Source organism: Vicia villosa, linkage group LG7 (assembly GCF_029867415.1).
Source record: "Vicia villosa cultivar HV-30 ecotype Madison, WI linkage group LG7, Vvil1.0, whole genome shotgun sequence".
Classification (NCBI taxonomy): Eukaryota; Viridiplantae; Streptophyta; class Magnoliopsida; order Fabales; family Fabaceae; genus Vicia; species Vicia villosa.
Window position 1 is genome coordinate 110,014,567 of NC_081186.1, and position 72,089 is coordinate 110,086,655.

At 32.0% G+C, this 72,089-nt stretch overlaps 2 protein-coding genes across 2 annotated transcripts; both read left to right on the forward strand.

Moving 5' to 3' along the window:
- Window positions 1-29,262: 29,262 nt before the first annotated feature.
- LOC131616510 (homeobox-leucine zipper protein ATHB-12-like) lies at window positions 29,263-30,614 on the forward strand. Its single transcript, XM_058887859.1, has 2 exons — window positions 29,263-29,776; window positions 30,117-30,614. Exons 1-2 carry the CDS (start codon window positions 29,387-29,389, stop codon window positions 30,477-30,479), a joined length of 753 nt encoding a protein of 250 aa, XP_058743842.1. The 5' UTR covers window positions 29,263-29,386; the 3' UTR covers window positions 30,480-30,614.
- A 36,126-nt stretch (window positions 30,615-66,740) lies between these two features.
- On the forward strand, window positions 66,741-67,628 carry LOC131619982 (uncharacterized). Its single transcript, XM_058891013.1, has one exon. The coding sequence runs from the start codon at window positions 66,741-66,743 to the stop codon at window positions 67,626-67,628; it is 888 nt and encodes a 295-aa protein (XP_058746996.1).
- Window positions 67,629-72,089: the final 4,461 nt, after the last annotated feature.

Consider the following 72,089-nt stretch of genomic DNA (forward strand, 5'->3'; position numbering starts at 1 on the left):
AAGGGAATCATCGAGCACCAATGTTTTTTATTTTGTATATGTTTTACTAACCAAAATACCAAAAATATTGCTTTGATGTAACGCCCGGAAATTCGATTATTCGCTTAATCTAGACGTTTGGAGTATTTAGTGAAGTTTTCGTATTTTGAGACGATTTAGTCGATATTAGTTCGGGATAGCGGATCGATATTTAATCAAGAGTTTTGATATTTTCAGTATTAGAAATATTATTGGAATAATATTTGAAGTTTAGGGAATTTTCCGAGTAATTAAGATTAGACCAGAATATATTGGTCGAATTTGGATTGTCGGTGTTATTTTAAGAAGCGTATTTGAATTTATTAAGTTAAAAGTCGGATTTTAGTTGGACGGTCGAAGAATAATATTAAGAATAATATTATTTACAAGTCGGAATTTATTATATCGTTGAAATATTAATAAAAGTGATATTTTGATTTAATTGGAGTTATTTATCTTATTGGGCCTAAATTGATTTTTGAGGATATTAAATAAAGAAGAGTTGTTAACCACTAAGCCCAAATTGGATTTTATATTAGGTTTTAGAGAATTGGAAAGAGGAGAGTGGTCATAATGAAGAGAACAAGAATAGAGGAGAAAGAGGCAAGACTATGGAGAAGAAGAAGGAGCTTGAAGATTTTTCATCCATGGTGTCAATTGAAGATGCAATTGGAGACCCATTGAGTTGCTTCCATTGATAAGGTAAGGGTGGGGTTCTCTTCCTATAATGGGGCTTATGAAACCTTGTATGTAGGGAATTGGGTGTGTAGATTTATTGCATTGTGTTGTGTTGATAATTGCTGAAAATTGGGATTTATTATGAACACCGTAAAATAGTGATGAATCCTTTTCCTTTTTCCTTTTTGGTCTGAGACGCTAGTGTCATGAATTGGAAGTGGTCACCCCACTTGTAGAAATGACCATAACCATATTTAATTAGTGAATGAAACATATTTAATTAAGTGCATGAAATAGGTTTAATTAAGTGAAATGAATGAATGGCATATATGAATTGAAACAGTAGCGATATCGTGTATTACATGACCATTGGCATATACTGGTTGGTACTGTAGCGTAAAGAATTTGGCACTGCAATGATGTTTCAAGACAATATATATAAACACATAACTCATTAGCTTGTGATAGTAATATACTACTAGTAATAATAATATTAGTCATAATGATTTAATAATACTTAATGTTAGTATTATATTATAATAGTAATTTAGCAGAGATTGAATTAGTAGTGAAAATCACTTTATAACAGTAGCAATTGGTGATAGTAATTTTAGTAGTGACTTTTGATTGAAATAGAAACAGTAGCAATTATAGAGGATGTAACTCAAAACAGTCCCGTTTGACCGAAATAGTTGAATTAAACGGTATAATTAGTTGTCCGAAATTTGATGAAAATTTACGTGGTAGCTAAGTTTAATTAGTACATTAACGTGGTGGTGTTCTTTTGTCGAAATTGTGATATTAATTGGTCGATTAAATTAATGGTTGAATTAATCTCAATTAGTTTAATTAATTGACACTTAGACTTAGATTAATTATTCGGTTTGTCGATAAATAACGATATCTTGAGAATTTAACCGAACGAATCGAATAACCGGTAAAGAAATATTGTATCCGAACTAACCGGTTGAGCTATGTTTTGTGACTTGGGAGGATAACCCGAAAATTCGTAAAGTCGTGAATATTGAGGATTTAATCGAAAATTAGATAACCGGTAGTGACGTAGGATATATTGATTAATTTGAGAATATTAAGTGAATGATTTTGGTTAGTTGATAGTGGATTAGTGAGTTAATTAGAAGACTAATTTATAGAGGATTATGAGACTAATTTGAATTGACTTAATGAGTCGAATTGTTGTGATATACCGAAACATGATGATGTTGTGATGATTTTGTTAACATGTGAACTTATATGTTTGCCGTGATATGCCGAAACATGATGATGATGATGATGTCGTGATGAGTTTATTTCTATGTGAAGATGAATGATTAATTATGACGTTGAATTACCTCTAATAATTGGTAATTATAAGTGACGTGGGCGTATGCCTAGTGATGATGTGTGATTGTGATGAGTATGTTGTGTATGTCTTGTTTGTCGAGTCACATTTCATATGCATACTCTGTGACGGCCTGGATTGGCAAATTAGTGACGGCCTGGATTGGCAAAAACTAGTGACGAAGGCTTATGCCTTGTGCCTCTGAATTGGGCAATTGGTGACGGGGGCTGAAGCTCTGATTGGTACCACATGCATATGCACGAGTCGTATCTCATGATGTCTTTTGTGACGTATATGCTACGATGTTTTGGTGATTTGATTTGCGACGTTTACGATGCGATGTCTGTGGATACATGCATGACTTATATGCGATGTTTGTGAATATATGTATGACTTATATGCGATGTTTGTGAATACATGGGTGACTTATACGTGATGTTTTGTATTGTTGTGAAGTGTTGTGATTTGCCTTACGACGTAAATGAATTAGATATATGAATGACGTGAATGTGAAGTATTGTGACTTGTTGTGCGATGAAAAGTATGTGAGATCTATGAATTGTGAAAGTATGATGTGTATGGTAACTGTTGATACTTGCAATGTAATGATTTTATATGTCTGACTTCTAATATACAATTTATCATCCGCCCACTTATATGATTTGATATCTCACCCTTTTCTCTTGTTTCGCCGTTGCCTTTATATTGGTAACGTGCAGGTGTTCGAGTATGAAGATTTAGTTGTTGTTTATCGAGTCGGTTGTCGCTCTGATACGTAGCACTCGGGGGGGGATTGATTTATGATGTTTATCATATTGTTGTTTATTGTTTTATCTTAGCTGAATAATATGTTATTGACTCAAAGATTGAGAACTATGATTCCGCCATGTTTTAATAAATGAAGTTATTCCGTTTTGAAAAGTATTATATGCTGAGTATTGGTTTAGTTGGTTAAATAAAGTGCTATGTATCCGCTAAATGCGATGAAGTGATTTGTTTTGAAATGAATATGTGACGCCTCATTCGTTTGTTGAGAAATTTTGAAACTCTGATTCTTGCATATATTTGTCGGGTAGAAATGGGGTGTTACAGCTTTTGCATGTTTGTGTTTTGCAGGTACCAAGTCAAAATATCCATCAAAAAGGCATTTTTCAACTTTCATCAGCAAGCAATCGATTGCATAAAGAGAGCAATTGATTGCACCAACTTGATTTGCACCAGATTTGCATTATGCTTTCTGTGCAATCGATTGCACCAAAACAGCAATCGATTGCACCAACTGTTTTTTCACTAATTTCAGGCAGTGCAATCAATTGCACCAAAACAGCAATCAATTGCACCAATGCGAAAATTTGAAGAATGAAGGCAAATTTCAGCTTTTGAAAGTGATGACATCATTTGCAAGTGTGGGAAGCATGACTTAGTTCTTATATTTGATTTCGTACATCATCTTATCATAAGCCCTCATGTGATGACATCAAGACCATTGGATCATAATTTTGGCTCCAAATCCACTTACCAAACCTAAATCTATTTTCCAATCCTAACTCCAAACCACCAATAATCCCAAGCCTAAATCCTATAAATAGAGACTTTCCCCTCTTCATTTCTCAAGCTTTGAAAGCCAAAGAAACTCTTTCTCTTTCTCTTCTCATCTCTCCCAAACCCCTCACTCAAAGCTCTCTTCTTCTTTCAAAAAAGTTAGTGAGTTACATCTTGAACCTCACTAACTTTGAGCTAAACCTTCATCTAAACACTATTTTCTTCATCAATTGTGAGAGATCAAGGCTTGTGGTTGTGTGTTCTTGAAGAAGATTCAAAGTTTGTGAAAGATCTGGTAAATCTTAAGATCCTTTCCATAATTCAAGATATGATCCATTGTTGTTTATGTTTGATGCACCTTTAGTGCTACATTGCTGAGTTTTGCTTGCTTACTTGATACATTTTCGTGCACAAATTGATACAAGATCACAAGGTGTTTGGTTTTATATTTAAACAAGTTTTTTCCCTTTGCTTTGCTGTTTTTTTGAAAACTGAAGAAGGTGAAATCGATTGCACCAAAACAGCAATCGATTGTACCAACTGTTTTTTCTCTAAATTCAGGCAGTGCAATCGATTGCACCAAAATAACAAACGATTGCATCAATAATTTTTTCTCTAAATTCAGGCAATGCAATCGATTGCACCAAAACAACAATCAATTGCACGCTGACAAAATTCTGTTTTTTGCCTTTTAAAAGCTTGTTTTGATTCTAACTCTTCTTCTACTCCATTCTTTTGATATTTTATTTGAATCACAAGTTAGAGGCCTAATTTCTCTCTAATATCAATGGACTTAGGACGTCGATAGGATGAGAATCCAAATCCGCAATATTACGTGATTGAAATTATGGATGAAATGAGCTTTTGAATGAGGTTCCATCTTTTATTTCTTTTTATTTTGATCGATGAAAGTCTTTGATACCTTGAGAATTCTTATGGATTCTTGGTAAAGACGAGATCGTTACCTATTTTCTTTTCGTGCGGTATTGCTTTCGGATAGTGATCTATATATCACTTCTCTCGCATGCATTAGCACATAAAGTTTTGACCGGCCTCGTTGTAGGGTGATTGAATTACTAATCTCACTTTAATGGATGGAAAAGCACCATATGAAAATTTGAAAAAGTTTCTCAGGTTCCAGAAATGTATTTCCGGACACATCATTTGTCTTACTGAAACATGTTCAAATGAGTGTTACCCTATATGTTTTAAAAAAATTAATTTGGAAATACATCTCCGTATAAATCCTATTAATTTATTAATAATTTAGCAATTTAATGGCTTTTTCAGAATTACATTTCTGGAATTTTGAAACGAGAAATTAAAAATTTGTCACCTTCGCATGTCAGTCATTTGCAGAGATGCATTTCCGAAAAGATCAAACGTAAATTCTAATAAAACAGTACTCTGCATGTTCAAACTCCATATCCATTTATACCCATAACCCTTTCAAAAAAACCTTCAAATCTCATTAAGATTTTCACTTCAAAACTTCATTCTTGTGGGTCATCACATCAAAAGGAGCAAATGAAGTTGAAATTGAAGGTAAAGGTAAAGATCGTTTATTTCAATCCTTATTACTCATATTAATCTTTTTTATAGTTGAAAAAACTTACGTTGCATCCAAAATTATATTTCTCGAGTTTTTATCGGAAATTTCAAAATTATACCGAAATTTCCGATAAAAATTGATGAAATTTTTACCAATTTTAAAATGTGTACGTTTTTACCGAAAATTTTAAAATTTCCGATAAAAACTCTTGTATTTTTTACTAAAATTTTCAAAATATATGTTTCTTGAAATTTTAAATGAACTACTGAAAATTTTCATTTGCACAATTTGTTTCATTTTTATCAAGGACACTTTTGTCACCATAAAAAAATTAAAGAGGTGTCAGATTCACCTTAAAGGGTGGCAAGTTAAAACCAAGAGTATTGTTAGGAGGCCCAATTTTAAGGCCGAAAGAGTGATACAAAAACCATCATACCTTAAAGATTGTTTTCAATTTTAAATGTGGTTGGAATAGCAACTTTCTCTATAAGTGGATAAAGCCCGTTTATTTTTTTTTTAAAAAACCACTTATTTAAATGTAATGTGGTTGTGACAGAATTCTTTATAAAAGATCAAAATTTTGGTTGCAAAGAGAAATTTATTGGCTATCCCCAAATTATAATGGCACCCTCCATTTTTTTATTATTCTAACAATGTTTTTAGTGAATGGGAAATAATTTTTTCCGAACGAAATTTTTAATACAATATTGAAATTTTTGGTATATACAAAATTTTCGACAGTCTATTTGAAATTTTTTGAAAGTTGTAATTAGTTTAAAAAATTTCAAAATTTGTGATAAAATTTTGAAAATTTGAAAATTGCTTTAAAATTTTTCAGAAATTTCAAAATTTTCGGTAAAATCTACCGAAAATTTCAAATAAAATTTTTCAGAAATTTTAAATTTCCAATAAAAATCTCACTTTCTAAGAGAAGTTTTGGCATTATAGTCTTTTTAAACCGTTTTAAAAAAAATCAGATATAAGTGTAGGGGTGATTCATTAATTTCTCGCTGGCAACCCATATTTATTATAAGGCTATCATAATCTATCATAGAAAAATATTTAAGTACGACTCTGTTTCGTTTCGATTAATATCTAAAACGAAAACGTATTTGAAACAAAACAGATGTAAACAATTCAGAGAATGAGACTACAAAATTCTATTTAATCATGTCCACTACAAAACCTTGTTATAAAATTGCATTAATTTATTGACAGCAGTGCATATACCGAACTGTTTTTGTACTTCACTAGCCAAAGTAAAATAATTAAATTAACCATGTCAACCTCACGTGTACTATTCTTAATCTTTTCCTTAATCATAACTTTGGTTTCTTGTGGTGATAAATCTGATCCAAACAGTATAATGATATGATTCACCAATGTTTTCACGAAATATTAGCCACATGAAATTTATTGACTAATGACTTTGCTTTTCCATATATTAGCAACTTGACAGAGACTTCAAAACTTTGAGGCAACGTTAGAAAATCATGAAGAATAAAACGACAAAAAGACATTCTTGTTAATAGTACTATCAAACATGTTCGTTTTCATTGGTATTAAAATGTCATTACCTTATTGGAAGTATTGCATGTTGATGATGATTCATGACCAATATGTTTATACCAAGTGTATTAAAGAGAAAATTTATATTAAAAAAAAAACTGAGTAAAGGGGAATCAAGGATCTAGAAGCTACTAATTCAGTTTTTTAATGATCGACATTGATTAATTTATTATTATTAATCCATGCAATATTCAAATGGTCATCTTTATTACATGATGACCACCTACCAATCCTAAGTGATATTTATCGATATTATAAAATATATTAATTAGGTAAAGTGTTTATGGTTAGTTATCATGTTATATTATATGGAACTAGATCAGCCCAAAAAAATATCTTGAATCTCATATTAAAGATTTTTATAAAGCAATGTTATAAAGATTTTTTGACAAAAGATATCTTGACCACTATGAAATATATTACTACTTATTGTCCAAAAATTGATGATCAAACATAAGTTGTAAACCAAAATTTAGAGGCATATCTTTGTTGTTTCACTAGTGACAACATACGTCAATGGTACAAATATTTGTACTTTGTCGAGTTTTTGCCATATCTAGGCTTTTCACTATGGCATCAACATTACTCCCTTTGAAGCTTTGTATACACGACACCCCATTGAATTTGCACAATTTCATCAAATGTTTTGCAACCATTCCATCTCTTTGATGTCCGATAGCACCCTATCATATTACATATTTCTAGCTTTTTTTTAAAAGTATTTTAATTATGTTTGAAAATAATATTGGATGAAAGAGAGCAAGTTATCACATCATTTAAGATATGAAAAGTTCAATTCAACTCAAAATCATTATAACCATACATCTATACGGGGTTTTGTTATGAACCAAATTGAAGAAAAGCCATGTTATTATCAAAGTGAGCCATTAAAATGGTTAGAGAAAAAGAGACATCTGTCACTTGATCCATCAATTAAGGGAATAGAGTTAACAAGAAATATTCTCTTAATCCTTTATAAAGGAAGCATTGATTGGCATCAAAGGTATGGAAGAAAATTGATGAATTACTCCTCTCTCCCCTTTGGTACTCTCTTGAGAGTAATGATTAAGTCTTATACTTAATCTTTTTCTATCTTTCTACTAGTTCTTTAATTTATCAAATTGCATTTGTATTCACTTAATTTTTATCGTATTGTTTCAAGTGAATTCTATACAAAGATACATTTCTCCAATTGTCTACATTTTTTCTGTATTCAATATTTCTAAAAGGGGCTAAACTCTTACAGGTTTTACCTAGTTAAAGTTATAATGATAAGAACGGAACGTAAATTGAATACAATAAGCAAAAATAAAGAATTTACTACTAAAAAATATATATGTTTCAATACGATTAGAATAAATATTTTATAATTATTGGTGGTATGTAGTAATGAAGGGTGTGATAATAAGTTAGCTACTTACCACCATAGACTATTGTCTTTGGTAATAAACTAGTTAGCTCGCCACTTTTCACTATGGTTAAAATATTCATCCATAGTGAAAAGAGGAAAGGCCGTGGAGTTGATACCCAACAACACTATTTTTGACATTCTTTAAATTGGATAGCGCACTACTTTACTTCACAGTTGAAAGAACCAACCATGGTTAAATATGTTGTCTTTTTAAAAAATGTATATTTTTTATTTTACGTAAATCTCATTATTATAACCTGTATTTTAGTGGATCAAAACCAAATCAGAAACTATCATGAACAAAAAATTTGTATTATTACATTAAAACTAAAATGGCACCAAAATGACATACATTTTATATATCATTACATTAAACAAGTAAACAACCAACATACAAAATTATTGTGCACTAGATTCATTATTCTAAAGAAAGCAACATGCACAATGTTGTTGGACATGTGACTTCACACTCACGAGGGAGGGTGAATTGCGTGGTTCAGAAAAATGTGATTTTGAAAAACCTTGCGAATTATAATCAGAATTTAAAAATATTTTGAAAATCAAGGAGCGGAAAATAAATTGTAGAATATGAAAAGTTAAGTGAAAAGAGAGAACACCTAGAATAATAAAGGTTTGGTAAAAAACAACAGGACCTACTTCTTTCCCTAATAATTGATTTTGAGAGTATCCAATAAGCTTTGAGAGCTTGTAGTATGTAATACTCATGAATCCCCTTATACAAGGAAAGTGATTGACTTCAAACCAAACAGTAGACTAGGAATATAGCAGTTAAGTCTTCTCTTCTAAACGGTGGATTGAAGCGGTTAGACCTTTTTCCACAAACGGAAGATCGAAGAGGTTAGTCTTCTTTCCACCAATATCTTGAAGCAATTGATCTTCAAAGAAAGTGTGTGTGTGTGTGTGTGTGCGCGCGCGCATGTCAAAACACGGTTTTGGATGATTTTAAATGAGTGAAGGGACCTCTATTTATAAGCTAGAGGGTGGCTCAATAAGGAATTTGAAATAAATGCTTTTTATAACATTAAAATCTATTAACACCTAATGCCAACAGATTAGATATTCAAAATATATAATCGATTTTAAGTTTAAAATAGGAAAGAAAAGATATCTAGTCATTGCACATTATTGAGGTGTTGTCCCAATCGCTTGGAACTCAGTTTTCAATTGAGGTAATCCATTAGATCAATGTGTGAATCGATTAGAAAAGTCAAAACTTTATCTAGAGCAATTTTGACAGCTCCCAATTCATCTAGCACAACTTCATGATATCTTTTAACATATTTTCTTTATAAAAATCAGCTTTAAAAGATGTTTTAGTATGTGTGCTTTTCCATATATTTTTATGCCCTTATGTTTTACAAAGTGTTCACTCATACTAATTAAGGCATGCTTTCTTACACTTCAAGACTCTGTCAGGTGCTTCCTTTTTTAGACACTTGCTTGAGTTTCCTTGATATGAGGCTTTGGTTACTTTCCATTTGGTTTCCATCACCATATAGTCAAGTCCATCCTACCCTAATACTTAGGTTTTCATCTTTATCCTCTTATATTATCCGCTTATGGTTGATTAGTCAGCAGACATTAGTTGTCATCATCAAAGTGGATGTCCTTGTGAGTGCAATATCATTTCTTATATGTTTTGAATGATGTTAAAACTAGAAAATATGTAGTATTTATACATTAGACCTTATCTCTCTATATCTAGGTTGCATTTTTATCTTAGGACACTTTTAGATCAAGTCAAAAGCATTTGAACAAGTTTAAAATGTCAAAAATATGCATTTTTGTAAAAAACCATGCTTGGAGTTGACTCACCCGTGGTAGGAGTTCACTCCCTCTAAAGCATATTCAAAAGAAAACTTTATGTCAAAAAGGAGTCGACACATAGAGGCAAAGGATTCGACACACATCACTAAAGAGTTGACTCTCTCGAGCTGTGGGTCGACTCCCACTAAAAGCTATTTTTCATTTTTAATCCCTGTTGAGGATTGTTGAATGCAGTATAGGGCAAGCAACAAAAAAGATTTGGAAATATTGATCCAGAAATTATCGTCCACAGAGATGGAGAGATGCCATTCAATAGTTTCTATGGTTTCGAGCTCGGGATTGAATGAGCAAAAAGTAAACAAAGATATAGACAGTAAAAGAATAAACACATTCTTAGAAGAGAAATAACTTATCAGGAATGTAAATATATTCACTCTTCACAAACATACACTTACCAACCTGTTATACTCAACCTACGATACTCATCTATGTCATCACGTATCTCTCACATAAGCGTCCATCTCTGGAGCACAAACGAGATCATCTCACAACTAAGGTTATCTCTAACGCGAAGTCGCGAGAACATCCGTATTCTCGTGTTGGCGATCTCTCGCGCGCCGCTCAAACACGAAAGCATTAAGTACAGATACCCACAGTGAATGCTAGCACTAAATCTATCTCTAGAGTTCAGAACCAACAGATTATCATCCTAGATAAGGATTCAAGAAGTTTATCTCTAAAGCAACCAAAATCCCCAGCATATAGCAAAAATCCAGAACAACATCAACACAGATTTGTAAAGCAAGTTAAACATAACATTATAATCGGTAAATATACATAAGATTCAAGTAAATATACAAACAAAACCCAACCAAATAGAAATACACAAAGAAGGAGAGAAATGAACCGAAAATCTCCCAGTTTGTCAGCTCCGTTCGACGCTCAATCCACCCCCAATCATCCAAATGCAACCTCCGAAGTTGTTTTCTAAGCTAATCTACCCTAAGAATGAAGGTTTGATGATTTGGGAACAATTACCCCAAAACATAACCTAAAAATGTGATTTTTACCCCTATTTAATGAGCTGCTATCTGTCATGGTCGCTCAGAAGGTACTCCCGCTTAGCGGCTGACAGCAAAAGTGAAATCTTGCTTTCGCCATAAGTTGAGAACCGTAACTCCGAATTGCGCCCGGTTCGAAGCGTTGGAAAGCTTATTCAATGCTCTATCCAATAATGAATGAGTGGAAACCAAAATGATGATTTTGGTCATCCTTATTTATAGCCTATGGAAGTCCGCTTGATGGTGGCTAAGCGGGCTTGCACCAAAACTGCGAAATCGAAGTCGTGTCTTTGACACTTTATTCCTCAAGGCTCCAATAAGCATGAATACCTATAAAAACAAAGGAAAAACTATCAAATGGTATAAAAGTATATGAAAATACAATTATTCACAAAGTATACGTATTTATACACAAAACGGAGAATTATTCAAACGGTATTAACAAAAGTATCGATAAGTGCCACTATTTACATACACAAAATAAGTACATTTTGGCACTTATCAAGGATGATTCGACTCCCATACATTTAGATTCGATACATAACACGAAGGAGTCGATTCCCACGTGTTATGAGTTGACTCATACTGAAGCAAATTTTCTCAAAACTTCTTTATCCACTTGGAGTCAACTCTCATGCAGTATGAGTCAACTCCCTTTCCTTGTAGGTCAACTCCCGCCTCAAATGGGTCGACTCCCACTATTTAAAATGTCCAAATTTGTAATTTTGCCACCCTATTTTTTCTGTTTCATTCTTTCACACACTCTCACACACACACACACACACACACACACACACACACACACACACACACACATATATATATATATATATATATATATATATATATATATATATATATATATATATATATATATAGTCATTCATGTATCATTTCTAAGTGACTGAAACCAAAAATATACAAGGATTTTCATCATATTTATCCTCTCTCATTGCATACATACAATAACTACACATAATCATTTTTGTTGTGTGATCATGAGATAGTTTGATAAGGTCCAATTTAGGAATGTGTAATCAAATTAGGATGAGATTTCTTTAGGGGTTTCAAGATAAATCCATTTGGATTTTTCTTCCAAGATCAAGGATTGATTTGAGATTTTTTCATAAGATTGCGCAATTTGGATTCAGCCGAGTGAAAGCTTTGAAGAACGGGGGTTTCAGTCAAAGCAGTGACGATAAACGGAGGATCACTTTGGTAATCTTGGGTCACAATACGTTCGCAATTTGGATTCAGCCGAGTGAAAGCTTTGAAGAACAGCAGTTTATTTCAAATTAATAACAGTAACTGGAGGATCATTTTGGTAATCTTGGGTCACGATACGTTCGTAATTTAGATTCAGCCGAGTGAAAGCTTTGAAGAACGGGGGTTTCTGTCAAAGTAGTAGTGGTAACCGGAGGATCAAAATCAACCACAGGGTTTGAAGGGTTGGATTGCTACTTTTTCTCTTGTAAACTATATTTGCAAAGGTTAATTTTCATTATCTCAATTCCTGTGGAATCGAGGGCAGATGTATCCATAGCGAGGCCGATTGGGAAACTACCTAAACAAATCATTGTATGTGTCTCTCTTTTTTTATTTTTACCTACAAATTGTGAACACGTTGTTTGTGCAATTGATACAGTGAGATAATCTCTTTGTCTAATATTTTAAGTTGTTTTGTTGAGTTGATTATAAACTGTGATTGTAATTGGGTTTTACATATCAACAAAATCATAGAAAAATCTATTTTAAATCGATTGCACACCAAGTGTTCGACAAATTTCTTAAGTCAATTTTTTCTTGACATTTCATTGGAAATTGACTACTATAGTGTGATTTATATTTAAACATAATTGCTAAAAATATATGGATTTGGTTGAGACTTTTGTTGCACCGTCTATTAGACGGAATCTAATTTATATTTCTATTTTAGACAAATTAGGTTATGCTTGTTAATTTAGAAATAATAAATTTAGTCTCTCATATGAAGTAAATGTTGTCGGTTTCGGTTCTTTGAATTTTAATCTTTATATGTTGAATATTGAATATCCTTATAACAAAATAATGCAAATAGATTCACATGGTACAAAACGAAAGTTAAATGAGAATTTTGCCACTTTGTGGCATTAGGGGTTATGATATATCTCTAAATAGAGAATTTAAAGGCTGGTGTTAGAAGGTGTTCTTGGATCCTTGATTGTCATACTATTGATTTTGCATTCAATGTATTAAGTATAAGTAAACAAACAAGAGGAATTTCCATGCTGAAAGAGCTAAGGATGTCTTAGAATTAATTCATACTGATATATGTGGTCTTTTCCCCATAGGTTCTTGAAATGGACAATGGTATTTTATTACGTTCATAGAAGATTACTTGAGGTACGGCTACCTATATTTGTTTCATGAGAAATTTCAATCTTTAGATGTACTTACGTCATTCAAAGTTGAGGTTGAACATCAACTTGGAAAGAAAATAAAGGATGTTAAGTCTGAAGATGTGAAAAACACTCGAAATGGGGGGGGGGGGTTGAATAAGGTTTTTAACAAACAAAAACTTTGATCACAAACAACTCCCCTCTTCAAATGACAAACTCTTTACTCTTGATAATAACTATAGAGTGCAAGAAGGAAAGAACAATGTATGTTTATACTAGTTCACTTGAGAAACCCTCAAGCTAGTCTAGTCCACCCGCCAAGATGATTTCCTCTCTCTTAATCGAGGTCTTAATCCATTATAACCAAACTGATTACAATTTCATGGGCAACCACCAATGACTAACACTGCACAAGCTACCCGCAATTGACTAACAATACAATGCAAAAGCTACCCGCAAGTGACTAACAACAATGCATAGGCAACTGCAAGTGACTAACAACCTTTAAGACTCTCTAGTCCTAAACTTCTTAAGACTTCTGACCAACAGGTCTCTTGAGGAACAATCAAACAACCGTTTGAATAAGAGTTTGTTTATAGATAAATGCTTCTACACAAGTTGAATGTAAATGATATTTCAGATTGTAGACTTAGGAGAATAAAGCTATGAACAGTCTTTTAAGAATGGATATGATCGTGAATTAGCAGCTTCCTCTTGAGTCTCCAAGCCCTTTATATAGCCAATATAATAATATATCCGTTAGAAGGCATTTCTAGAATTTCCAAAAGTTTTGGCGCCTTGTACGTAGTAGGAGACAAGATAGTGCGCAACGTCCGTCCTTTCACAGTAGTGGAACGAAACATTTGTCTGTATGTTGTACCCCGTACTATATAACAATGATCTTCTATTCTTCTTGAACTCCATAGGCTGGCAGCATGAGTTGGAAGAAAGAAAATAAGCTTTTGGGTCTTCAGAATTCAAGTTTTCAGAGTCTTTAGAACCACGTCTTCAGAGTCTTCAGCATTTGGTCTTCAGTATCCTTTATCTTCAGAAACATGAATCTTTAGAGCTTCAAGTCTTCAGAGTCTTTCAGCACTTGGTCTTTAGATTAGTTTCTTCAGACTTCGTATCACAGTGACAACTTCAGAGGCTTCTAAAGCGTTTTGCTACTGTTCATCAGAACTTGATATCTTCTGATGTATTGGCCACGCCTTTCATCAGATTAAGAACCTGATGTTAAAAGCTCAAAGAAACAAACATTAGAGTACCAAAATTTTTCATGCAAACATACTCATTGTTATCATCAAAACTCAGAGATATATTGTTGAACCAAATCTTATTCTAAAAAAAATCAATCGTGGTTGTGAATATTATGGTCGATATTATGGATCAGGGTAAAAACGTCCAGTGCTGTTTGGATTTTTCCTCACTGAGTATGGAATTTTTTCGCAATACACAATACCAGGAAAACCCAACATGAATGGAGTTGCATAAAAATGAAACCGGACTCCTAAAGATACGTCAAGGAGTATGATTAGTCATTCTTCTATTCCGAAATCATTATAGGGAGGGGCATTAAAAACCACAGTGTATATCCTTAATAGAGTACATAGTAAAGTTGTAGCTAAAATCTCTTATGAGTTGTAGACTAGGAAAAAGCCCAACAATTGGCACCTGCACGTTTTAGGATTCCTAGATGAAGTGAGGCCTTATAGGCCTCATAAATGTAAATTGGACATAAAGACAAATAGTTATTATTTTATTGGATACGCTGAATGCTCTTATGGGTACAATTTTTCGAAACAGGAAATGTTTAATTCCTTGAGGATGTAGAGTTTAGAAGGTAAGGAAGCTTAAGAAGTGTTGTCTTTGATGAAGAAACTGTTTCTCACAATGATCAAGTATTTGTTGTACCTATCTTTGTTCCAAAAATAAATCCTAAAATAATCAATGATATTATTCGTAAAATCCCTCAAGAACAAGACAGTGTTGAGTTTCTTTCCCCAAGCACCACCTATATTCAAATTATACTACCTCAAGTGTCCCCGTTAAGAATATCCACTATTGAGATGGAGAGTGCAATTTCAGATGATTATGTTGTATTTCTTCAAAAATATCAGGATGGTATTGGTTTGACTGAGGAAGATCCTATCAACTTTATTCAATCTATACATAGTCCAAACTCTCTTAAGTGTGTCAATGACATGAAGGATAAGGTGAAACTGATGGCTGACAATGATGTTAAAGATCTCATTAAATTACTAGAAGGAAATAAAATCATTGGTTGTAAATAGATATTTAAAACAAAAAGGGATTTGAAGGGTTATATTGAAAGATATAAAGCTCATATTGTTTTTAAAGGCTTTACTTTAAAGGAAGGCATTGATTATACAAAAATATCTCTCTCTAGTTTCTTCAAAATACTCTTTTAGGATCATGATGACATTAATAGCTCATTTTTATTTAGTGTTGTATCAGATGGATGTAAGTACTACGTAGCAAAAATTGAAGAGACAATATATATGGTGCAACCAAAAAACTTTGTGTCAGAAGACCCAAAGTCTGTGGTTTTCAAACTAAAAAAATCCATCTATGGCTTTAAATAGGCTTCCCATTAATGATATTAAAAATTTCATTAAGTTATATTCTCATTTGGTTTTGAGGTTAATCCAGTTGATAATTGTGTGTACCAAAAGTTTAGTGGGAGTAAATTCATTTTATTGGTACCAAAAGTTCAGTTGCACGAGACCAAGAGATTTCTCACAAATAATTTTGAGATTAAAGATCTCGGGAATGCTTCCTTTGTCTTAGGAATTTAAAAACTTAGAGACTGCTCTCGAGGTTTTTTAGGATTTTCAAAGAGAAACTAGATTGATAAAGTTGAAAGATAGCTAACCAAGAGACACACCTGTTGTTAGAGAAGACAACTTTAGTCACAAATAGTTCCCTACTATGGATCTTGAAAAAAATACGATATGCATAAGGTTCCATATGCATTAGTTGTGGGATGTTTTATGTATGCTCAAGTTTGCACACATCCTAACTTAGCATTCATTGTAGGAGTTCTTAACATATATCTAAGCAACCCTGGTAAGTAGTACTGAATAAAGTAAATAGCATAATGTGCTACTTAAAGAGAACAAGAGACTTCGTGTTCACTTATCAAAAGTCAAATAACTTTGAGATCATTGGGTGTTCTGACTCTAATTTTACAAGATGCCCGGATAGCAGATGTTCCACATCTGGTTATATATTTCTCTTGGCTAGAGGAGCCGTCTCCTAGAAGTCTTCCAAACATTAGTAGCTCCCTCCATCATTGTAGTAGAGTTTGTGGCTTGGTTTGAGGCATCAAATCATGCAATTTTGCAACGGAACTTTGTCACAGACCTACACATCTTTGGGAGCATCGAAAGGCCCTTAAAGGTTTATTGTGACAATAGTGCAATTGTTCTACACTCCAAAAATAATATGAGATTTACAAAATCAAAATTGATTGATATTAAGTATCTTGTTGTGAAAGAAAGAATTCAGGAGAAGCAAATTTTGATAGAACATAAAGAGACAGATTTAATGCTAGTTTATCCACTAATTAAATGTTTGACACCTAAGGCTTTTCATGGGCATGTTGCTTATATGGGTCTTGGTTTTGAGATTTTCTTAGATTAATGAGAGTCTTTTTCTTATTTTTCTATGTTTTATACTTTGGTTTTATTTTGGTACAAACTTTATGTTATGTTTGATTTTCTGCAGAAATAAAAGCTCATGAGGTACTATTGTTATAACAATGTTACGTTTTTTTTTGTTATGTGCAAATATTTTAAATTTGAATTGCACTTGAGGAGTTTCGGTTTGATCTCACTAAGAACTTAAGTAGGAAAAGTTCAAAATATGCATGATTTAGAGATCACATTGCATGAAATTTCTATGTCACTCATCCATATCAATATATGTTCTCAAGCACATTGATGTGGTGGTCGTTAGGGTTCTGTCACATTATACGTCAGTGACGACAGCCGCGGTGGTCCTATTATTGATGTATGAGGTGGACCAGATTGTAAAATTGAAATCTAAGGATAGATAACAATCGGATTTGCACCTAAAATATATGATCTAATTATTAAGATATATCGCCCAAGGGAGAGATTGTTGACATATTTTTAAATATTATTTTAATTATATTAGTTATTTTATCAAATTATGTGTCTTTAACAATTACATGATCAAATAAAGTTAAAAGGCTAATTAGATTTCATTTAGAAATTAATTAATTTAATTAATTAGATATAAGCTCAAATATGAGTGAATGTCATGATGACCTATTCGAAATAATGAGAACTCTAATTGGTCTCCACTGTATTGTACAAAAGTAATTATCTTCTTTTCCTAAACCGAAGAATATTTAAGGCATTAGAAATATTGGTTATCCCTATGATTCAGGATTATAAGATTTTTTTTCAATAGATTTAGATATTTTTAAAATTATCTTATAAGCCTTTTAATTTTATATATGCGTTAGATTATAGGTTATATTTTTAGATTATATGTTATATTTTGTTCAAGGATGTATGTTTGATTGAGAGCTTTTGATTAATTCTAACAACTCTCTTATGAACGGACCTGAATCCTCTGCAGCCTTTTCTATACTGCCCTCTCTTCTGCATTAAATTGAACCTTTAGATTATATCATATTCATATTAATTTTCTAATCAGTACCTATCAACCATTGATTTGGAGCTGTATAATGAGCAGAAGTAAAAGGGCAGGAGACGATCCATGCTCCTCTTATGGACTTGGGGACTAGGGAAAGAGGAGATTGTTAATTTTTTTTTTTGAATTTTTCAAAATTATCAGGCTTGAAATTCTTCTATGTCAACATCTTTTGTATTCTTCTTAGTAGGATTGTTCAAAAAATTTAAGAATTGAACTGAACTGTCGAGTCGAATCGAACTGAAGTTAAAATAATTGAACTGTTAAGTTTGATTCATGAACCAAACCATAATACAAAACTGAAATTGAACCGAACTAAAATTGAAACTGAACTCGAGCCTAACTAAAATTGAAAATAAAAAAATTCTTAAAACAAGTTGAAATTAAAAAAAAATAAAATTTAACGGTTCAGTTTTTTAATAAACGATTCGGTTTGAGAAAAATTGTCTTATAACAGTTCAGTACAGTTTAAAATTTAAAAACGGAATACTAAATCAATAATTTTAGTTCGGTTCGATTCAATTTTTCCGTGAAATGTATAATGCACAATCTTCATTTTTAGAAGGCCTTTTGAGTATGTTTTTTAATTTGGAGGTTCTTATTTATCTCCAAAAGAGATCTGCTTCATACTGCAATTGTTTTGGCTGGTTCACATATATAGATCATTTGAAAAAAGAGAAACTTTTGCATTTTATCACAAACAATTTGCAATAATATAATTGTTAGACACATCGAAAGTACTTATTTTGTGGTGGTTAAAAGCTAAGATTTCAAGTATGTTTTTTAGTCTAATTCTTGATGGAATAACATCGAGTTTATCTTGGTTACTATATTTTCTAATTTTATGGCTTTTGTTGCGCTTTTTCATTTTAATATTCTTTTTTTCTTGGCATTTTATCAGCTCAATTTTTGACATATCTTATACTTGAATATTTTTTATTATATGATTTTGACTTATTTAAACACAAATTCAATATCATCAAAAATAACAAAAAGATGAATCTACGAATTTACAGCATAAATATATATATTTTTTTTTTCTCGGTTTCTATCAGATATTGAATCTTAATGATTATAAAAATATTATTTTGACTTATTGTAAAAGTGACTTTTTCAACAAAATCTTAATAAATTAATTATCTTTCTAAATGAATCCTAATCATATTTTACTTATTTTTCACAACTTTAGTCTAATCAACTAACCATCCTCCAACACCCATTATACAAAAGGAAACAAACTACGTGTCGTGTATAAACACATGCAACAAACCAATCAAGACACGTGTACGGTGAAAACAATATTCACCAGAATCAGAGTCTCATCAAGCTACGATACCAAAAACAGTGCCACGTGTCGTAAGATTCAATTTTTGCTTTAATCGTACGTTGGAAACGACAGTGCCACGTAGCAAGAAAGAAACACAAAACTCAATGGAAAAGGACAACGTAATGGGATTCTATGTTTTTGTAATATGGGATGTGGCGTGAGGTTATTGGTTGATGGTTGGTTGAGTTAAAATTCGTGTCTCTTGGGAACTGATTTGATTGGACGTTTAATGTTTTAATATTTTGTTTTTTATTTTGGTATAAATCAAATATTTTCTCTCGAGCTTTATAAGATTATAATGAAAAAAAATTTCAGAGACAACAATAAATAAATAAAATTTAAAAAGGTTTAACACTGCTGCTTGTTCAGAGATAATCAAACCTATAATCTCTGTTTTTTTTTCAATCATGATATCCGACCTTACAATCGAGACCGACTAATTTAAGAAGATTAATTTCACCGTCAATCAACAGAGTTGTTGTTAAAGTCAGAGTTAGAGCATAATTCTGTATGAACTAAGCCAATACCAAAATAATATTTAAATTTTTTAATGGAAAATTGAGGGAGTTTGAATTTTTATTTTTTAAGGTTTTTTTTGTTGTGAAAGGGAAATATTCGAATTGAAGAATGAAAGATGGGCACGAAGTGTTGAGACTGTAGGTGACAGTGACCTAACCTAACGATGTCGTTTTCGGAGTTGAGGCTAAGCTGAATTGGTTTGGCTTTGAGTTAGTGGCTTATGGATTTGAAAGGTTTGGCTTCGTTTTGTTTATTACTATGGTCAAGTTTGGAAGAGTGTATATGCGTATACAGTGACGATGGTATATGAAGGCTAAATTCATGTGGGGATGAGTAAATTATTTTTTTATAAAAAAAATAAAGAAATAAATTTTTGGTATATGGCTATGATTATGTATTAAGTTATACTAGTAAGTATTTATTTTGTTTGGACCTTCCAAATTTGAGGGAAAGAAATTTTGATGAGAATTTCTTTGCCAACCTCCCTACCTTCTAGTCCACCTCTGGTGAAAATTTCATACTATCCCTGATTTCAGAAATGCATTTCTGAAATGCAAGAAAAAGGTGTTTTCGGATATGCATCTCCGAAAACGTCTTTTTTTTTGAAAAAATTGTCTTCTTTCGGAAGTTCATTTTCGAAAACAGCATTTCGGAAGTGAACTTCCGAAATACTGCGCGTTCTACAGATTTATTAAAACACTCCCCCTCCCCCATTCATTTATCCTAACTCAAATCAAAAACAAGCAAAGGCGAAAGTTTGTGCAAACACACTTCCAAGGCTGCATCAAGGCTCCAATCACATTGCTATACAACATTCAAAAGCCCACAAATCACTCAATTTGTAAGTTTTAAATTTGTTAGATTCATTATTCAAATGCATGTTATTTAGGGTTTCAATTGCATAAATGATATATGGACTGGTTGTTAGTAGTATTTAGGTTGTTTAGAAGCTTTTTGAATTGGTTTTATGTTTGATTTTGGGGTCTGCCATGGAAGTTTCAGAAAACCCCATCGCAGGGATGTTTCGGAAGTTCATTTCCGAAAACACCTCCATCCCAGTTTTCGGAAATGAACTTCCGAATTGTATCAGAAGTTCAAATTTTTTAGTTTTTTATTTTGTCTCGCATATTAATCGATTTCAATTGTTTACAGGAACATGTCAGACAACCAACCAGCACGCATCAGACAGGGTAGGGAGACCCAGACTGCGTCAGCTACACAGGGTAGGGAGTGTCCGTTTTAATTTGCAAGTACTTTATTTTTAACGCCTTTGTTTATTGTGCCTGTTTCTTTGAAGTTTGTGTGCATGTGTTCTGCTTCACCTCCTTTGTTCTTTAATGACTTGTCTGTTTCCCAAGCGTTTTTGTCCCCTTTCTTCTTTTATAAAAGGAGGTCTCATGGACCTTTCTTTCTTCATTTTTACGCAGGAATGGGTGGCGCTAGGGGAAAAAAGGAGGTGAAGGAGAAGAAGAAGGTTTCGACCGGCTCTACTTCGTGCTCTCGCGGAGTGAAGGAGGTGAAGGAGAAGAAGAAGGTTTCGACCGGCTCTACTTCTCGTTCCCAGGGGGGCCGGGGCCCGGATGCTCAAGCTCAACTATCTGGCGTGAGAGTCGTGGTTGATGCTGATGGTTCTGAGACTGAGTGGGATGAGGATTGGTATCAGTATCTTCATTCGGAGGAGTTCGCTCGTCGGGCAAAATAATGTGTTTTTGTTTTGTTTGATGTGTATTTTGTAACGCTCGTCGGGCAGAATAACGTGTTTTTGTTTTGTTTGACGTGTTTTGTTTTGTTTTGTTTTGATTTCGGATTGTATCTTTCGCACAGTGTTTTTGGATTTTATTTATCATATTAGTATTTTCTGTTTATATGTCGCTTATTTTATTTGCCGTTTGCGTTTAATTAAAATGCGAGACTGTTTAAGAAAAAACATAAAAAAAAACACAGTTTCTGCATAATTCGGAAATGAACATCCGAATTCACCCCCATGAGGTGTTTTCGGAAGTTCATCTCCGAAGACACCCCCCATGAGGTGTTTTCGGAGATGCACTTCCGAATTATGGAAATTTAAAAAAAAAAAAAAACGCTTCGGAAGTTCATTTCCGAAGTAGGGGTATTTTCGGATTTTCGCTGGGGGTGACCCCCATAGGGAGGTGGCTAAAGAAATTTTCATTTTGATAATCTAAAATTCAACATAGAAGGTAATTAAGGCACTGTTTGGTTCAAATGAGGGGGAGGGGAGGGGAGGGATTTTAATGGAGGGAAGGGAAGGGGAGGGGAGGGGAGGGATTTTTTGTAATTATATATATGTTTGGTTCAAAACAGGGGAGGGGAGGGGAAGGAAGGGATTTCGTTTAAAAATATGTTTGGTTCACGAGGGGAGGGGAGGGATTTTAATAATAATTTACAATTTTATCCTTGTAATTTTATATAAGTGATATGATATTCAATTGTAAAAATTTCATAAATATTTTCTTGGAAATAATATTTGTATAACTGAGTGATTAAAAATTCATAACTTATAGCATAATATTAAAAAAATTGAGTGCACTTGATTCGTGTTATAACTCTCGACACAAAATAAACTATGCGTTGATAACAACTCCTGAATACATAAAATAAATTATAATAAAAAAAAGAAACTATAGTAGTTATAATTTTTATTAAATAAAAAAAATAAAAATAATTTGAAGGTGAAGAATAATTATAATAAGTTGATGGAAGACTTGGAAGCAATAGAGAAAAAATTACAAAAAGAAAAGTAGGAACATGAAAGAAAATAATAATTTTAAAATAATAAAATAAAATTGAGGATATTTTAGTAAATATATTAATTTAATTAATATTAAAACTCAGATCCCCTCCCCTCCCCTCCGAATCCCCCCGATTCGGGGGAACGCAAAAAGTGTCATTTGGAGGGATTTTACTCCCCTCCCCTCCTCTCCCCTCCTGAAAATTGAACCAAACACATTTCATTTTAAATATTCCCTTCCCTCCCCTCCCCTCCCCTCGCTTTACCTCGAACCAAACACCTCCTAAGTCTTATAGGAAAAATTGTTTTAATTAAAATTTTGTTATGAAACTCACAAAATTAATATAGAGATGAAGGATACATGGAGGAGAGAAAGAGAAGATAGAAAATAATAGTGTATTATCTTCTTTCAAAAGTATAATTTACATCACAATGTGAGTCTTATTTATAGGATCCAAGTAAGATGGAAAGTCACATATATTAATGGGGAATAGGAAGATGAAAAAGAAGAATAAGGATGGACATCCACTTTAATCTTTATTCATAACAAATTTGAATTTATTATGCCAAATATTTTTTCTTTTAAAAGATTTTTGATACGCGGTTGTGTTAAATTTTATTTAAAATGAATTTTGTTGTTTGTTGTAGTTATTTAAGTCTCTACATTCACATGTCGAGACTATCTGGTTTTTAACGGAAAAATAATAATATTCTTTACAATATTTTGTTTAAGGTTCTACCTAATCGATTGAGCTTAGTTATTGTAGGAAGATATTTGGATGTTGTGATTTTGTAAGAAGGTATTAGAATGTTGTGATGAGAAATACTACTCCAAATACCTTCCTACAAGGAAATGGAGTAATAAGGAGTGTATTTAGCTTGTTTCAACTTCCGTTCTTATTGACAGGTCCTGATTAGGGGTGGGAATAGGCTAGGCTAGGCTTTATAAGGCCTAGGTCTGGCCTGCGATAAACTTACAAGGCCTGAGCCTGGCCTATGGCCTATATAGGCTCATTTTTTCAGCCTGGCCTAACCTTTTTAAAAACCTGGTCTGGCCTGAAAGCCTATTTAAAAGCCTCCTTCTTATTAATGTTTTCAATTAATTCATATTACTTAAGAAACTTTATAAGTCGCATATATATATATATATATATATATATATATATATATATATATATATATATATATATGAACATTTAGACCGACCTATTTAACATTTTTTTCTAATATATATGGATATATAGACCAATCTATTTAACACTTTTTTTAATAAATATGCATATATATAGGTCAACCTATTTAGACTAATTCTAATATATATATATATATATATATATATATATATATATATATATATATATATATATATATATATATATATATATATATATATATATATATATATATATATATATATATAGGCCGGCCTACAAGGCTTTATAGGCTTTTTTTAATAGCCTAGGCCTGACCTATTTTATTAAATAGGCTTTTAAAAAAGCTCAAGCCTGGCCTTTTTATCAAATAGGCCTGGCCTGACCTGGCCTTAAGTAGGCTAGGCTATAGGCCCCTGTAGGCCGGCCTGGTCTATTCTCACCCCTAGTCCTGATGAAAACATCATGTTATGAGGGAATTCAAGTTGGTTGATCCATAGTCACCATTTTTATTCATATTGCGGAAGAATTCTTGCTAATTCATGGTATCGCTGCCGAAAGAACAAAGGGATCTTTAAATTACACCAATAAATTATACTAATAATTATAATAATTTATAATCTTTGATTATTATTTAAATTTAATGGTTAAAATTTATCAATTAATGACTCACAATCCCGACATATGTGATGAGTATCTTTATTCTGTCTGATGCGGTGATTAATGATATTGAGAAGATGTTGAATACTTTCTAGTGGTGTGGAGGGGGTCTTGGATTCAGATATTTTAGAGCTTTCAATATGTCGATGATTGCAAAGCAAGGATGGTTCCTCATGAATCACCCATAAGCTCTAGTGTCCAGATTCTTTAAAGCAAGGTATTTTCCTAAAACATCTTTCTTGGAAGCTAATCTCAGTTATAATCCTAGTTTTGTTTGGAAGAGTATTTGCAAAGCCAGAGAGGTCCTAACGCTTGGTTGTAAGTGGAGTATAGGTGATGGTAGCCAAATAAAGGTGATGAACGAACCTTGGATTCAGGGGTAGAGGCGAGGGTTGTGTGCATGGGTCGCGGCAACAAGGTGTTTATAATATGGTTGTTAAAGACTTGTTGTTACCTAACGTTAAACATTGGAATATGAGGTTGATTTGAGAGTTGTTTGATTGTGTATGAGCGAAAGATATCATTTATGTCCTGTTAGTGGAGGATGTTGCCGAAGATAGATTGGTGTGGAAGGAAGAAAAAGATGGTCATTATAGTGTTCGTTCAGGTTATCGTGTTTGGAAGCATAGAAAGAAGTGTTATATTCCATATACTAATGAGGATAATTGGAATAGATGGTGGTCTATTCTTGCTCCACCCCGAGTGAAACACCTTCTTTGGCGGATTTGCAAGGGTTGGTTTCCTTCCCGGGTCCGTCTAAGACAACACCATGTCCCTTGTCCTACTACTTATCAGTTTTGTGAAGTATTGGAGGAGGATGATTGGCATGTTTTTTTCGAGTGTCCGGAGACTGACTCGTGTTGGAGGGCAGCTGATTTGAACGATATTGTTGCACCTCATCTTCATCTTTCTAACGATATAAAATCTCTTATCTTGAATGTGTGTAGCAAGGAGGATAAAAAGGTGGTTGGGCGCTTTGCGAGTATGATTGAAGTTTTATGACATAATAGGAATGATTTCATTTGGAACAATGAGAAGGAGGAGGCATCAAGATTTGGGTGGTTAACTTTTCATAAGTGGCAAGAGTGGTTTTTTTGCACAAAATACCCGTGAAAGTGAGGTTGCCCCCCTAAAAATCATTATTGGATACCTCCCGCTTTTGGTTGGCTCAAGTGTAATGTCGACGCGGGATTTAACTGTAATCGAGGAACTACTAATAGAGGTTGGTGTATCCGGGATAATTTGAGGAATTTTGTAAAGGCGGGTGTTGCTTGGGATGTTGGTTCTTTATCCATTCTAGAAGCTGAGGCTTTGGCTTTGAAATAAGCTATCCAAGGAGCTTTAGCTCTTCATCTTGATCATGTGGTGTTCGCGAGTGACTCGCAATAAGTGGTGCAAGCAACCCACTCGAATATCATAGGAGGCTCCGAATTTAGTTTTATTATTCATTCTATTAAAATGTTGTTATTTGATTTTCCAAACTTTGAGGTAGAGTTAAATGTCAAGCGAATATGGTTGCTCATTATTTAACAAAGGCGGTCAATTCTTAGTCTCGACGTAGTTATGTTAATTGTATACCTCCAAATATTGAATCTATTTTAATAAATAAAAGAAGTTAAGTTTAATTTGATAAAAAAAATTATTTCATCAAATCATAATTTATTTTTCTCTTAAAATAAAATAGATTTCTCACACTTTTCTTTTACAATTAAAATAATTCTTTGTTTTCTGAAAGAAAAAACATGACTAGAAAGATTTCTTAAAAAATTATTAATTCTTTTATTTTTTAATCAAATTTCATTTTTTTTCCTTAAATAAAATCCTATTCTGTTTGTTTAGAGCAAATAATAAAATTGTTTATTTTTAAATAGAACACAAAATAATACTCAAAACATGTATAACACATAAAAAGGGCATGTCTTTGGCGCGAAGTCCTTAGAATATTACTATTATCAACCAAATCTAGCATCTTTTTCTAGTTACATGTGTTGTCGTAATCGAGTTCGGTGTCCATGTCGACGTAGTTGTGTCGTGTTGGTTGGGTTACGAATCAATGATTATTGTGGTGTTTGATAGACATGTATTGGTTAAGGGCTTTGGCGGTGTGATGTTTGGGTGCTTTGATCATGTGATGTTTGGTTGTACATTGGTTTGGTGCTATGGTAGGATGTGATGGTATCATACACCTCATCGGTGTTATGGTAAGATGTGGTGGCGACATATGTTTGTTGGTGGTATGTGTCGTATTCTTGATTTTGTGTTTGAATGTGTGGAATGAATTGGTTGCGGGTTTAGGTGTATATGGTTTGGTAATCATATTTGGTTGGTTGTTGGATGTAAGAGGTTTGATAATGTTGTGGGGTTGGTTATTGGGTGTTTGTAGATTGACAATTTTGTTCGATTGGTTGTAAGGTGTAGTTGTGTTGGTATTCATGTTGGGCATATGATGACGAAGCTCGTAGCCGTGGGTCGATCAAATACCCCATGTCAGACACAAACTGAGTTATTGTAATCGATCTATACCAATTCATATAATTTCAAGTTGGTTTAAATTTGTATGGCATGATAGGCTTGTTTATGGTTCGTTGATTACATCTCTTCCACTAACGAGACGCAACCTTAGCAAGTCTCTCCCATTGGTAAAATTTCATGGGCATCGACTCTAAATTGATGCCATTGATCCAAACATGTCGAGGAATATGAGATTTGTTGCTGCATGTCGAACTGCAATTTGACACGATCACTATTGTGCATCTCCACAGTAGTGAACCTGATGATCGTTGTTTTGCAGTTGAAACTGCAATATCTTCGTGGTTAATTTCATGGTCCAAACCCATATATGGCCTCCAAATTAAAATGTGGAGGAAAAGTATATTATTAGATTAGTAAATTTTAAATATTAAAGTTAAGTCAACGAAATGATGAGTAGTTTAGTGTAACGGTACATTCTCTGGTAAGATGGTGAAATGTGTGTCTCGGGTCTCCATCTTTCTACTGATGCAAAATAAATTTATAATCAACATAGTATGAGTTTACCAAAAAAACTCGTGTTGGTGGAAATAAAATATTCCATCAACCCTTCTGGGTGGATATCAACCATGCATCAAAGGTTTTGGATTCTACAAACCTAATATTCAAATTAATAGGTCATGGTTGTACGGAAAATATAATGGAACGTTACTCATAGCAGTGACACAAGGTGGCAACAATATTATATTCTCAATTGCATTCGCTCTTGTTTAAGGTGAGACTGGTGGTGGTTCGAGTTTCTTTATCAAGAATCTTCGTATACATGTTACTCCGCAACCTAACCTATGTTTGATTTTAGACAGACGTATATCTATTGAGAGTGCATACAATAACCCTTATAACGATTGACAAGATCCTCATTCTGTGCATGTCTACTGCATTAGACATATTGTACAAATCTTCATGCGGGAGATTAGAGACAAGATGCTTCGAAAAAAAGTTGTAAACGCATGATATGCGTTAACTCAACCATCGTTTCAACTCTACTACGAAGAGATTAGATTGTTAAATGCGGATGTGTTAAGGTGGATCTATAAAATGCACTATGGTGCCAGGGAGAGTAACGCCTCCTCTTAGGTTAATAATGCATGTCCCAATTGTAGTGTCGCATATCTATCACATGCGTTAGAGAGCATGACTCTATGTGTAATTTTCAGTGCATGCACCGGTACTAGTGACGTCTTCTCTTAGCTGCGATTATTTTTAAACATGGATACTTTGATTAATAATAAAGAATGTTGATTGTTGAGATTTTTTTTTTGAAAATATTAAATATTTTTTTAAAAAAATAGTTCCACACATGACTCATACTAAATACTAAGGTTTCAATTTAAATTTAAATAAATAAATAAATAAATAACATAAACTTGACCAAATCCATAAGATTCTTCCAAATATTACTTTTTTATTTTATTTATGCATGACCATTTTACATACTTAAATTTGCAAACTACCAATAGTCCAATAAATATTGAAAGAGTGCATCATCAATGGCATCACTAAACATATAAACTAATAAACAATTAGCTCTACAGATTATATTATATTTTACATAAGCTCTACCAATTCTTACACACTATTATCATTAACAAAAATTCTTACACTAATATAAAAAACAATTAATAAAGAACGTGAATCATGTAACCGACATAATTATCATTATGACAAAACCTCGAGGTTAAAGAGATGTTGACAGTGACAATGACCAAATGAATAACAAATGCAGCATTCTCACTCCACAACTCACTAAAATTGTAGATTAAACACTATAAAATAATAAAGAGTATATATCCTATGATCTCATACTAGTGTATAATAAAATAGTATACTTTAAAAATTCATTATTGTAGCATCAAGCTAGCCAGTCATACACAAGCCAAGCCAAGCCAAGCTGCAAAACATGGCTCAGATCCCAAAACAGTCCATGCTCAGTGTTTATCTCAAAAGCTAATAATAAATAATATTTTTAAAATCACAAATATGATATTCTAATTTTTATTATATATCTGTAAATTTTAATTCAAGTGATAAAAGTTTATACTGATAAATTGTGTTTTTAGTGATTATTCTTATTTTGTTTACGGAGTAAAAAAAATCATATGTATAATTAACTATTATATATTAACAATAAAAAACTTTATATGTTTATAAATAAAAATATATAAATGTCACTATTAAGATGGAGAAAAAAAGAAAAATAGGTAATATTCACAATGCATAGGTGGAAGAGAATTATGTAACAGGACCAATAAGTTTTGGATATAAAAGCAACAATTGATTGAGTTCAATCTGACCCTCATGATAAGAACTTCAAATAAGTTAAAAACCAATAGATACATGCACATCATATCCTCCAATATCATCACAAAATTCATCTATATCTTCAAACTGAGTAATAGTAAAACATGTTTGAATTAGAGACTATGGAATATGGTCAATATAGTAGCTATTCAGCAGAAGCAGCAGCAGAGGAAGAAGCTTATGCAACCAGCAGCACATCTTCCATGGCAAGAAAGAAGAAAAACAAGAATACAAAAAGGTTTAGTGATGAACAAATCAAATCATTGGAAACTATGTTTGAGACTGAGACAAGACTTGAACCAAGGAAGAAGCTGCAGCTGGCTAGAGAGCTTGGGTTGCAGCCAAGACAAGTTGCTATATGGTTTCAAAATAAGAGAGCTAGATGGAAATCAAAGCAACTTGAAAGAGAGTACAATAAACTTCAAAATAGTTATAATAGTTTGGCTTCAAGATTTGAATCAATGAAGAAGGAAAAACAAACATTACTTATTCAGGTACTAATTAGTAATTTCCTATTAGTATTTTTCATGTCAGTTTAGTGGTAAGAGTTTGATATCATAAAGAAAAAATTATTAATAGCGCTCTTACCACTAATCTGATATGTCTGGTACATATCATATCAGTGGTAACTGATACATGTCACTAATCGTACCACTAAGCTGATTTGTCTGGTACCTATCAGATCAGTGGTAAGTAATTGATACATGTCACTAATCGAATATGTATCATATCGGATTAGTTATTAGTATCGGTTAAATTAATAATATTAATATATTTTTATTATAATTTTTATCATATACTTGTTATATGGCTAATTTCTATGTTGAATTACAGTTGCAGAAGCTGAATGATCTAATACAGAAGCCAATAATAGAGCAAAGTCAGAGTTCATCACAAGTTAAAGAAACAAACAGTATGGAAAGTGAATCAGAAAACGGAGGAACAATCAAATGTGAGGCTGAGGTGAAACCAAGAACTTCAATGGAAAGATCAGAACATGTTTTTGATGTTGTATCAGATGATGACACAAGCATAAAAGTTGAGTATTTTGGGCTAGAAGATGAGCATGGGCTTATGAATTTTGCTGAACATGGTGATGGATCATTAACTTCACCTGAAAATTGGAGTGGTTTTGAAACAAATGATTTGTTAGGAGAATCAAGTTGTGATTATCAATGGTGGGACTTTTGGTCTTGAGTGAAACAGAACAAGTGAAATTGTGTGGTTGAAATGTATGCAGAATATAATATATGATGTTATGTGACATCAATCATTGTTTTGTTGAAGATGTTGGCAGGGTGAAAATCAAAAGACATTTTGTTTTCTGTACAACATAGCCATAATTAGTTTTAGGAAATGATTTTCCATGTTTGGATAAATAACTTAATCAAAAGGCTATAATATAAGTGCTTATGCATATGCTATTTTATAAACAAAAGATAAAATAAATTCAAGCTGTTATGGTAAAAAATTATAAGTTGTTTTTATAAGATATTATGAAGAGCTTATGAAAATGTGTTCACAAGTGGTACAAGTACTGCTACCAAATCCATAAAAGGCCAAAATTTGTGCCAACCACATTATTATGGTATGGACATACAGACTAATAAAACAATTGAATGAGTGAGAAGCAACTATCAGAAACAGAGTTTGGTTTTACACTGTCTCTTTTTCTTTTGGGTTTTGGTGTCTTGATATTTTCAAATTATTGAAATATGACTATGAAATTTGGAGTCATTTTGGGGTTAAGCATAGACACATCTATGAAATTAAGTATATCTTTGTGTACACCTACTTAGCCCTACTTAAGCAAGTGTTTTGTTCTCTAATTCGGCATACCTAATCACCATGGTTTTAAATTGCAGTCACGGTTGCGGTTGAGACGATGCGTATTATGACTGTTGCGGCGTGAATTTTTTTTGAAAAGTGTTTGAAAGACAATGTTAAAAATACTTACAGTTAGAGGGTTTTCATTGTAAATTAAGTCTTGAGGTTCCGAAACTTTCAGATTTGATAAAAATATTTGAAAAAACATTGATGAAATTGTGGGATGAGTTTCTAATACGGCTAAACGCGCGATCTTAAATCACACCGTAAATACGGTCCGATGCAATTGTGGAGACTACTCCATCCGGAATATTGCGGCCACAATTACAGTTGCGGAATGCAATTTAAAACCATACTAATCACATCTCAGACACATTTAGCAATGTTGAAGGATACATGTTTGCATCCCATAAGATGTCTACGTCGAATTCCATAAATCATAGCTAACAAATAAGTGCATATGAAGAATGAAAATGGTTATACCAAATGACACTATTAATCTTTGATTGTTTAGCGGGTTAGTTATTAGTTAACTAAAAAATTTAGGTAGTTACTCAAATTTGAGATAGTCCACATGGTTTCAAGTTGTGTATTGAACCTCATGATGTGGGCGCAATATTGCAGTTGCATCAATATCCGTAATCACATCAGGTTGCAAAAACAGTATTCTCACAAATTACATGAAAAATTATATATAACACTGCAAGGACCACAACATTGAGGATTCTACAGTTGCCTCGCACCGTATGAGGTTGCAACAAACTATTTAGAGTTATCTTTATTTTATAGTATGCAGGGGTAGATTTATATGGGGCGGGAGAGAGCCATGGCACCCCTTAATTTCATGTGGCCAAGTGAAAAATTTAACCTTATTTTTTTATATGGTCACGAGTTCAACTCTTATTCCACCAATTTTGGATTTATTTATTTATTTTTTTAAAAATTGTTACTAACCACCATATCATCTTACAATACATATTAATGTTTTAAAACAATTATATTAATATATAATTTATTTTTTGGCACCTCCAATTTTTTTTTAAGATCTTCCACTTAAGTATGTGGTTCAATGAAGAATGTCAGGTAGGTTTAGAATTTTTTTTAATTAAACAAATAAACTATTGTATTATACCATAACATTGAAATATATTAGAAAATCATTTTCTTTATGATATCACGAGCTTTTGATTTTGAGAATCACTGCAATCGGATCCACCACATGTCCTAACATGTGACATATTCATCATGTGGTGTTTGAAGTTGCAATATGTCTATCTCATGGGTTTAATATTTTGACTGCTAGTCTTTTAACTTTTAGTTTTTTTTATATCATTATTGAGTCTCCTCAATGATTATGCATCTCAAGGTTGATTTTTAAATTTGTTTTTGTGCATGCATAAATCAAAGTGTTTGGTTATAGTTTAAACAATATGCTTCAAGTCAATTTGTTAAGTTTTTAGATCAAGAACTATATTTGAGAATGGTTCAAGTTATGACTATGTTAGAATCTCAAAAACACTTTACATTTTGCAAAAATTGAGATTCTAGACGTGTGATTCGAATCACACTATTATATGTATCAAATCAAGATTATAAAGAGCTTGAGGATTGTTTTCATGTTACCATGATTCAAATTAAAACATTCATGATTTGAATCATAACACTTTGCAAAGTGTGTGTGGTTGTGGTTGCTTTTGACAAGTCTAGCGGAAAAGAATGAGGGTTTTCTCGCTAGAATAACTTTGATGTGTTGTGTGAAAGCCTACGGACAAAGTGAGAATTCTTCTCAATCTTCGAACAAACCAACTCTCAAGTTAGTAATAGGATTGAGAAAAGATTTCTACATAACAAAGGCTTTGGAGCTGAATTGTTGGGGCTGGAAGATTCAAGAGGATTTCGAAGTAAAGATTTCACGAGGATTCAGTTTGGATACTGTTTACAAGTCAACGAGGGTCCACATCAAATATTTTATATTTCCACCATTATTTGGACCGTGATTGTATTGAACATCTTGTAATTTGTCACGAATTATATTGGAAGACCAAAAAATTTCAATAGGTAACTAGGAGAGTGTAATAGGCTTAGCAAGGACGATATTTGAACCACTATACATCCAGCGTAATGTCTTCTCTGTATCTCTCTCTCTCTCTCTCTCTCTCTCTCTCTCAATTTTAATTGGGTAGAATTGTATAGTTAGGTTTCTTTTACCCCTTTTCAAGAATCATATATTGTTAGTTCATTACATTGGTAGCAACTTATAAATTAAGCATAAGTTTTGTTAGATGGGCACTACAAATTCTCTTGTTGTTGATTAATATTGAAAACTGTAGTTTCAGAATTCTCCATTGTATTGATTTAGTATATTTACACTTCTCGTGTAAATTGATATTAATTTGATACACTATTTTGAGTAGTTTTTGATTAGCTATTTGATTTAATATGTTATCTTTGTATAGTGATTAATGTGTTTTGTGTACATATTGTTCGATAAGCATAATCAATCTCTTGCGTGCTTTGATTCTGCTACGTAAACTGTTTTCAAACTGTGATTAGTTTTTCAAACTAAACTATTTTTTCAAATCGATCAAATTCTATTTGGGAAATTATTCACCCCCTCTAGACTGTTGCATTCTCGTATTCTCGTCCAACAGTGCTCATTGATAACTTACATTTGGAACATGCTTCTCATGCACCACCTTCATCTACTCTAATTTTTTGTTGTTGCAATCTTCTCGTAGATTATAGATCAAATATTCTCTTTTTATCTGTATGGTTAAAATTGCATTATGAGATAGGAACAACTCTTATGTTGGGTTAGAATAAAGAGTTATTCACTCAGCTAATTTAAGAGTTATATAATATACAATTGGAATGAGCTTCTGCCTAAATAACTGGGTTTTAGGTGATCAGGCAATGTTGACTTAGCAAAGTGAAATATGGATTTCGCCTCTCTAAAAAATCTTCCAATGAGATTTTTTAAATAAAGTTTTAAGATTAATTTGATTTGAATAAATTAGTGGAGGCGTATTTAATCAAAGTCCTAGTTAAATATGTATCATCACTTGATATTTATTTATGCAATTTTTTTTATGTAGATAACCATGGGAAATAATTCAAACAACATTTTGCGAGCCATTCTTAACAAAAATAAGTTGTTTGAAATAAACTTTATTGACTGGCACCAAAATTTGAGGATTTCTCTCAAGCATGAGAAAAATTTGTATGTTCTGGAAGGGCCCATTCTTAAAGGGAAACTACCCTCTAATTCTCTAAAGACTGGACACAAAGTTTTCTACCTCATGCTTCCTAACATGAACTTTGAGCTTCAAAAGTAACATGAGAACATGGATGTGTATGATATGATCAAACTCTCCAAGACACTCTATCAAAAGAAAACTAGGCATGAGAGGTTCGAGGTTTCAAAATCCATTTTTCAAAAAAAGTTGGCAAAGGGGAGTCTTGTAGGTTGTTGTATACTCAAAATTATTAGTTATGTTAACAATATTGAATGATTGAGATTTTTATTTTAGGCCAAAGCTTTCAGTTGATCTTATCATGCAATCATTTTTAGATAGCTTCAATCAATTTGTCATAAAACTCAACATGAATGACATGGACAAATCTCTGTCAAAACTATTAGGCATGTTGAGAACTACTGAAAAGAACATTGATAAGGGAAAGGGAAATGCTATATTGATGGTCAACGCTGGGAAATAAAAAAATAATTACAAGAAACCAAACAAGTATATGGGTAAAGGCAAAGGCAAGGAAGCTTCCAAGCCCAAAATTAATACTCATGCTTTGAAGCCTTTGGATGGCGTGGTCAAGGAGTGTAATTTCTTCTACTTCGGTAAGACTAGGCATTGGAATTAGAGGAATTTTCCCATGTGTTGGGAAGAAAAAATATATCTGAAGTGAGACTTTCATCTCAGGTATTTTTTATTAAAATTAATTTAGCTACATATATATCATGTGTATCAAATATTGAAATTAACTTACCTCAGTGGTTTTATTATTTAGTTATAGAATTGTTATTTTGTTTCTACAATTAGCATAAATCTTAATTTTGTTTCATATAAGCACTAGTTTGATTTTTCATTTATAATAAAGGACAAATATTGCTCTATTTATTTAACTGATATTTTCTATACTAATGTACAAATGGGTAATGGAATTTATGTCATTGATCTCTAAACGAAAATTTATAACATTAATGCTAGAGGGAATAAACCAAACGATTTGAATTCAACTTACCTTTAACATTGTTGTTTAGACCATATAAATGAAAAACATATTTCTAAACTCCTTAAAAATTGATTATTGGACTCTGTTGATTATAAATCATTTAAGACATGTGAATCTTGTTTATTTGAAAATATTACAAATACCTCATTTTCAAGAAAAGTGATATCGCTAGCGATCTCTTTTCCTTTATACACATTAATGCATGCAGACTATTTAACACATTTCCAGAGGAGTTTTTCATTACTTCGTCACATTTAATAATGATTACAATAGATATAAATATGTGTATATAATGAAACACATATTAGAATCTTATGAAAAGTTCAAAAAAAATTAAAATGAAGTACAAAATTAACTAGGTAAGAATATGAAAATACTTCAATTAGATCGAGGTAGTGAATATTTAAGTTTATAATTTGATGACTATCTAAAAAATGTGAGATCCTCTCCCAAGTCACCTATTATGGAATGTCGTGTTGGAATGGTGTTTCTAAAAGTAGGAACCAAACCTTTTTAGAATGATTCGATCAATAATGAGTTATGCAAATCTTCCAAATTCTCTCCAGGGACATGCTCTATTAACTGCAACTTATTTAACCCAGTTTCATAAAAAAAAAATGGAAAAGTCCTCATATGAAATGAGGACTAGCAATAAAGCTAGTGTGTGAAATGGTAAACCTCTACTAAACTTGATCCCGAATTCAATAAATGCTTGTTTGTGTGTTCTCCAAAAAACCAAAGGATACTACTTTTAAAACCGTTCTAAAGGCAAAGTGTTTGTCGCTCAAACTATGGTATTCCTAGAAAGGGATTTGTTTCAAAATAAATCAATGGGAAGAAACTATAATTTAAATGAATTCAAAAATCACATAGTAGTGATACACCAATAAATGAACAAGAGTGTATTGCACATGATGTTGTGTATGAACAACCTGCTCAAGTAACACAAGAATAACGTAAGTAAAACAAGGTACATCACTAAACAGAGAGATATAGATTTCTCATAAATGATAAAAGTGATATATTACTCATAGATGAATATTATCCAGTGACTTACCAAGCGGATATTACTAGACCTAAATTTGATAAGTGGAAAGAGACTATGAAATATGAAATGGATTCTAAATACACTAACCAATTATGGCTTTTGGTGGAGTCATATGAAATGATTAATCCCATATGGTACAAGTAGGTATTCAAAAGGAAGACATATATGTATGGTAAGATACATACCTTTAGGAAAGATGAGTTTCTAAAGATTTAAAAAAAATTCACAATGTAGACTATGATGAAACCATTTTATTGATTACAATGTTTAAATCAGATATGATTTTATTTGTTATCGTTGCGTACCATTATTATGAAATTTTGCAAATGGATGTCATGACTTCTTTCCTTGATGAAAATAACCTTGAGAATGTGTACATAATAATTGGATTGAGATTTCCGACTTAGCTTTTTTTACATGAATGTGATATACGAGGCAGATAAAAATACTAAGTGTAGGTAGCTAAGTCAGGTTGTCAACACCAACTTGCAAATTTGATAAAGTGAAGTTTTTGGCAGATATGATCAGGTAACTTGAAGACGTATTCGATAGCGGTAATGGTTTGGAGCGGTTCAAGAACCAAAGACACATGGAAACAAATCAGAAGAAAAAAACTCCACATAGAAGATACATGTCGAATTCTAGAGATGTAACAGTTGTTGACAGTTCTTAATTTACACAATATATAAGTAGATTTTGTTTTTGTAACGGAGGTTCGCGTTTTTATTTTATTCTCTTTAGAACTCTCATATCCAATTTACTGAGGTCTTGAGTTCGTGATAAATGTATGAACTTTTGTCATTTATTTAATTTAAATACTTTCTATTATATTTTTTAATTTACCAAATAGGTCTTCATCGTTACTTAGAACACAATCATGCAATGTGGCTGGTAATCTACATTGCCTCGGTTGTAGGATGGATTTTTCAAGCTCATTTAGTGTTGTTTCTTCGTGCTCAATCTCATCTTCATTATTATTTGGGATCACTATTGACTCTTTCTATGACTTTGAGGACCAATCCCAGATTCCTCATTCATCAAACGTCACATCTCGAATGATAATAGCCTTATTTGTCTCTGGGTTGTAAAGTTTGTAGGCTTTTGAGTTTGAACTATAACATACAAATATATATTTTTCACTTTTATCATCTAATTTATTTATGTGTTGATCTGGTTCATAAGCATATGCAATACATCCTAACACTCTAAGGTGTCAAATTGATGGTCTTCTTCTACTCTAATTCGTAGTTTCTTCTTGGATACTCTTTGTAGGACACATGTTTAAAATATAAATTGTAGTATAAACAACTTCTGCCAATAATTCCTTAGGTATTTGTTTGGCCTTCAAAATGCACCTCACTATATCCATGATTGTTATATTTGTTCTTTTAGTCGTCCCATCATGTTGAGGTGTGTAATAGTTGTTAACTGAAGCTCAATTCCACATTGTTCAAAGAAATTTGTACAAATGAAATATTCTTGGCCTTCGTCTGTTCTTAGTGCTTTGATTCAGCAATGACTTTATTTCTCTATAAACGCCTAAAATGTCTTGAATGCATTACAAGCTTATGATTTTTGCTTAAGAAAATATACCCAAGCTTTTCTGAAAAAGTCATTAATAAAAGTTTTAAAATACCTACAACCACCATGCCTTGGTATTTTAAATAAACACAAGTCTGAATGAACTATCTCTAGTTGGAAATAAGTCTCTGTGCTTTTTTCTGGCATTTTACAAGTCTCACGCACTCCATTTGAAATATCCATAACAAGCAACCAAAAACCTATTCTTTTTGTGATATGAACTATCTCTAGTTGGAAATAAGTCTCTGTGTTTTTCCTGCATTTTACAAGTCTCACACACTCTATTTGAAATATCCACAACAGGCAAACCAAAAACCTATTCTTTTCGTGATATGTAATTCAAGCCAGAAAAATGAAAGTGATCAAATCTCATGTGCCGCCAATCACCATTTGGAACAATTAAAATTAAGCAAGAAAATTTTTCATGTTAAATTTTCAAAGGGCATAGGTGGTTCGATGTCATTCTCACCTTTGTGGTACATTTACCATTTCTAACAATCAACGAGCATAAACCATTGCGAATATGCATGTTGTAACCTTTCTTTGACTGTTGTCCCTTACTAAATAGATTATATGATGAAGACTTGGACCATAGAAAACATCACCATCAAAGTTTTATGATCCATCTTTCAACATGGTAGAAATTCGGCCTTTCCCAAAAATTGGAATATTTGAATTGTTTCTAAATTTTACCACTGACTTTATTGTTTCATCTATAGAAGAAAATAACTCATTTTTTCATACATATGATTACTACATCCAGTATCCAAATACCAAATACTTACTTCTTTTGAAAATTTATTACTTAACATAAATAGATTTTGTGAACTTTCACAGTACTCGGTATTTTGATATGAACTTTATACCATATTTTCTTAATATTTGTATCTGCAACCAACTGCTTTGTGTACAAACTTTTCACAATGGTAACAACTATAATTTATCCTTTCTTGATTGTAGTTATCTCTTCCTTGACCACAATTGTTAAATCCAAAACTATTTTCAACTCTTCCTTGTTTTGATGGGAGTCAAATATTATAGTTACCACATGGTTAAACTTTATCGGCATCGTACAAAGAATTTTTTTCTACCACTTTGCTATCTAGAATATATTCTCCATATACTCTCATTATGTTGACAAGATTTTATAACATGTAAAAAAATATTGTTCTACATTTTTTTTTGAATTAGACATGTTGTACCTTTCATATTCTCTAAGCAAATATTGTAATTGGGATTTCTGAGCCTTCTCTACTCTTTTATGTGACAATTTCAATATGTCACACGCTTTTTTAGCAGTCTTGACATTTGTTATTTTTTCAAATATTGAGTAATTTATTCTTTGATGAATTTATGAGTGTCAATTTGTCCTTTCTACAATCAACTTCATCAGCTCCTTGTTGTAAATTTGGATCCACAAAGGTCTAAACATTGTAAGCTTTTAGATGTGTTGTCATAAAAAAAATCTTGTAACTAAAATCTAATTTTGCATTTACTTTTTAATCGGACAAACAAAATTGTAATTGTTTGTCATATCTCTCTCACAAAAATACTCATAATAATTTTTGACACAATACAAACTTTTTTATTTCTCACACATTCAAAATATTTTTGACACTCACACTAGCAAGACCTAACCCACTCTAATACCAATTTGATATAAGAGAGACATATATAAACTCAAACACAAACACATGAAACACAGAGAGAGCAAGAGGAAATGAAATTTCTCAATACTATTTGATTTACAAAACCGATAATTTACAAAGCATAGCTTACATGCCTTTACATAGGCTTTGGATTACAAATACTTAATGACTAACAAGCTTAGTAAGAAAGTATCCTTGAGATGGTGATGTAACTTACACTACAAAAAAAAGTCTCAGTAGTGACGTGAATATCACGCCATAAACAAAAAAAACACATCACAAACCAATATTTGCGACGTGATAATTTACATCGCAGGAGCCAAGGTGACAACTTTTAGTGACGTGATTTTCACTTCACTATTTAGTGAAGTAAAAATCACGTCGCAAAGTTTGGATCAGAGATTCCTGCACTTTCAGTCAGAGCAGGTGTAGCAGCGTTTGGGTCAGAAAAAGCATTTTTAGTTGCGACGTGATTTACATGTCACTAAGTAGTGACATGGAAATCACGTTACTAAAGTTGCCTAGGAGTAAATTAAAAGCGCATTTAATATGTTTTCGTTTTTATTAAATCTATAATTATAACATTCTAAAAATTATAACATCCTAATATTCTATAATTATAATAGCATCCTAATACTCTGTTTTTATATATATACATTCTAAAAATTATAACATAAAATCTGTTTTTATTAAATCTATATATGTTTCTAATTAGATAAATTAACTAATAATCACATATAAAAATCTAAATTATATATCAAATTAATCTATAACATATAATCACATCAAAAAATAAATTATATATCAAATTAATCTATAACACACACACACACACACACACACACACACACACACATATATATATATATATATATATATATATATATATATATAATCACATCAAAAAATCTGAAAAATTAAATAAATAAAATTTTTAAAAAAAAACCTCAATGAACTTGAACAATATAGTGAGCTCTTATAGTTGAATCAAAATAAAAAATTCTTCACCTACACATATATTAAACCAAAATCAAATTCTTATCAAAAAATTAAAAAAAAAAATTAACAAGAACAAGTGAAGATCGATTGCATACCTGGAAATGGGGGATTGTATGAAAAATTTGAGACTTGAAAAATGGTGGGTTGAAGAGGGAGGAGGGTTGAAGAGGGAGGAGAGGAAGAGGGTTTAGGGGAAGAAAAAAGAAACACTGAAATGAGGGATCTGGGAGGAGGAGCGGAACGAATGGGTATATTACATTTAGCGACGTGATTTTCACGTGTCTAGGTAGCGACATGAAAATCACGTCGCAACATCCTAACAGACATAAATGTGTCAGTCAACTGCACACACGACTGCAGTAACTGATGTGCGTGATTTACTAAAACGTTTGCAACGTGATATACACGCCGCAACAAAAAAAATGAAAATTTGAAATTCCCCCCTTTGAAACGTCAGTCTACTTTACCTATTTTGCATTTATTATATTTTATTTAGTGGTTGCGACGTGTTTTTCACTTCGCAAATATTTTTTTAAAATAATATTTCTGACACCCCATGTGCCAACGTTGATTTTAGTTTTTTAATATTAAAAACTTATAGTGACGTGATTATCACGTCACAACTCACTTTTTTGAGCCACGTGATAATCACGTCGCAAAATCAGGTGGCTATATCACACTTTTCTTGTAGTGTTAGTCCACTAGTTTTCTTTTATAATGTGTAAGGTTAATTTTATTTGAACAAAATATCTAGTTTTGAAATTTTTCTAGTGAGTACTTATTTAATTTGTGAACTCTTTTCATACGGATTTGGATCGCTTCATTCCTTTTTTTTTTTTCCATTTCTCTTTTCTCTCTTTATCTCTCTTAATCTTACTCTCTTTCTTTCTACTATAAAGTCATTTTTGCTTTAGAGATAGTAAGATTAAGAAAATAATAGAGAGAAATGAGAGAAATCGAGAGAAAAATGAAAGGAGAGAATCCAAATTCCATTTCAAATCATATATATTCAGAATTATTTAAAAATATGAATGCAAGAGTTGTTATTTAGTATTTTCCTTCTTATTATCATAATTCTCTACTATTAATAACAATAACACCAAAGCATGCTCAACCAAGTATGGAGATATTATTTTTGTTTGTAAAGAATCTCAATGTTACTTTTGCTTCTTTTTCCTTCTACTTTTTTTAGCAACAATATTTGTTAATGAGAAAACCATGCATTTTGTTATTCAGGTTCAAGTCATATGTTTCTATATCTTGTCAACATTAAAGAGAATAACACTTTTTCTTTCACGTGGTTGATTCCATTTAAGTTCTAAATGTTCCACATACATACCAATCCAGAGGATGAGCTCTATTAGTTAGTTCCTTTACAAAGTAAAAAAGAGAATATAAATTGACATCAAGTTTTAGTATGATTCATTTTTATCAAGAACATAATAGCTTGAAACTAACTGGTTTATTCCATGTACTTGATCTAGGATTTTTTTTTCATTTCTAGTTGTAGTACATGTCTTAGGTGCCATTATTTTCATGAGCCTCAATTTCATGTTGCATGCATGGAATCAATTCTGTTCATTAATTTGGATTTGTAATTGTAAAAGTTCTTAAGCTTTATGTTTTAGACATAATGATGTTATGCATAGTTATAACTGCAACCATACCAATAACTAATAAACTAAGTTTAGTAAATATTATTTTTTATCTTCAATTTATTATATTTCTCAATTTGTATAAAAAACCTTAAAAATCAATAATTTTTTTAATTTGTATAAAAAACCTTAAAAATCAAGAGACTATTATATATCCATGTTAATGTTCACTTATGAGTGTGTGGATTGGGCTCATCCATCTAGTATCAATGTTTTAACCGTTTTTAAGCTTGTTGTTTTACGTCTATGAAGCATTATGATCCGTTTTGGATGTAAAACCCGTTAAAGATTTGTCCTTTAGAAATAGTTTTGTCCCTTGGTAGATACACCAAAGAAGATGCGGAGAGAAGACACAACAAGAAACACAAACTCTCCATGAAAAGTTGTCCAAAAAAATGAATTCTCATGAAGAAAACAATCCTCTCACCGGCTAGATCTTCCGTCTAAAAAGATAATATAATTATGTTGTTGGAAAGCTCCAAGGCTAACAAGAGGAAGATTGGTGATGATTTGATTAGAGGGAGGAGAAGTTGAAGGAAGATCTTGAGGCTTATAAAATGTTTAACTACTAGCTCTTTTTCCGACTCTCTAAGTGCGATGAAGATGTCAAAAAATTCGGGTCCCCTTTAGAGTTGAAGTTGAAGGTAGACTTTTTAAATAAGATTGTGGCTAATGAACATAAAACCGCTGGGGCTAGAAGGAGGAGTCAAATGTTTGAGTTTTAGACTCTTTAGCGCCTTAAACCTTGTGCGTAACTTTTTCGGTATATCAAAAAGTTTTACATTGTTTGAGAATTACAGTTTAGAGTAGTTTATATACAACATATATTCTTTAATTCAACGAAACGTCTTTTTTAAAAGATAAAACTATGAGAGATTTATATATCTAAAATAGACAATACCTCACCGATGAAATGCTAACAATTATAAAAATCCTAAAAAGAATGCCTCTATAGGTAATTGTGGGCACCTATAGTACCAAAATAGCATTTGATTATCCTATTACTTGAATAGCATTAGGATTTTTCTGGTCCAAAGATCCATTTCAAGAAATTCCAATACTTTCCTTGTTTAATTTCTAGTATTTAATCCTTTAACTTAGCACTAAATTTGCAATTGCAAATGATAGCTACAAATTTAATAATTGCTTATAATAGTTATTCATCTAATTTAATAATTGACTACTCAGACTATTTTCCTGTCACCCTGAATTAATCTGTTTCATCTCTAGAAATCCTGTATTTACCATAAAAAACAAAAAATCTTCTCCAACATACTAATAACATCATTAGAATGTTTTGTCAAAACATTGAAGACTCAAATAATGTGAAATAAACTAGTACATTTTCATACTTAGAGATTTAATCCAGAATTCATGAGGATATGATCTAGGAGTACAAATAAAACAATCAGAGTCCACATCATGAATAAAAAAAGAATGGCTAATGTATGGCGCGTAGGCCGCGGAATCGTCGCTATCGAAGAAGTGAAGAATCAAGGTCTGTTTTTGTTCCAATTCTATCATAAGTTGGATAAAGATAGAGTAATGGCTGGTGGTCCTTCCTTGGAACATTGAAAGTCATATAGTCATTGTTAGTTAAAGAAGACAAGGTGTCCATGATATTCTTAACAAAATAGAACAAGGTGTTAGGTGTTCTTAATAAGATAAGGTGTCATATCATTAATTTGAACAGCTGTAATTGGTATTGTGTTCATTTTTGTTAAAGAGAGTGTGAGAGAGAAATAACAACTTCTTAAAATCAAATCACTTAGGTGAAGTTTGATGTCATTTTCTTTTTCTCTGGAAATTATTTATGTTGTGAATACCATCCATCACATGAAGAGAAAAAGTATTTTGATTACTTTTTATTTCATATACTATTTCTAATTATCTCGTATTTCTAATGAGTAATGCTATTCATACACCCAATTATTACATCAATACTTATATCCAACAGTACTTTACAATAGGCACTAAATTTGGTTAATGCAGTGTAAAAATTTGGTTAATGCACTAATGAAGTTGGTTAATGCAACATCCAGGTATTAAAAATAATTTTTAGCAGTCACTAAACTTGGTTAATGCAGTGTAAAAACTTGGTTAATTAAGTAATAAAGTTGGTTAATGCAACATTCAGGTATTAAAAATATTTTTTAGCAGTCATCAAACTTGGTTAATGCAGTGTAAAAACTTAGTTAATGCAGTAATGAAGTTGGTTAATGCACGTCTAGGTATTAAAAATAAACGTTCGTACATGAATAATATCCGTCCGTACATAAATAGTATTCCTCCGTACATGAACAGTGTCGTCCGTACATGAACAGTGCCGCCCGTACATACGGTGTAGGTGTAAGAATAACATTTCCGATTTCTAATATACCTATTTATAAAATAATAATATTATGATTAAAATAATATTTTTGATTTTTGTATTATAAAAAAAATTTATTAATTAAATTGATAGCAAACTTCGGTATAAATTTTTATATAAAAGAATGAATTTGCAAACAATCTCACAATATCAAAAAAGATTCACCTATAATCTCTACCATTTATTTTAAAATTCAATGGTTCAGATTCATTCTCACATCCTCATATAAATATGTCATTCTCATATGAAGTGCCATATATATATATATATATATATATATATATATATATATATATATATATATATATATATATATATATATATATATATATATATATATATATATATATATATATATATATATATAAGGATGAAAATCTCTTGACACTGGACAGCCCAGTCTAGTTCAGCCCAAGAATATGATAGCTTGAGTGGGCCAAACTTGTAATTCTTAATTAATAGAATAAAATATTAAAGTGGGCAAAAGTTTTCTCACCCCCAACATTCATTTCAAAATATGATTTCAAAGCAATTACTAAATTTGTGTCATCATAACATTTGGGGTATACACACTTCTACATGGTTGATAGGAGCATCCAAGTAATATATATTTTGCAATGGCCATTCTGGACTAAACCTATTGCGTAGTGGGTACCTCTTTTTAAAAATATAGAATATCTATGAGGACTTGAAAGGTATCAACCAATTGTTTATAAAAAAGAAAACAAATATATCAACCATGTCCAACCTAAATATTCTTTTTATGTTTCTGCGTAAAGCAGATACATCAAGCTTGCAACTTGGAAAATAATTCTTTAAACTATGCAAGGTCACATAAATAGCAAAAGTCTCTCAATTTTTTCAACATTCCTGCATTTTTAATATTGAGTTTGAATTTGAAGCCACATATGAAATCATTTTATTCGAAAGAAAAAGGAGATTTATTATTCATGTCCCATCTCTAAAATACATTGGGCTAAAATGATGTTGGAAGTATCTTCAATTCAATATCTATTCTATTGTTTTCTACATGAGCATAATGGGCTAGCATACAGGCCACTACATTTTTGGCCTTATTGGAAAAATCCACTTTAGTTATTTTTAAGGGAATTTCTTTTTCTATTTCTATGCCTTCTCATAAATCCTTGATGAAAACTCTATAATGTTCTTAGAGTTCAAAGATGCATCTTCAGAAACACATATTCTACACAAAATTGAACGTAAACGAGTGGTCCGCCCTTATTATACTTAATTTTAGTTTAGAATTGCATCTTCGAAATTGTGTTTAATATAATTCGGAGATGCATATCTGAAAATAACATAGATACCTCAAAACATAAACAGATATAGTATGAGCAAGATCTAAAAACCACAACAACTTGAGATTAAATTAAAACACTCAATATTAAATAAATAGTTGAAATACATTAATTTAACATTACATGTCGTTATACACGGGTAATTCAGGACGTTTCAACATATTGATAATAGATTCTGTGGATCTTGCAATATTCACGTTCACTTCAACCGAGCCCTTTATTGCTTAACGGCAAAAATAATCTCCACATAACCTCTCAATCTCCATTTGTCTTTATTACGAAGTTGGTGAATTGTATCTTCCCTTTGCTGTCAAACGAGGGGAAACGATACTCGATATCACAAGAGAGTATTCAGTTTGGATATCAGAGCGGCGAGAAGTGAGTCCTCGGTGACCCTAAATTGTAGTGGCTTCTCACCATTGAAATACACAAAAGCAAGGTGGAGATATGTGTTCATTATCAAATTATGGTGTGTTTTGTAGAAAACATAGGATGAGAGACACCCTATGTATACAAGTTTTGGCACATTTTGGACCTTAGAAACTTTATTCTGTCATTTGTGCATTTTTCGGAGATGCATATCCGGATAAATCCTATTTTTTACGGAAAGGTTGTTTATGGATATGCACATCCGTAAAGTACCCTTTGTATTTTTTTGTAATTATTATGGGTTTTATCTGAATATGCATATCCAGAATCACCCCTGAACCAAAAACAAACCATAAACTTTGTATGCATAAACAAAAGTTGTAAAGCATAAAATTTGTAAACAGAAACAATCGACATTTACACCATCATTGATGAATATATATTATTTATGTATTAAATTATATCAAGATTATGAGGATAATACATTCAATAAAGTGTATCGATTACAATCTAAAATGTATCAAAAGGTGTTTCACCGCATAAATCTACAATTGCTTCCTCCTTCAATTTTTTTATTAATTGATTCTCTTTCAAGCTCACTCAATTCGGTCAACTCTTCCATCCTTTCCAAAAATTGATCCGGCCAAGTTTTTGTCTCTTTTGAGGAATGAGTCGTTTACTTCAACGATATACTTGGTATAGGACAGTCCGATTTCAAATAAACCTCAACAAAATGTAGTAATTTTGAAAGCCACCCAAAACACATGATACGTCTGGAAGGGTCTTGAGGAGGGCCACTCTAAAGTGGAAGAATTGTCTTCAAGAAACAATATTTTATCAGATTGATACACACCCTGTTATATGCACCTGCTATAAGATGGCCTATTTTAGGGAAGCACATCCATTTTAAAAACGGCGTGGAACCACTAACACAAGGAGTAAGAGCATCATGAATTGCATCAAAATTTTCTTTTTTCCTGTATAGCAATGTGTAGAATTCCCTATGCGTCGTCAACTCTTTCAAAATTTATTGGCGGATTAGAAAGTGATTCTCCTATCCTCTAACGGACAAGCCAAATACGGCCCGATAACCACAATTACCATGCTCTTTTACATTTACAATCTATTCATTATGTTGGTGCATAAGAAATGCCACAATCTACTCATTGTGTTGGTGCATAAAAAGCGGAATTTCTTGAATAAAGATTATTTTTATATCGGCGGTGAAAGAGGTGGTTTGCTAATACAAGCACCCTTATAAACATTTTTTTGAGATTTTGGAGTTTGAGAATCCGTAAAATGTGAATCAACATGTTCAAAGCATCATAAATTTCCATCTAGTGTCGGTTTTACCTTTTTAGGGGCACCATTGAAGCATATGTTCAATTTTTTAGCCTTCACGCTGGCCCATTGAAACATATGTTCAAGAGTAGTAAACACTTGTTCATTTCTAAATTGTTGACCAACATCTATCTCGACAATAACCGGTCTAGCACCCAATTTAACTTCATCCTTCACCTCATCCGGATTAACATCATCATTCACTTCATCCGATTTTACATCATTACTTATAGCAACTTTGATAAACATATTCTGGTGCAACATATCTGATACGAACCAAAACAAAAAAAAAGGTTTAAAAAATTACTGTAATAGGCAAATCCGGAGACGCACATCTGAAACATGTAACAAATGAATTCGGAGATGCATCTTCGGACTCAATGTTTAGTTTTTCGGCTCAAGAACAAGATTAATGCAAGTAATGATGGATGAAATGAATGAACTTTACCTTAGATTAGAGTTTCTTTTGCTTCCTTTGATGTGATAAAACACAAGAATGATGATTTGAAGTTGAAAAGTTGATTAAAATTGAATTTTTAAGGGTTTTGGATTATGGAGGAGTTATGAAGTGTGGGAGAGATGATCATGCAAGACGGTGATATATTCAATTTCCCTCTTGACATTTTTGGAGATACATCTGCGAAAATATCACTGAATGGTTAAATAAGCCACCTCAATGAAAAATGCTTAGCAATTGGGTTCAAGAGTGTTTTCGAATATGCATATCCAAATACACCTCAAAAAAGATATGGAGATGCATCTCCAAACCAATTTTTGACAAAAATTGGAGTAGCTACTTGATTTATGAAAGATCAGGTGATTTAAGATGCATTTGGAGATGCATCTCCAAAAACTCCTGAGAGCAATTTGGATTTTCAAAGGTATCAGCCACACCCTAAGGGTTGGAAAATAAATTCTCTATTTTTATGTTCTTGTAATAGTTACCTAGTTTATAGTTGAGCTTTCCCTTTGATCCAGAGTGTACCTCTGCCTTTTCTAAATGTTTCATAAAATTTCTTCCTTGTTTGACAGATAATTGAGCGACTGTTATTTCTTATTCGTGAACAACTTTTTAGACTCTAATTTATGTCGTTTGATAAATATCTAAATTAAGTGGATTTCAATAGGATAAATAGGATACTTATTGACTTGTTTTACAAGAAAATGTGTAAAAAAACCTCCCACTTATTGTGCATATTTGATAAGATAGGTTTTAGTAAAAATCATAATTTCTTTGACCTTTTTCCACACTTTATGTAGGGCAACACACCAGCAAGGATAAACTAATATGGGAAATGAAGCAATTCTCTAGGTCATGAAAATCGGTGGCCTAGCGAGCAATAACAAAGAGTTTGAGGGATCTCACAAAAAAACACCTTGCAAGGAATGCAAATTTTTTATGGAACATTGGATTAATTAGAACTTCAACTTTTAGTATGGGCTTATATAGTTAGCCTTATTAAAATCTTACATAGGCTCATATAAACATCCTATTTAGTTATGGAGAAATTATTTTGACACCCTATTTTTTATACATGACACCTTTGATCTCTTCAATTTTTTTTTTTTTTTTTATATTGACAAAAATATTTCTCTCATTTTTCTATAATAAAGTGTTGATAATTTTTCATTTTCGTGTTTTTAATAAATCTTTTAAAAAATTCAATATGCATTTTACCGTCCTTTCAAAAATTTCAATAAAACCATGTGAATTTATGAATTTTTGAAAAAAATTGCTAATTCATATCCGCTACGATAAAAAATTGAAGTTATACTATTGGATTTTTTTTGATAAATCTGCTATATTTTATATTTATTTTCAAAAATTTATTGTTATATCAAATATTTAAAAAATTCGATATAAAAATATGATTTTATACTAATTTTTTTTAAGATATCTTTTTTTTTTTAAAGTATGCTTTATATCATTTTAAGAAAAACTAATATAAAATCTATGCTTTTATACCCATTTTATTTTAAAATCAATATTATACCCTTTTTTTTTCAAAATCTGATGTAAAAGCTTTAATTTTATACCAGATTATTTCTTTTTTAAAATACGATATTAATTTTCAAAAAATTATTTACGGATATTATTGCAAAAGTGCTACTAACAGAGGGGGTGTTAGGTACAATAATAACAAGGGATAATGTCTCTTAGATATGCACCTATAAAGTAAGCGTATTTGCTATTGCTATGACGAAAAAAAAAAAAAAAAGCCTATTTGCAGAATAATTCACCCCTCAAAATTTAAAAATGCTAAATTTATCTTTTTTAAATTTAGAATGTTTTTTACTTCAACATATGTTTTTCAGATTACTATTTTGGAAATTTATCCACAGCTTACTAAGTTTTTTCGAAATGTTTATTGAATTAATTTTTAAAAGTTTATCCACAACTTATTCGTGAGAAATTTATATTTTTCGTGGTTAAACTTTGTGATCGGATAATTTGTAAAAACAATTTTCAGAAAATTACTGTGGGGGGTAAATTTATATTTTTGTGAATAAAATTATAAGATAGAGTACATTAAAAAAAATATCGAAAAATATTACGTATGGCTAACCAAGTTTTTAAAAAATTAATCGTGACTTAACCATTGATATCTGTGAGTTCTTTCAATTTATAAAAAAGATAACCTACCATCATTTATGGTTTTGGTAAAAATAATTGTTAATAGTTTATTGTAATTTACAATTGTTTTCTTATTATTCTAGAATTGGTGGGTTGTCCTCAAACAAAGGCATGGACTTAACTTGTTGCAGGATCTCGAATTCAAATTCTAAAAATATGGCGATTGTACTGCATCTTATAAACAATTTCATTATTTATTAAGAGCTTAAACTAAATGTAATCTTGGTTGAATTCATGTAGCATTCAAGTGCTCTAGAACATGATAAAAATTCATGACTTGATTATTTTGGAATGTGCGGTAGTTGCTTGTTTTTTTAAAACTCGAATTTACTAAGTTTAATCTCACACTAACACAACTACAAACTTCTCACAATATCAATATTCTATAAAAAAATTCACAAGGTTGAATCAAGGAGATAGTGTGTTCGTGAATGAATAAAATTTTCATAGTCATGGTCCTTGACAAAATAATGATTTGGTTATGATAAATTTTCTGGATTTTTAATAAGAAAACATTCAACAACTTATCAAAAGAATTTCTCTTTTCTTGACATCACTTGATGTTTCATGGTTACACATGATATCGGATGTGATCATCAAAATTACATCACTTGAAAATAGACAAGCAAAAAGGTTTAAATATGTGCTAGATATAAGACACAAAAAGGTAGAAAAATACAATGTCATTTGAGTTAAATTATGAGTTTGTGATTTGAATCAAAGGTAGTAAATTGAAAAGTTTGTTATTTTTTGTGATTTGAGTCATGTCTGAGTGCTTCGAGTCAAACAAAGTATGATTCAAATCACAATTGATTTTGAAGAAAGATTGATTTCCATGATACGAATTAGCTTGTATGTGACTTGAATCGAGAAGTGTTGTGATTCGAATCATATATTTTTCTAATTTGAAGAAGGCTGGCCGGGACAAATTCTTCACTTCCAAGCAGGTGTTGTATTCAAATCATAATTTGTATGATTTGAATCAAGCCTCACACAAACCTTGATTTAAGACTTCTAACTTGTGATTCAAGCTACACCCAATATTTTGGCTTATATCAAATTGCAAAGGCTAAAAAACACATTATGAGTGCAATTCCAATAGATTAAATATAGAGGTGTCTTAAGGTACATGTCTAAACAAATGAAGTGATAAAATTACAGTCAAATTACAAATGAATTATACATATGAAATAAATCAAATTACACACACGTATCAAGATAAACAATACCAATAGCAATGCAATTTCATAAATAATTTGGAAAACTTAGTAATCCAATAAACACTTTTACCTACAAAACAATATAGATTTACACACGATAAGCATCATGTAGATTTTTGAAAATATTTTTTAAAGTTACATGATAAACAATTAAGAAAACTTTGTAGTTTAGAAAAGAATTTGACCTACGAAGACATAGATTTATCCAAGAGTAAACTTGCAAGTAAATTTTCAAAATCATCGAAATCTTAATTTGTACAAGGTATCCGATGAACGATTCAAAAAATTTAGTAATCCAATAGACAATTTTATCCTCAAAATTTTATATTTATTTGCGAAATTAGAAACTGCATATAAATTTTTGAAATACCTTTTTTAAAATGATAAAGAAAAACTTGTTTACAGGTGAAAAGTTCTAACTTTAATTTTTTTTAAAAAGAGTATTTTAAATGTTTTTTTTTAACAAGATTTTAAACGTTTTTTAAAATGTATAAAAGTGAACACATAATTGTAGGCATAGCCGGATAGGAGGTAAAATTGCATGTATGTGGATAAAGATATATAAACTTCTATCCCCAAACTTTGTAATTTTTCATCTTATAATAACTGTCATATAATATGATTTTAATTATTTATTTCTTAATTATATCATTTAAGTAATATTGCACGTTCTGCATATAGGTTATTACTCTTAATTTATAATTTTTATAATAAAAATATAAAAATAATTAATGTGTAATAGACAAAAATTAATTATCACTATAATTTTATATACCATTTTTTTAATATGTGTAAAATAGTGAAATGTAACAAATATTGTGAGTGGACACCGCCGGTATACAAGACAGCCATTGTAAGAACTTTTCATATAATGCAAGCTCCAACATTTATATAATTTGTCAAAATAAAAAACATTTATATAATTTAAAAGCATAATGAATCATACCTTAACGAGAGCAACTCGTGCAATATCATTTATATATATATATATATATATATATATATATATATATATATATATATATATATATATATATATATATATATATATATATATATATATATATATATATATATATATATATAACAAAAAAAAAAGGGTCAATAGCAATGCCTTTCAATTTGTATTTTTGTCTCCTCCTCAATTTTCTATTAGCTAAATTATTGATTTAAAAAATGATACACCAGTTAATATATTTAAATTATATAGAAGACTAGGTTATATTCTTAATGTATATATTATTTAGAATATTCTTAAGGATTTCCCTTGATCCTTACTTCAACTTAAAGAAGCTTATCTAAATTAATTAAATTTTGTTTAAGATCAACAATTTCTCAATAATTATTAAATATATTGACTTTATTATTAATTAACAAAAGGTAATACAACTATAATAAATTAATAAACAACATTGCATTTCAAATAGTCAAACCATGACATTTAAATAAAATTATGATAATTTTATATCTTTTAATTATTATTATTATTATTATTATTATTATTATTATTATTATTATTATTATTATTATTATTATTATTGTTAGCTTTGATAGAAATTCAATTAAAATTAAGGTTTTTTGTTATTAATAATTGGCTATGTTATTTTTTCAAAATAAATAATGGATAGTTGCATCTTTGTGATGCATGCATAGTTGACTATAGACATATATTTGACAATAAATCAAATGTTGTCTACCCTGAAAGAAACTAGCGTGTATACAGGAAACAACTTGGGGGGAACAAGTTGAGGGATTTATGTTTAATCATTTGGACTTATACATATACCTCAATGTCATCATAATATACAATTATGCACGTTATTTTGATGTTGCGCCACTGGTTTTCCAGTGTTGAATAATTCTATTCTAATTAACTTCAAAGTCATTGGATTGGAACAAAACTAGTCAACCTCAACACCATGAGAATGAAAGCTTCACACCCAATAGTCATTTGTTTCGTATATTATACAATCTTTCAACATTGTATATGATGAATAATGGTTATATATATATATATATATATATATATATATATATATATATATATATATATATTCTTTGCTGACATATAGAGGGACCATTCTTTTTTTCTTTTTTTTGGAATTCAGAGGGACCATTCTTTAGATGAATATAAATTTGCCTTTTATTTCTAACGAGTCAAAGGAAGTTGGAGTTGAAATTTCTCAATTTGGATGTCAGTCATAACGTTACTGTCTTGTTGAATCATCAATTTGTATATTTTAATGTTGGTTTGAAGAGAGAAAATATTAGTAATAAAAATTCTTATGAAATATAGGATCGGAATATATGAAATTGTTGTGGAATTTTGATGTTTAAAATAAGTTTATACTGTTTTTATATATTGTTGAAAAAAAATTATAGGTTAGATATTAGGTATTATTTCATATTTGTCTATGACTATTAATGGAAGTTAGAAAGTGTTTAGGTGTATCTTGCAATACAATTAAGTTGTCACATTTATCAATTTCCTCAATTTGAAAGTAACTTAGAATATAAATTATCCAACAAATTGGTATCAAGAGCATTGGTTTGATTCTCAATCTCCAATATCCATAGCAAATAGAAGTACAATTTTCCATCAACTCACAACAAATCTACAAGTTTTTAAAGGAGAATATTATGATAGATGGTGTGCGTAAATGATAGTCATATTCAGATTTATATATGTGTTTGAAATCGTGAATGATGGTTTCTTTGCATTAGAGACAAATGCTACTAAGCCGCAAAGGGCCACTCATCGTGAAATGAGCAATAAAGATGAGAAATGTTTTTTCTTGATCCAACAGTGTGTGGCTTCAAATTTCTTTGAGAAGATTATTGAGGAAGAAACGATCACTAATAAATTTGCTTTTAGTGACCGATTTAATGACCGAAAAATTTTGGTCACCGTAGTGACCGAATTAGCCACCAAAATTTTATATTCATGAGCAAATTTTAAGAGGTCACTAAATCGGTCACTAAAATAAATCAGCCACCGATTTAGAGACTAATATTTTTTGACCGAAATTTTGGTCACTATAGTGACCGAATTAGCCACCAAAATTTAATATTCATGAGTCAATTTTAAGTGGTCACTAAATCGGTCACAAAAAATATTTTTATATTCAATTTAATTTTTATATTTAAATTAGAGACCGAAATTTCGGTCACTAATATTTTTTTGTTTTCTTTTTCTATTTTTAATCCTCTTTATTATTTTACTATTTCCTTTCCATTTTTAAAAATATTTTAGTTCTCTTTCAAATTTAAATTTTTACTAAAATTTTCATATTTTTATTGTTTTTACAAATAATATATTTATAAAAAATATATGTATATATGTTTAAATATAAATATAATAATAATTGTTAAGCGGTGTATTGGCAAGTTGTTATTAAAAAACACAGAGGTCACAAGTTTGATTCCTAGGTATTACAATTTTTAATTTTATTTTATGAAAAAGAACACTAAAATCGGTCTCTAAAATCGGTCACTGAATTCGGTCACAAATTCGGTCTATAAATTTCGGTCACGTCTAAATTCGTCGCAAAAGCTTAGCGACTAGCACTTTTTCAACCGAAAAGTAATGGTCGCTAAATCGGTCTCTAAACGTTTTAGTGACCGATTTTTAAGCTTTTTCGGTCTCTAATTCGGTCACTAAAAGCGAATTTTCTAGTAGGATCTTAAGTAGTTGTATGGTGGGGATGAGAAATTAAAGAAAGTCAAGATGCAATCGTTGAGGAAACAATATGAGAATTCGTAGATGAATGACAATGAAATTAACAATTGTCGTGTTCTTATCGAAATTGTTGATTTTGACCAATAAAATGAAGTAGTCTAAAGTGAAGATTTATGAACTGCAAAAAGTGGAGAAGGTCCTAAGAGCTCTTCTTGCCGAGTTTGATCACATAATTGTGGCCATTGAAGAGTCCAATATTTATTTAGTTGAAACGAAGCTTGAAGAATTACAAGCATATCTTAAAGCTTATTAGTTGCGACTGAAATAGATAAATTCAATGAAGGTGTCTGAACAAGCTTTGTAGGCCAAATGAAAGAAGACTCCTAAAAGAACAACAAAGGCAAAGAAAAACGGAAGAAAAAGTGGAAAGAAAGTGATGGTGTAGGAAATAACTCAAGAAATTATGGTCAGAGCACGATGAAAAGACCCGTGTTAGTTTGTGGGATCAGTCGGTGATCTCAAAAGCCGTCTGAGGCGTTACAAAGGATATAATAAGAGCATACCTCTCCTAGTGCAAATGGTATCATTATAAATATTTTATCGTTTCTCATTTACTCTTGTTTTGTTATCAATTTTTTGCTTAGAGTATAACTCTTATTTGAATTGAAAGTTTTGTTCTTGTTTTTCCATGTTTTTTTACGCTCTTCAATATATTTAAATATACTTTTAGTTCTTGAAACTCAAGTTCCATGTTTTGTTTCATACCTGTATGCTTTTTAACTCCACTTCTCATGCCTCAAATGACTTTAGGCCCATTCACAACTGTTAATGCTCAAACGGAGCCAAATAGAAATATTAAGACTCTTCACTCCATCTATTCATATTAAATTTATTTCATGACTTTCCACTCCATTTCATTACTGTCACTTAACACAATAACATCATTGATAGTCGTCTTAACATGATCAATGACTGTAATGTCTTGTTTTATACCAGAAAATTAATAAGTATATTGTGAACTCCAACTGTGAAGAATATATTTTTTCACTAAAATTTATATATATCTGTTAGTTACAACTAGGGATAGGAATAAATCAGGTCGACCTACATGGGCTTATAGCCTGACCTATTTAAGTTTGGTATGATATGACCTATTTAATAAAAATGTTAGACTTAGACTTTTTAAGGGCCCATTTAATTAAATAGACGAGACATATGCTATTAAAATGCTTATGAAACCTTATAGGCTAACCTATATGTGTATATCTATTAGAAAATAGGCTAAATAATATATAAAAGGTCATGTTCTCTATTTTAAAAAATGTAATAAGGATTATTTGAAAGCTTTAATATGAAACGGACTTTTAACTAGGCTTTAAGACCAGATCATACTTTTAAAATGTTCAAGTTAGGAAAAAACCTATAATATGCTATAGACCAAGCTCAGGCTTTAAAGATTTATCGTAGGTCTGGTTCAGGCCTTCTAAGACCCAGTCTGGCATGACTTACTTCCACCCTAGATACAATATGTTTTCATGATTGAAGATGAAACTTACATGTATTGAATTTAATAAGGTTATGATCAATTATTATTTTTATAAGTGATCCACAAGAAAAAAAATAGTGGTAACTCCTAAAGCCAAATTAATATGAAAAATGAGAATAAATATTCTTGATATTTTTGTTTGGACCTATTTAAGTATTTGTAGTAGTGGAGAGTCCTAAAGTTACTTGAGATAGGAGAATTGGAGTTGAAAAGCACCATGTATATACAACAAAATATAGAATTTGAGTTTTAATAACTAAAAGAGTCACTAAATATGTTAAAGAGCGTCAAGGATGATGATGAATAAAACTCATAATTTATCAAATGTGGTGATGTGCATAATGATCTAATAAGGAAGGAAGTGTTAGTCGAAGAACTTGAAATTTTAAATTTGTCAAAAAGTTGGGGAAGACTCAAAATTTGTGTCAACAAATTATTGCTCAATTATAACTTCAAGTTTCAACTTACTATGAATGTGTAATATAGATACCTAATTTTCTGTTATATGATGATGTGTATATGTCATAAAAGATATTTTATAGATACATTATTTTTTTTGGAAATAAAAAAATATTAAAAGGAGAGTGATTTATTAAAATACACTTTTAGAAAAACCATAACAACCTTTTTCGAAAGAAGAAAAAATATTCTCCTTTTTCTACTTACTATAGAACTTTAAAAGCATTGTCCTTATGTAGAGAGTTTTAAGAGCAATAGTTTCATAAGAGATTTAAATCACTCTAGAAGCCTAAGAAATACACTCTTAAATATTTTTTCTAGCGTAGTGGTCGTATCTCTAAAATTTAAAATGTCAGCTCAATCGAAAGAGAATATCTCTACTGCGTCTAATATTGTCGTAAATGGTTTGCCTAGAATGCGGTTGTAGACATTCTTACAGAGAATTACTATAAATCACAAGCCGACTGTCCTGATGTCACTTCCTTCCTCGAAATGACCATCAGCTACATATACCCCTATGAACGAGTTATTGTGTCGTTAAAGGCTTGTAGGATAGACCCCTCATATGGACACGACTTCTCTCTTCTTAGTCTAAGTTTCTCCAAAAAACTTTGCTTATACATTAAAATTGTCCATTGGTGCCGTTATTAGCAGGGGGAAGATTTTCTTTCGGCATTCCACCTACCTTTTCTCTATCACAGAAATCGAGGATTAGCCTTTCCCATTTCATGTCCAGGATTGTTTCTTCTTCTTTATTGGTTGACATTAACTCTGAAATCCTCCTCTTCATAGTCCCATCGAAGGGGTTTTTTGCTCTAAAAATACCTCTAGTAATGGAAGCAATGTAATTTTGTTTTCCCTTTTGGTATCCTTCTTCTTCTTTGTTGCTATTGTTCTTCTTTCCATTAGATTAACTTACGACCTACATAGTCTTATTAAGGAAACCCTTCTCCGCTTGAGAAGACCTTTTCTTATTCGTGTACTCATCTTGTCCTCTATGACCTTTTCTTCTAATATCAGTCGCCTCTCCAGCCTCTGTCTCGGGTAGGGGTGGCAAAACGGGCCGCCCGCCCCTCCGTAAGCCCGTAAAAAATGAGCGTGACGGACAAGCCTGCCAAATGAAATGAGCATAAAAATTATACCCAGCCCGCCAAGATGGTGGGTTGGCGGACGGTGGGCTAGCCTTCCTATTTTACTATTATAATTTTTTCAATTTTTAATAGATTAATAGGCTTTTTATGTTTTAATTAAAATTTATACTTATTTATAAAAACAATTTTTTATAAAAGCATTTTTTTTAACAAATGCTTTAAGTTGAAACATTCATTAGATTTGTGATCATGAGTTTTGTAGAAATGGAAATACTTTGATTTATATGACATAACTGAATCCCTAACTGGATAGAGGTTCATAACCTTGACTTCTTTGAACTTAGTGTTCATGCATTCCCGCCATATTTTCTCCCTTGATGTGTTTAAAGGAGTGTCTATGGATCAGCGTCCTCATTCCATGTCATCTCTGGAATAGTTATTATCCTTTTCTGGAGCTCATCAATGTCTGGAGTTTCTTGCTCCTTTGATTTTGTCTTCAGTTAGGAGCTCTTTGTCGAAGTCGATATAAGGATGAGCCCTATTGAGTAGGTCACTTAAACTGCAAATTTCTTTCAGTTCCAGTTTTTCTCTGAACATGTAGTTTGACCTCACACCCATTTTAAAATAACTTTAATCAATCATGTAAACCTCTTACTTTTACCACTACATTGGTAAATCTCTTGATGTATTCACACAATGTTTCTTTCATCTTTTGTATGATCCCATCAAGTATGGCCATGGTAGTAATTTTCCGCTTTTGAGTGGTGAACTAAGGAGTGAACAAATCGCATGGTTCCTTCCATGAGAAAACACAAAAATCTTACACTTCATAGTTCCCCAGGCATGGTAATAATCTGAAGGTAGAGAAAAACACAAAAAGGGGGGTTTGAATTGGGTTTTCTAAGAAACTTTTCTTCTTAGAAAAACTATTAACAAAAGTTAATGAGATAGTTAAGAGAGTGAACAAAAGGAACACGTTCGATTATACAAGTTCAACTTAGAAAAGGTTAATCTTGTATACCCGCCAAAGTAATTTCGCCTTAGAAAATTACTTAATCCACTAATCTTGAATGATTACAAACAACCTCTAAGAGTCTAGAAAGACACCTTGGTCCTCTCGATTATACAGACTAACAACCTAGTCACTTGAGGAATACAAATCTCAAAAGATTTACAAATGGTAGTGTTTACAAGATATTGCTTCTTAATAAGCAGATTGAAACATAAATAGTTTAGCACAAATGTTAACACAATCTAATGAGCAACAGCTCTTGTGTTCTAGAGATTCTTAGAAACTATAATTCTCACAATGGAGTGCTCAGTACAGTTTCTCTAAGATATTTCTTTCTCTTTTTCTCTTTGAAGTTTACTTGATGAGTTTTGAAATATAGCTTGAGTAGCGTTGTGAATCGGAAACTTCTTCAAATGAGGGTGACTCATATATATAGTCCCAAGAATATTACCGTTGAGAAGGATAAGTTAAAACTTTCCTTACAGCTTGATGTAACGGCTCCAAAAGGTCGTGGAGGACAAAGAGAACACCAAAGACGGAATCGTACAATGTGTCTTGCAATAGTGGAAAAAGGTGATGTACTGTTGTGCCATACTGCTTCTATTGCAAGTTATTTGATCATTCTTCTTTTGAGATGTACTTCTTGTATGAAGTAGAGAAAAAATGGAAGAGATCAGGTAACGTAGATGTTCCAAAAGAAAATATTCTTTAGAGTCAGAAAGAAGTCTTCAAAGTTGAAAGCAACAGCTTATATGAACAACGCATTCTTGTATTTCTGAGTTGGAAGCAAAAGCTTATTTGAGCTTGATCTCTGATCTTGAAGAGCAGCTTAGCTTCAGAACATTTGTAAATCCTTTTTCTGATGAGTCATTCAGCATTCTTCAAAATTGCTGATGTCACTTCAAAATTGAGATGAATAGTTCTTCTAATGTGTGATGACGCTGATTTTGATGATTTTCTAGACAGAAATCCTTAATCAACCAAAATAGTGAATCTGCACACTTAAGAAACTATTAGAGTACAAAATTGTTACATAACAAATATATGTATTGTTATCATCAAAACTTAAAGATTGAATGCACAACCAAATCTTATTCTAACATAATCCTCAATGTTTTCGATGGGTTCGATGTGCTCATATGGACCTATAGTGTCGTCGTAACTTTCCAACTACGAGATTCTCAAGGTACCGTGGGATCCGACTATCGAGAATGCATGCGAAGAGTGGGTTCCTCTTCTACTCGAAGATCAAGTCATCTGTATTGTACCTTTACCTTTTTTGGGAGTAGGTGCTTGTGAGATATGGGATCAACGAACCTTTAATGGAATCTGACTGTCACTTCTCCCTCCAAAATCAAATAAGGGAGTATGATGTCTTCTTCTTCTATTACAAATTGTTGACTTTGAAACTTCTTAGTGTTAGCCAGGGATTTTATAGTTGCTTTTGTACTAGGTTGTAGATATTATTCAGTTAGTCGGTTGCTCTTTACATGCCTAGTTTGGCTCCCAATTATTGAGTGTATAGGAGCATCTCTTGTCCCGACAGCAGTGGTTGTGAAGGAGGTTTCCGCGAAGGTTGTCTATGGCAAAATTGTTGCATAGGTTGGAATAATGGTAAGGCTTGGAATGTTCCTGCTCAATTCTTGGAGAAGTTGAATCTTCTTTTGTAGGGGCGAACATGGAGGTTACAAGGACCGAATCATTCTTACTTGAGGAGGAGGTTGAGCTTTGTTAGCCTCAGCGGCTACACCAACGACATGACGTTGGGAGGCGAATATGGTAACCTTTAACGTTACCATGACTTTAAGAGTTCAATGTCCTATTTGTTTGAGAATGAGATTAATGTTTTAAGATAAGAAAATTGAAGATTTGCGAGAAGAAGATTAATGATATGAGAAATAAGATCGATGACCTGAGATAAAAATATCAGTGATCTGCCTCTTTGATGAAGAGACGATGGTTTTCTGGAAAAATAGGCGGGAATCAAGATTCCTTCCAACAAACAACTTCAATCAAGAACCAAAAATGTGTAGTGAGCTGATGAAATGAAGTCTTGGAGCAAACTTCCTGTACGACGGAGAGGGGGTGAATAAGGTTATTACTCCAACGCACAAGGTAAGTAAAAGTAGTATGAGAGTGATAATGAACTGAATAGTTTAAATAGCGTGTTTTGGTCTTTATATAGCATGTCATCAGACTGTGATTAACTTCTTGTGCATATGATTGTTCTATTAAATATCAATAGAGAAAGATATGATAGAAAACATGATCGTCAGTCCTGGACAGAGATGAGAGTCCACTTGTTCAACATGTCCCTGTTTTTAACACTTGTTATTGGGTCTTCTTTATGAGTTTTAGAGGCTGTCTGAAACGTTTTATATATATATATATATATATATATATATATATATATATATATATATATATATATATATATATATGAAATTCTGATGACAGAACTCAGATGTCATATATGGATGTCATGACATCTGATCTGACATTATAAAAACAGACAAGATAGAAATACAAATACCAGTGCAGAAGATAAATAACACACAGAATTGTTCACCCAGTTCGGTATACAACAATACCTACTCTGGGGGCTTCCAAGCCAGGGATGAAGTCCACTATTAGCAGTATCAATTCAAAGCTAAACTCTCCCGTTTACAACTTCTCACTTAATCATTACCCAATGACCCTTCTACCTAGGTTCTCCCTAAATATGGAATATCTCCATTTCACTCTCAATCATAGAAATGATGTCTAGCAGTCAACACCTCAGTCACTGCATCGACAACCCAATCTCCAACATTCTAAGCACACAAATAAATATAACCTGAAGTTGCTTCAAAGCTTCCTCCAAGAACAAAACTGCACTCATTGCTTCACAGCTTCTGAGTGAGTAAAATAAACCTCTTGCCTACAGGCTTCGAGGTACAAATCAGTGACCATCCCACAATCTAGGTGGTTCACTAACATGGCTAACCGTAGTGGTTACATCTTTGAATAGAATCAGCTAGCTTGCGAAAATAGGTTACAAAGCTTCCTATTTATAACCTATTCCCAACTGGACTTGGGCCTTCAATCACAACTTTATTTGCTGTTGCAAATCAGCAGATATCTTCTGCTAAAATATAGGTCTTCAATCATAAGTCTCCTAAATTATCTCCATAATTAGAAACTGCATAATCTTCAATATTCTGACTTGATTCTTTTGACCTTTAAATCGTAACAAACTGACATAACAAACTGTTGCTAAAATTGCTCCACAATATAAGCTCTAAGATATTCTTCACAAATATCTCCATAAAATATGCTCCAAGTAACAACAATAAGTTGTTACACTTTTGCAACAGATTCTCCTATGAAATCTTTTCACATTTAGTTTCCTAAATGTTCTCCTTAGATATAGCTCCACATAGGATTCAATGTTTTAGGAATATTCTGTTTCAGTTATAACAGAATCCAAACTGTCAGCTCAAACTCGATGTCACGACATCTTCTTCGACATCCAAAATGTCAGCTCAAACACGATGTCACGACATCTTCTTCGACATGTTGCTCCAGATGTTGAAACATTTCAACACAACATGTTTCTCCATTAAATAGAACTTCCACATGCTTTCTCTTACAAGTTGTAATTTTATTTATCCTATTGCTGCTAAATTAGTTTTACCAAACATAACGTCAATCCTCAAAAGCACTAATATATATATATATATATATATATATATATATATATATATATATATATATATATATATATATATATATATATATATATATGGGGACGACTCAAGTGAGAACACTTGGTTATTATGAGAAATGAGAACAATGAATCACGACCATTAGATTTGATTTTAATGGACTGGATTGGTTTCTCTTTCCATGATCCTTAATATTTATTTTAAATCAACACAGAAAGAGAAACCAATCCAGTCCATTAAAATTAAATCTAATGGTCGTGATTCATTGTTCTCATTTTTCATAATAACCAAGTGTTCTCACTTGAGTCGTCCCCTATATATATATATATATATATATATATATATATATATATATATATATATATATATATATAACCTAACAAGCATTTGAGATTGCTTTACAGCATAAAGAGGAAAAAAAAGACAAATAAAATAAAAATCATAAACGAAAATTGACTAATCTATTAAAGTTGAGGTGACATATTTGGCTTGTTGCATCAATAAAGGCCAAATCATTAGATTGAACTATATCTTGGAACTTCAAATACGATTCGAGATTCTCACAGTGATTTGGCCACCTTCCTTTTCCATTTCAACTTCAATGGTCATTTCTTGTCATCCTTGTCCCCGTTAACTTTCTCACTCAAACTTTAGTTTTAATTTCAAATGAAAAACTAAATTGGTCAATTACAGAACATCATTAATTCAAATTCCAAATTCGAATTGAATAAGTTTTAGCACTTGGCAATTTGAATATTTGATTTTACTCATTTTTCAAACGTCTAAAAATGGATCCTTGACAATTTGCACTTGGCACATTCTAGTCTTTTGCAAAAAAAATAATATATTCAAATTAGTCTCTTACATTTACATAAATGAGATTCATGAATCTCTCTTAAGTTTAAATTAATCAGTCAAATTTAACTTAGAGCAAGATTTGAATATTTGTTTTCAAGTTTTCTAAGATGCTTATTATGACCAAACGAATTATATAATGGCAAGTGCTATATATGTTGTCTTGTTATATCAAAAAAGCACATATATTCTCATATTCTCCACAACATGCAAGTAACAAGAAATATGCAAGAAACTTCATTGGAGGTAGTATTAAAATGGAAGTGTTATTAAGACATAAATCAAATCAAAAGTGAATAACTATGAGATAATTGAATAAAATATGAGAAACAAAGACTCATTGTGTCTAGTATTTGAGACAGTTTGACTAAAAACACTGTCAAAAATTTTTTAGAAGTATTTTTTTCCCAGCGGGGCTTATTGTTATAGAATTGAATAAAATAAGAGAAACTAAGACTTTTTATGTCTTTTTTGTGTCGGAGTTTGAGTAAAATACTATGTTAAAAAAAATCTAAAAACATCTTTTCTTGTGTCTTCAGCAACATTTAATATGATAAAATTACATAAAATATAGTAAAAAAATAAGATTTTTTATATCTATTATTAGTGGCGGAGTTTGACTAAAAAATAATAATTAATTATAGATTTGATGCTCTGTACATAAATATTCTTTTTTCCATCCTCAATTTCTACATTAATTAAAAATATGGTTATATAAATAAGAAACGAGTAAAAATTAATAAATAAGAAACATAAGAATAATATCATAAATATGAGAGATGGTATGAAATCTATTTCGGCTTTATTAAAGTTCTTGGATTATCGAGTCCAATTTGAGGTTTGCATTAGTGTTAAATTTTTTTAGGGAGAGTTTTGACATTTATTGTGGTTCTTCCCGACTATCAAATCAAATTTGAGGCTTGCATTAGTGTTAAATTTTTCTAGGGAAAGCTTTGACATTTATTGTGATTCTTTCTGACTCGAAAGATTAATCTTTATAATTTGCACGCAAATGATATTTGATTTTTTTTAAAATATATTACCATAAATGTTTATTCAGTGTAAGACTTAGTGTTAGAAACAAAAAAAAAGTCTCTGCTAGGGTTTTGTCGTATGAGTGATACGTTGTCGGTGACGCCTCCAGCGCCACCGCCTAACATAGAAAAAGATGATCGGATTAAGCAACTGATTAGCAATATGTCGTATAAGAATATTGTTACAGGGGAGGAGGATGTGGAAAGACAGAAATCGCAGGAAGATATGCAGGATTCAGATCAGGAAGAATTGTGGAGTAAGAAGATTGAAGGGATGCTGGATGGGATAAAAGTTCATGAATCTCATATAGGGGGATATGATTGTCCACAGATTGTACTATCCAAATTTGAAGAGAATAGAATACAACGTCCATGGAAAAGATGAGTCATTGTGAAGCTACTGGGGAGGAGAATCAGATACAAAGCTTTGGAGGTACGACTCAAACAAATGTGGGTAAGGAAAGGTATTATCAATATAATAGATATTAGCCATGATTATTATTTGGTAGCCTTTACGCATGAAGACGATAAGAATGTGGCGCTTGCTGATGGTCCATGGTTCATTTACGATCACTATTTAACGGTGAAAGAATGGACCCCAGACTTTCATCTGGAGAGTGCAAATATTAGAGAGGTGGCTGTTTGGATCAAGATCTCAGGCCTGCCCATCGAATACTATGATCCCAAAGTGTTACATGTTATCGGTGATCTCACAGGGCGCACGATTAAGGTGGACAAGAACACGTTGCAAAGGGAGAGAGGAAAATATGCAAGAATTTGCGTTGAAGTTAACGTATCAAAACCTTTACTTGTTATGTTCTCTATCAAAGGAAGTATGTACAAAATTGAATATGAAGGTTTATATATGTTGTGCCTTAGCTGTGGTAGATTTGGCCATTACAAAGATGGCTGACCGGAGAGAATCAAGGAATTTGCGGTGGACAATTCTCAGGTAATTGCAGGAAGGATTGAAAGTCATGAGGGGAAGAACATGAAGAAAGCTGATACGGAGAAGAGAAATGGTGAAGATGGTCTGTGGCAAGTCGTCCAAAAGCAGCACAAAGGTAGGAAAGCTTTGGAAGTGAAGAAGAAGCAAATTGGCATCAGTATAGGGGGTGGTAAACCTGGATCACGATTTACAGCGTTGCTTGTTGACGAAGGTGAAACAAGTGAAACAAAAAAGGATATTATTAATGACCATGAAATTTTTATGGGAATTAATAATAATGTAATAAATGTGGAAGATATTCTAGCAGACAAGTCCAATGATCAGGTGTTAAATGGGAGAGAGAAAGCAGGCGAAAAGAGTAATAATGATGATGCTTTTATGTCGGAAAGAGATCCAATGAGAGTTAATGCGGAAAAAAACAAGGAAAATGTTAGTGATGTTGGGAATACAGTTGGCAACAAAAGGGTGGACCAAATGAAGAGTTTCTATCATGGGAAACAAATCAGGAATCAAGTGGATAATAAAGGTAGGGATAAAAAACAAAGCAACTTAGCTGCACGTGGGAAAACAGGCTTAACTGGAAAAAACTCCGAAGCTATGAAGAGAGCAATAGAAGTGATTTTTGAGAAAGAAAAAAAATGAAGTTTCTTGAGAAAAATCATGTTAGTATTAATAAGTCTAAAAACAAGTTTAATTTTAATATTGAAACCCAATTTAACAGAATTCACGTAGAAGAAGCTGATATTAATCATAATAGAAGCATGTTCTTTTTTCCAAAGCCTCATGAGACACGACTTCCTGATGCAAAAATAACACAGTCAGGTTTTGATGTTCCATCTAATATAGGAAGTCAACCAGATTCCCTAAATGGCATGGGAAACTTGGGAAATGTGGATACGCGAAGGGCACAAAATGGTACAGAAAAAGAGGTGGTTATGGAGACACCTGAGAGGAGTTGAGATGCATGGGATTATTGTTACTTGGAATTGTAGAGGTGCTGCGAGCAAAGATTTCTTTAGGTTTAGTAAATATTACACTGATATTTACAAACCTGAGATTCTTGTGATAATGGAAACTCGATGTAACCCTAAAAAGCTTCATGGGGCTCTCAAGAAGTTGGGGTTTCAATATTTCCTGCATGTTGATAATGTTGGCTTCTCAGGAGGTATTTTGGTAGCAAGTAAGGAAGAGAATATAAAGGTAAGTTTGATCAGTAGTGGAGATCAGTATATCCATTTGCAAGCCCACAATAAAAATGGGCAAGAGTGGGTATTTATTGTGGTGTATGCTAGTCCCAATGAAGGAAAGAGAAAAATTCTATGGGAGAATTTGAAAAATATAGCGAATGCCAATAACAATAATCCTTGGCTTGTGGCGGGAGATTTCAACGATATTGCCTTTGCCAATGAAAAAAAGGGAGGGGGGCTAGCTTCTGCCAAAAAATGTGGTATTTTTAGAGATAACATGGATATGTGCAACTTATCGGATCTTGGTGCTAATGGGCCTCGTTTTACTTGGAGAGGACCGATTTATCATGGTGGGCAGAGGATTTACGAAAGATTAGACAGAGCTATTGGTAATGAGGAATGGCGGTTGATGTTTGCTGATGTGCAGGTGAAAGTTTTGACTAGAGTCAGTTTTTCAGATCATCATCCAATTATGATTGCTTTGACTGGTAGTATTAATGAGAGGATTCCTAAGCCTTTTCGTTTCGAAAGTGCCTGGTGGTGGATAATAGTTATGTTGATAGATTGAAAGGCTTTTGGAACATTAATGATGACTTAATCAAAAACCTCAAGAGAATTGAAGAGGATGCCGTAGAGTGGAAGAATCGTTTGGTGCAGCATGTTCATAAGGTGAAAAGAGGTATTATGGCAAGACTCCAAGGTATCTAAAGAGGTATTCAAAATAATAAGAACATCTCAAGGCTGTTAAGATTAGAGAAAAATCTGCAGAGGGAGTTGAGTCTGATTTTGCGTCAAGAAGAAATTATGTGATTTCAGAGATCTCAAGCGCAATGGTTAGCAGATGGTGACTACAATACGAAATATTACCATTTGAAGACGGTTGCCAGAAGGAGACTGACGATGACTACCTATTGTCGAAAGATAGGTCGAGAAGAGTCATCAAGGCACCTCAGAGACTTGGGTATTCAGATCTTATAGCTTATGCCTTAATCTCTGCAAGTGAGGTTCTAGACGAAGAACCTAGAGACTACAAGGAAGTTATGAGGAGTCGAAATAAGACTGAATGGATGAAAGCCATGGATGATGAGATGAAATCTCTTCATGATAATCATACTTGGGAACTGATCAAGAAACCTGATGGGGCAAGGTTAGTCAGCTGTAAATGGATTTTCAAAGTTAAGGAAGGAATTGAAGGAGTGATGTCGAAAAGATACAAGGCAAGGTTAGTTGCAAGGGGTTTCACTCAGAAAGAAGGTGTCGACTTCAATGATGTGTTTTCTCCCATTGTGAAGCATAGGTCCATTCGAATGTTGCTTGCCATGGTGGCACAGTTCGATCTTGAACTGGAACAGATGGATGTGAAAACTGCGTTCTTGTATGGTGATCTAGATGAAACGATCCTGATGAGGCAACCTGAAGGGTATGTCGAAAAGGGGAAGGAAGATTGTGTGTGCAAGTTAAAGAGATCTTTGTATGGACTGAAACAATCTCCTCGACAGTGGAATAGGAGATTCGACAAGTTCATGGCACGCATAAGTTTCATTAGAAGTCAGTTCGACCACTGCGTTTACTTCAAATTTCGACCTGGTAATTCATTTGTTATTTTGTTGCTTTATGTGGATGATATTCTCATAGCAAGCAACAATGTTGAAGATGTGACGAGGGTGAAGGCTGAACTCAATATGAAGGATCTGGGAGCTGCTTCCAGGATTATTGGAATTGACATTCGAAGAGATAGAAAGAAGTCCAAGTTATGCTTATCTCAAGAGGCGTATCTACGGAAGATTCTCAAAAAGTTTGGTATGTCGAATTCAAAGCCAGTTGTGACTCCAACAAACCCTCAATTCAAGCTGAGTATTGATCAGTGTCCCAATACTGATGTCGAAAGAGCCTATATGAATAGCATCCCATATGCTAATATAGTTGGTTCTTTGATGTATTCTATGGTCTGTACTAGACCCGACATAGCATATGCAGTAAGTCTTGTAAGCAGGTACATGGCGAACCCTGGAAAGGCTCACTGGCAAGCATTGAAGTGGATTTTAAGGTACATAAATGGGTCTCTGAATAGAGTCCTAATTTATGGTGGAGCCTTGGGTGAAGATAGTAAAGCAGTAATAGAAGGATATGTCGACTCTGATTATGCAGGTTATATGGATTCCAGAAAATCTATTTCTGGATATGTTTTCACTATGTTTGGCACTGCAATTAGTTGGAAAGCAACACTTCAGAAGGTTGTTGCTCTATCGACCACTGAAGCGGAGTATTTTGCCCTAACTGAAGCTGTGAAAGAAGCATTGTGGCTTGAAGGTTTTGCGAAAGAGCTGAAACTTCAAGGTCGAGGTATCACTGTTAAATGTGATAGTCAAAGTGTAATACACCTGTCGAAGAATTCAGCCTATCATGAGCGAACTAATTACATTGATGTGAGGCTGCATTTCGTCAGAGGAGTAATCGAGCGTGGAGAAGTCCAAGTGCTGAAGGTTTCGACTGAAGACAATGCTGCTGATATGATCACCAAGACATTGCCGAGTTGCAAGTTTTTCCACTGTATGCAGTTGATAAAGCTACACGAAGAAAGCTAGTTTGTTTCCTTGATGTTGTAGAGTTAGATCCAAGGTGGAGATTTGTGAGATATTGGATCGAACTCTAGTATGGTCGAAGGGTAGCTTCTTGGTTCAACAGGATTAAGCATGAAGTCGAAGGTTGTTCACATGCTTGTGTCGAAGATGCTAGGGTTGTTAGCATGTTAAATTAGGTTTTACTGTTTAAACCCTAATTTGTTAAGTTAGCTTGTTTATTAAGTTGGCTTGTGCAATGGGCCTTGTGGAAAAAACCCATTAGTTAGTATGTTAGGTTTTATTATAAATAGCATACTAGTCTCTCATCATTGCTAAGCTGCAAATCCTAATTTGGGGTGAGAGAGGTTATTTGTTATTCTTGTAAACTTGTAATCTTGTTCTAAGAGAAAGTAAAAGAATAGCAGTTATAACCAATCTTGTGTTCCTCTTCTTCCTTGTCCTTTATTCATCCCTTATTTTATACTTTGTTCGTGGCATTGAATTCACAACAATTTGATTCACCACTGAAGTCAATTTTGAGAAGTAGTCGTCAATCTTTTAGTCCTCTTCCATCTATATCAGCTCATACTTCCTCATTGAAGATCAAAGCTTCAATTGCTTCACCTTTTCTCCATCATTATGATATTTTTCTAAAATATCCCATGCCTCCTTTGATCTTGTCAACTTTAAAATCTTTTCAAAATAATAAGGACCCACATTTTCTTGAATGTTGAACAAATTTTTGAAGTCTTTCTTCCTTGAATCCTTGAAACGTGGCTCTTTGAGCATTTGTGGATTATGCTCCTAGTTCTTCATATCCATTTTTCACTATCTTAAGAACTTATTAATCTCAAAATAATAATTTCAATTAAGAAGTCAATCTTTTTCAATTACTTCCATCAAGAAACAAGATGTTTGAGGTAATCTGTCATTTGTAATCATTCTTAATGATCAAGAACACGTAAAAATCACTCCTCACTTTTGTGTTTCCCAATTATATCACCCTTCATAATTATATTAATCTTTCCTTGTATCAACACCAACCCATGTGTCAAAACAAAATTTCTGGTATCGAAACAGTTCTTTCTAGTATCGAAACTGATTTACACAGTATCAAAAACCAAAATCATTCACTAGTATTAAAATGAATCTTACTCTAGTATCGAACCAACCCTTTGGTATCAAAACTAAATTCTCTTTGTATCCAATGAAACTCTAAATGCCAATTATTAATGCAACTATAATATCTTGTGATACAAATAATAATATAAACACGTTATAGAAAGTTAAATAGCTTAATAATAATGGTCATGTAACTAATCCAACTAACTAACTAACTAAATTTGTTTTAGTTGTTAAAGCTACTAATCTCATATTTATTTAACAATCTAATGGTTTTATGATTAGTAAAAATGATTGAATCATGCTGCAACAATTTCACTATCAAAAACCTGCCACAATTTATCCCTCTAGAAAAAAAAGATTGAATCATGCATTTGAAGTAAATTATTAAAAATATTTGTATATAGAAAGTCACACATTGATTATAACATGTAATTAGCTGTAAAGAATATTAATTTGCATCTATTAATGGAGATTCATGTGTGTATTATCTATTTAGAGCACCAAAGTAGGGATTTTCCCCCGCGAGTATGAAGATAGAAGGAAAAGTTCCTCCGATTACACTTTGGAGTGGGGATTGGGAAAGTACCCTCCGCACTGTAGATTCCCCGACTTCGACCATATTATTTAACTTTTATATTTTATATATTATATAATACATATAATTATATAATTTTACATAAAAATATTAATGTATTAGAAAATGAAGAGTCATTAGAGGGTCATTTTATTTTTATGTTTTATTGTGTAATATATTGTTTCACCACCTAAGTACTCAACCCTACAAAAGTGCATCTGATACATAGAATGTACACACCGTCTCCTTTTCATTTCTCAATTATCTTCATCTCCTTCATTTACCGTCACAACAACCACTCTCCTTTGTTCATTGTGCTTATGGTAATTACTTTTCAAATTCACTTTACCTCAATTAGTAACATGTTTTTCACTAAATTAATAAATTAGTAGTTATGGATTTGCCACACTCACACATAATCAACCACTTGCGATGGATGGCAACGGTACTGTGGTAGTAAATTAGAGGAAGTGTGGTATCAACAAGTTCTGTTAATATTTATTATTTTTTTTATAGAAAAAATATTAGCAACAGCAAGTGCTCTTGCTTTTTTTGTTATGGATGCAATATGTAATCGTATTTTAAAAAAAGGAAGATGCGAAATATATGTGTTATTTATGGTGAATGTGTTATTTATGGCGAAATATATGTGTTATTTATGGAAGTTCAATCTTACTTGACCATTCACAAAAGTCTTATCAAGGTAAAATTCCCCCAGATGAGTGAAAAAACATTGTTGATAGAGTATAACAAAACTTTCATAACTTGG

Bases quoted from the DNA above. Each gene is read 5' to 3' on its own strand.
- LOC131619982 (XM_058891013.1), top strand. From the start codon at position 66,741: ATGGCATGGGAAACTTGGGAAATGTGGATACGCGAAGGGCACAAAATG.
- LOC131616510 (XM_058887859.1), top strand. From the start codon at position 29,387: ATGTTTGAATTAGAGACTATGGAATATGGTCAATATAGTAGCTATTCA. The intron at 29,777-30,116 runs GTACTAATTAGT...GTTGAATTACAG, and splicing joins AACAAACATTACTTATTCAG to TTGCAGAAGCTGAATGATCT.